Raw genomic sequence first — 72,089 nt, forward strand, 5'->3', positions numbered from 1 at the left:
TTCCACATTTATACTTCTCCTTCAGTTTGTGTGACTACCCTGACCACCCTCACCCTCAATAAGAGTGACTGGCCATAGACTTGCCCCATGGATGTCAGCATTAAGTGGCCTGACTTGTTTCACTTAACTCATTTCTCCAGGACTTGATTCCCTCCCTCTGCTCTGTTCACATGCAATCCTGGTGTACTCTGCCCAGTCTCATAGTTTTGAGCATCACCACTATGTTGACAGTTCCAAAATCTGTCTTCACAGCCTACAGGTCTACCAGTGCTTGACTATCCAACTACCTACTCACCATTGACCATTTCCTTTGGAGATCTTGTCCTAATCCTGCATCTATTTTGGAATTGATTAAAGTCAAGTCTATATTTCAGTTGATAATGTCAGAAACATTGGTTTAATCATGGAGTTTTTATTCTTGCTAAAAACTAAAAATCAAATGACTACCTTTGTAATCTAGTTCAGTTAAAACACAACTTATACTGCCGTCTTTCTTATTTTAAGCCCCTGCCCCTTTTCCCTGTGGATTGCTGCAGCTATTTACCAACTTCCTGAAATCATAACTCTTTGCTTATATCTTTTATAAACACAGAAACCAAGGCAACCAGAACTGCCTGTTTAAAGTTAAAGCATTGATGTTTTATTTACTGCTACTGATGATGATGATGACTTTGTGTGTATGTGTGTGTGTGTGTGTGTGTGTGTGTGTGTGTGTGTGTGCTTGTCCATGTGTGTGCCTCAGTGTATAATCACGGAGGTCTCAGGGATACTTTGTGGTCAGTTCTGTCCTCCCATCTTTACATGGGTTCCAAGGTTAAACTCAGATGACCAGGTTTATACAACAAGCACCTATACCTAAAATAGGTACAGAATGGAGATCTAACATAAGATAGGTAGAACAGGGACCTAAAAGTCTGTAGTTAAGAGCCTGTATTGATCACCTAGAGATATCAATTCAGTTAATAGCACCCACATTAGATGGCTTATGATGTCCTATAATGTCTAGCTCCAGAGGGTCCAACACACTCTTTAACATACACAGGAACCTGCATGCACAAATACACACACACACACACACACACACACACACACACACACACACACACTGAAATACTTTAAAACCTAAATGTTAAAAAAAATAGTTATGATGAAGTTAGAGGTAAATTAACACAGAGAGGCAAGTTGAAAAAATTCTTGGAAGACATAAAAGACATTCAACCCTAGGCTTTCCTAATACATTATATCTGCAGAAGTTGCAAAAGAAAAATAACAAACAATTAGCCAGTTTTAAATAAAAGCAAAAGAGATAAATGATATTTAACAGGAAATAAGTGAAAGGCAAATAACTCATAAAGATAAGAAATGATTTTTCAGTGTCTTTCCTTAAGTATAAGTTAAAATAACATCCTCTGTGGCTTAGTCAGTATACAAATGCCATAGTCACTTAAAGTGAATCTAACAACAACATATTTAAACTTTTCTATATTTAACCTGTTAAAGCCACTATACTTTGGAGAATATATTTGCTTGTTGAATTATAAATACAGTATTGCCCGGCGGTGGTGGTGCACGCCTTTAATCCCAGCACTTGGGAGGTAGAGCCAGGAGGATCTCTGTAAGTTCAAGGCCAGCCTGGGCTACCAAGTGAGTTCCAGGAAAGGCACAAAGCTACACAGAGAAACCCTGTCTCGGAAAAACCTAAATAAATAAATAAATAAATAAATAAATAAATAAATAAATACAGTATTACATGAGTAATCAAATAAGCTTTTTTTGGTCTTACAACTGTTTATAATTTTTGTAAGTACAACCTAGTGAAACATCTAAATATAAGAAAAATAAAACAGTATAATTTGTGGAATATTATGCAGCTATGTAGAAAGATGAAGTATCACCTGTTTATTAATATAGAGTTCACTGATTATATATATACTGTGTGTGTGAATCATACACATCCATACACACATGAAAGTAAGCAAGAAAAAGCAAATAAATAAAACTGGAAATGTTGACATACAATAATAAACCATATAGTTAGCAGTACATAGAACTTCTTCCATCTTCCCAATTTAATCTAATAGAAGAGCTAATAAAAAGTTTACTTGTAAATGCAGGCAAACATGGTATTGCAGAGCCTGTGATAGGAGCATGAAATTTCACTTTACAATGACTTTGCTATTTCCTATGATTTATTTAAAATGCGTGGGCAGCATGTATCAATTTCTACTAAAATTTCTCCACTAATATTGGATCTCAGTGAAAACACAAAGTCTAGACATTACTCCACGAGATGTACATTCCCACCTCTGCTGCCTCTCTCATCTATTCAGCTACCTTTGTACTTGAATGTGCTCAAATCAAAATAGTGATTGCCCTACTAATATCTTCATTCATAAACACATTCCCTTTCCTCAGCTCTGATGCTCTTACTGTTGTTTTCTGTGAATAGTTTCACCCTAGATGCCCCCAGGCTTTGTGTCTCTGTTTATTCGAATGTCTTTCATCAGGGATGCTAGGTTGACCACTCTCTGCAAATTCTCTTCACTTCCCCTCTTTCTGAGATGTTTTATCATTAATACTAATTGAGCAGGTACTACCATTTGATATAACATCTTTTTGCTTATTTTATTCCTGTTCTCTCTCCTTCTGCACCTCAGAAGACAAGCTCTATTGAGCATTTGTTTTGCTTATCAGTGTGATCTCAGTGCCTTCCACAGCATCTAGCATATGGTTGGTGCTGAAAAATATTTATGTTGATGAATTTCAGATCCTTCGCAACTAAAATAAGCCACGTGCTTCTAGTGAAGCATTTGCACTACTCCAGAAGGAGGCAAATCCTACCCAGGTGGTTTGGTCATGATAGACCTTTGAAAAAACTGGGTGGAGATCCTAAATACCATGATATCTAGAAGCTTTGTTTTTTTTTCTCTTCCAAGGTTGAATCACATTGGTGCTTAATGCAAGTCCAGATTTTAAGAGAGATATGGGTCAATAATGTATGAAGAAACAGACATCTGGCTTAGACCTCATGCTTAATTTTGAAACTCCTAGGAGCCTTTTTGCCCAGCTCTCAAATATCACACAACTCCTGAGGAAGAAGTCTGAATGTTTTCAGACAAACGGACATTTCCCCCAACAATTCATAACATTTCAATAGCACTATCAGATGAAGTCACTGAAATTAAACTCAGTCATCATTAACATCTAGCTGGCAGGTAAATGTGAATTTTTTGTGTTTTGGTATAAACTGGTATTATGAAACTTGTATTAAAACATATATGTTTAGTGTATGTAGCTTAATCACACATTTACAGAATCTAATCTTCATTCTGAACCTCTTGAGCTTCATGCTGAAAAAAAGTTCAGGCATTTCCATTCCTCCATCTCCTTGAGGCTAGCGCTATTAGATGATATCTTGGTTTTTGAAATTTTCTTTTTTGTCTTTTTATCCTTAGTCTGAGTAGGAGACAGACAATCTTTTTAAAAAATTCTTTTTTTTTCTTCCACTTATCAATCCAAGAGTAATAGTGAGATTGTCCCTTAAACCATTTATCTTCAAGTCTCCCTGCCTAACAGAGTCTAAGATATGCTGCTGCCCTCTCTTGTGGAAGATCTCTGTCTGCTTGAATATGGACTTAGAGGTGTCTTCAGGAATCCTGTGTTCTCAGAAATGTCTGGACTCCTTTTTATGGTGCTATTAAGCATGGTTTCCTGCTGAAACTGGCTCCCCAGGAGCCTCCCTGGACCCAGAGTTCTCACTCTTTTTTGTTCATTGCTTTCATTTTCCATCTTTCAACCATTGCTCTTCAATCAAGTTGACCTCATTTTGTCAGAATTCAGGTTCTTCCTTGCTCTTCTCTCTCAACCTACACTCACCTTCCACCTCCTTTATTACAACTGCATTTTCAAGCATCATATGATATCAGAGGGCTAAGACACACAGCTAGGTTTGTCATACGGAACCTACCTTACATGATCAAAGGAAAGTCCAATAGACAATGCCTTTCACATGTGGAACACACACATACATACATACATACATACATACATACATACATACATACATACATACATCTCCCTCTCCCTCTCCCTGCCCCTCTCCCTCTCCCTGTCCCTCCCCCTCTCCCTCTCTCTCTCTCTCTCTCTCTCTCTCTCTCTCTCTCTCTCTCTCTCTCTCTCTCTCTCTCTCTCTCTCAAATACTCCCAGTTCCGCCAGCTCCCCTCTGCACACTCTAGTGTCACCACACTGATTCCATATCTTCATGAAAGCATTCTCTCACCACTTTCTTCAAGCTGCTGCTTTATTTTTGGATCTTCTTTACTGATTTGCTGTGTAACAGTCACCAAAGTACCTAAGCACATTCCTTACCATTTGACTATTTATTTTTTCTCTGTGTTTCCTGCTGAGGTACAATTCCTGTGAAAACTGAGAATTTGTTTATCTTTGTCGCCATTTCTTACACCCTTCACGTCTAGCTTAGACAAATGGCAAGCACTTGCTAAAAACTGAAGGGCTGCTGAATTTCATTTTCCTGGATCTTTTCTCAGCACTACAGCCCTGCTATCAGTAAGATTTTCCATGAACACCATCCCTCAACTTTACAGCACTTAAACAATAGATATTCTCTACTGTTAAAAACCTGTCATGTACTAAAAGTAATTCTTCCTTTTAGTCTACAAATAGTTTCTAACTCTTACTGGCTCCTATGAAATGAAAGGGGAAATTTCTATTTACAACATTAGTTGACGACATATCATACCCAGTAATAGCTTCATTGTGGCATTTCCCTTCATACTTTGCTATAGATGATCCCCCTTTTCCATTCCACTTCTCTTTCTCATCCCCCTTTCCCTCCCACCTTGTGATTTCTTCCTCCACTATCCCCCACTCGGCTTTCATGTCTCATGCATTTTCTTATCATCTCCATCACTTTTTATCAAAACCTTTCCATCTCTCATCCCTTTTCTAGTTTTATGACTTAACCCCATACCACATATAAAGGCAAAGATACATAAATCAGAAATAGGATCCACACACTACAGAGAACATGTGATAACTTTGTTTCTGAATGACTTCATGTAATAATTTCTAAAGAATAGTTTCAAAATTCATTCATATTCTGAAAATTTATAATTATATTTTCCCTTTATGGCTGGAGAAGATGGCACTATGTGTATGCACTTCATTTTCATTACCCATTCCCTCCATCAAAGGGCATATAAGCTGATGACATTTCTTTACTGTTGTGAATAGAGCACCATTAAACACATATGTTCAGGTATGTCTATATTAGGCTATAGAGTCATTTGGACACAAGCCCATTCGTGGTACAGCTGGGTCATAAGGTAGTGCAATTTTAATTATTTTGAGAGAAATCCATACTTATTTCTCTGTTGGTTGTACCTAGAGTCCTTCTTTCCCCACATCCTTGCCAGAGTTTCTTGTCCTTTGCTTTCTCCCTTCTGTAACATTGAATCTTGGGTAGTTTTAATCTCCATTTTCATGGTGGTTACACACCACACGCTGTAAACACATTTTTTTTAAAAATATTTATTTACAACATGCGTTTCTTTTTTAAAGAATGGTCTGCTTTATTTCTTGGTTTACTTATTGATTTCTACTTTATTTTTTTAGTGCTCAGTATTTGATGTTCTTTTTATATTCTTAAAATCAACCTCATGAACAACGGGCAGATATTTTAATCATGCTATAAGCTGTCTGTCCACTTCGCTGATGGCATTTTTTGTTGTGAAGAAGCTTTATAAGGTTATAGAATTCCATTTGACAATTATTGGAGGACATCTGTGCTATTTTACTTAGAGAGAACTTGCCCTTGCTTAGGTCTTTAAGTGTGTCCCCTATGTTTCATTCTAGCAATTTTACATTACATATTTTAAGTTATTTAACCCATTTTGAACTGAGTTATGTTGAGTGCAACATCTGGATCTAAATTCTTTCTTCTATAGGTAGTAGGTTTGCCAACTCTATTTCACTTACAACTGTATTTTACAAAGTGTTTTGTTGTAGATAAGCACTAAGATTCATTATTATCCTGAGTATTTTAATATGGCATCCATTTAATTTTGACCAAATTATAAAACTATAATATGGAATATATATATATATATATATATATATATATATATACAAATATCAATTAAAGAATGTATCTAATGGTTCCAATCTCAGGTGTATCTTATGTTAACTCACAGAATCTTTAACATATTTTAAATTTAGAACTTAAACTTATACTCGAGAAATTCAGCAATTCACCAGTCAAATGCAGAGCTCTATGGTCTGTCTCACTTTTAGAATTTATAGTAACTTAAAGGGTAAGTCATGCTTTAAAGATAGATTATAATACCTTTAATGTCCTTTTATGAGTAGATTGGCCTTATCATTATATATCTTTTAAGCTATTCATATCGTGATTCTATTATTTTCTTTATTGAGAGTTCTTATAAAATGAGTACTTGCAATTATAAAATAATTCTGAGTTTTGAAGTATTTATTATTAAATAATTTGAAATGAATTTGAACTTTAATTTCTTTTTTTTCTTTTCTTTTCTTTTCTTTCTTTTTTTTTTTTTTTTTTTTTTTTTTTTGAGACAGGGTTTCTCTGTGTAGCTTCTCACTTTTCCTGGATCTCGCTCTGTAGACCAGGCTGACCTTGAATTCACAAAGATCTATATGGCTCTGCCTCCCGAGTGCTGGGATTAAAGGCATGCACTACCACCACCCGGCTGAACTTTAATTTCTGTATTTAACTAAATGGATATTTTTTCCATTTAGTTTCTTTTACTGATAAGCCTTTTAAAAAAGATTAACCACTTAAAATTATATAAAATATATCCCTGTTTCTTTAATATATAGCTAATAAGTTCTATTTAATGGTCTGTCCAGAGATTACAGATTCTTGATATTAAAACATTCAACTGACATGCATATTAACTCAATACCGGTTGAGACATTAACTTTGGTATTGATTTCCTGTGTGATGGTGTTCATATGGTATATCTGTACTAAGATTCCCTTGATGCTCAACATTATAGTTCACAGAGTTTCCCCATAGATTAGATGAGGTAATGTATGAACATTTGTAGCCCCAGAGCATGACAGGTTCCCAAAGATTTCAGCTAATGTTCACTAGAAGAATATGGTTACTGTTACTATTGAATCTCAGTCATTCTTCCTTTCTGAGCAAGTAACCTTAGTCTCGGGAAAAATGTCTCCTTTATTCATGATTTGGGTCATGTGTCAATGGGACAATTCTCTCTGTATAAGAAGTTAAATAGGTCTAACATCCTATATGATGCTCCTTATATGTAAGGTATTAAAGGAATAAAATGGAACTAAGTATAATTATTTTTTGAAGAAGTCTCAAATCTAGTAGGAGTTAAAATATCATCCAATCACTACATTGGCAAATAGAACACACTACTTCATATTAGCAAAGAATCCAGGCAAAAAATGAGAAAGAGCTATACCCTGAAGACAAATACTCAACAGATTTTTTTTAAATTGCAGAATATGCCTTCTCAAAAGGATAGGCTAAAATAATCACACCCAAATGCCTCAGACCATGAGCTCTTTACAAATAGGCTTTCCAAACAGTCAGAGCTCCCCAAAAGTAATCTAATTAAAATCATGACATTCACTTACATCCCAATGAAAGGAGAAATACTGACACCAAGACAACATACCTACAGAGAAGAGATGAGCATGTTCCTGAAGTGAAACCTCTTTTCTCCAGTTGATACCAAAGAGGGTTGGGAAATAGCGAGGCTAGGAGTTACAGAAGGATTCTCTTCTGAATCCCTCCTAGACTGCTGACAGCCTTGATTTCAGGCTTATTGCTCCAGAATCATAAGACGAAAACTTTCTATTTTAAAATACCCAGTGTTGAGAGTCTCTTAAGGTAGCTGTAGAAAGCAAATCTAGTCCTAAGTGCTGCCTCCTACTGGAGGAATAGAAATACAACTAAGATCCAGTTTTTAACTGAGAACAGAAAAACATTCATGGCCCCATAAAACAATTTTTACAAATAAGCAACCATGTATATTAGTATTTCTATGAGAAAGTCAAGTATCTACTGGTTCTTACTTTAGTAGGATCTTTAACACTAAACAGAAGGTAAAGTTCACTAATTAGTTTTGTCAAATAACCTTTAAGATATTATAAAATATTTATTACCTCTAAGATAATATAAAATACTTATTTTAATTTTAGTGTGGTTTCCTGATACAGGATCTCAGTGTCAACACATCCTAGACTGTCCCTGTATCATGGTACTCCTGCCTGAGTCTTCCAAGGGCTGATATTATAAGAAAGTCTCACCACATCTGGCTAATGATTTCTTCATTGGACAAATACTCCAACTGAATTGTTAAAACCAAGCAAGATAATAAAAATTAAAGTCACAGGAAACATAAACAAGTACAAGGAAAGGCACTTTGAGAATACAACAGGGGGAATATAATATTATGAAATATTTTGGATAGTATTTATCTTAAACATTGACAGCATTTTTAAATGTTATTTTTACTGTGGAGAACTATTCATAAATAAGACTTGTTTGCATGACTTTATCCTTGAGGCTTATCAATTTTTCACTAATGAAACTTGTTATTATTTGGAGATAGGATTTGTTCTGACACGGAGAAAACAAAAGGTGATAAAAATTTGAAAGCTCAATAATCTTAGCAACAAATAAGCAAATTTCACTCTAAACCCAACCCGATTCACAGAGAAAGCTTTTTGTATGAATGAGTCGTGTTTTGCACTAATTCTAGGAAAACAAAGAAACAAAGAACTCAGGAACATTAAAATAAAAAAACCTAGACAGTGTAAAAACAAGGGAATTTTGATGTTGTTTTCCCACAGACTATGAGCTAGATGGCACCTACTTTTTATACAGTTTATTCCAGTTTGAGTGTATAAACAAAGTGCAATTCTTTTCTATTATTCTCAAGGAATTTTAATACAACTTGACATTCATCATTAACTGGGCCAGCTGAAAAGACCACAGACATGTATAGATGCCTCATGACTTTGAAATACATGGAAAAGATCTTGAGTCCTCATCTTTTGTAATATTAGGAAATATTGTTTCTATTTCATCTCTACTGATCATCTTCTCAATTCTTTTTTTTTCCAATAGTCTCCAATGGTCCTGATTTTCTAACTTCTGTAAATAATTTTAAAATCAACCAATTTAGCCGTAATTCATCATTGCCATCCCTTATTTGTATAAAACCTAATTTTTAAGTTCAAGTTTCTTTTCAAAATAGAGATTGCAGTAAACACTGATAACAAATATACATACGTATATAAATGTGTGCATGTGTGAAGCCTTACATGAATGTGTGCAACATGTCTACCTTTAAAGTCACCCAGTTTTTTTTTTTAAAGAGAGTAATTGTTAACTTGGCAGGCTAAGTGGTTTTGTGTGTAAAAAACTTGTACTTCTAAAAATGTTTAAATATTATGTTTATGGGTGTCGTATGTGTTCATGCATGCAGCTGCCATAGGCAGTCAGAAGAGGGTGTCAGATTCCCTGGAGTTACAATTCCAGGAAGTTGTGATACAACCTATACGGATGAAGGAACTTGAACACAGGCCTTCTGCAAGAACACCAAGGGCTTTTAACTGCTGAATCATCACTTTAGCCAAAAGAAACTTGCAATGTATATGTACCTTTTCACTCTATGGTCAAGTTCATAGCTAAATAGAAAGTATGTCTGATGTTTTCCATGTATGAAATTAATTTATCTGTTAATATCTTAATGGTGATGTATAGCTATAAAACAAAATTATTAACTAGATATTGCTCTATATTTTTAACAAAGGAGATTTATATACACTTATAACAATAACAGAAGGTGAATATCTTTGTTATTATCTCTGGTTTACTTTCATTTATACAGCTTATATAGCTTTAGGTATCACCTCTCAAACAAACTTTTCTATACAGGCTTCAAACTGATGCAAAGCTGGGGATGTGGATGTCAAGTCTTACCCAGGATCTCACACCTGGTCATCAGTACAGTATTAGTCTCACATTGTCCACCTCAGCATCATTTCTCTAGCTAGCTTGTCACTGGAATTTCCTTAATATACCTAAACATGGGTCAGTGTACATAAGGACAATACTAACACTGATTTGAAATAATTAGGAAGTAGCAAAACTGATCTTAATGAAAGCATGCCTTGTGAGTTACATAAATGAACAACAAATCAAAGAAAATAAGGTATTCCACTTTTAGACAATTTAAAGGTCTGTTATAATCTATTCTGATTATGGTTTCTATGAAAAACATATTTTTAATAAAAATGGAGATAATGAAAACAAACTTTGGGAGAACAAAGTCACAACTTATATCTTTAATATATAGTTAAAGTTCCATTAAGAATAATAAACAAGTTAAGGATTAAAAAATACTAAAATGAAATCTTACAGTGCTGGGCAGTAGCTCAGTAATTTGATTAGCATGTATAAGTCCATAGTTTTAATCCCTAGAACTACTAAGAAGAATAACATTTAAAAAAAATCTCATAATATTTTAAGTTCACAATGTTGTGTTGGACACAGCACAGCCATACTAGGTCTGACCATAGGTAAGACAAACCTGCTAAAGATTAAAAAGGACAAAAACCAGATTCATCTTTAGAGCTCCCCCACCCAAGTGAATGCATACTTGCTTTTATACCCCCAAGACCCTTCCTGGATTCTAACATCCAGAATCATAAACAGTCAACTTACAAAACAACAATAACCAAAGGTCTGTTAGAAGGGGAAGGGGATGAAGTGATGGCTCAGTGGTTCAGAGTGTGCACTTCTCTTTTAGAGGATGCACTCCCCACTGGGAAGCTCACAACTGTCTATAACTCCAGCTCCACGAGAGCTGATGCCCCGTTCTGAACTCATTTGGCACCTGTGATGCCACAAGTATATACCCCACACACACACATATGTACATATAATTTTAAAAATTACATTTAATTTTAAAAGTCGGTTAGGACAACTTCTACAGAGAACATCTCATTTGTGACCTCCAAAAGTCTCTTCTGTAACATGTGAGCTCTGATGCGACAGTGACTACAGCTACTAAAAATATTAGCAGAGAGATGAAAAGTGGAGAAAAAGAAAGGAAATCATTTGAAATGGCGATAACAGGTGAATTTGTCATTATTGTACATGGAAGTACCACCTTTCAACATATCATTCTTATAAAGCTTCTAAGAGGAAGGGAGTTTTAAAATGTTTCATATTAATTAAATTCTATATTGCATAAAACCATCGTCCAGTGTGTTATGATAATATTACATGAAACAATTTGTCGTTCCGTATCTTCCAATCAATCTCAGTACTGATGTGCTCTTAGAAACAGCTCCCAGCAATGTGAATACCAACAGGTATGTGTTGCTTGGGAACCAAAGAATTTTCATTATCCTCCACTAGGCTGAATAGCCAGTTGATTTATTTTGTAACAAAAGCACAACATTCAATACCATATGAAAGATACCTACATAAAACCTTTTGAAAGTTAATGATTTCTTGGTATAATTCGAAAGATGTGTTCAAGCACTAAGCTCAGCACAAAACGGGCCCCTTTATCAATTCATAATGGTGGTTAGCTGTGAAGACCTAATGGAATGGGATTAGGGAGAAAGAAAGTAAAATTTTCCTTAGGGAAGAAAACATCTTTAGGGGAAAAGGCAATGTGTAAATTCTCAATGACAGAATTAAGGGCTAAGCTGTAAAGAGCCTGGCAAGGAAACATGTGGCTTGTAAGCCACATAAACTCAGGAGCACAACAGTTGTTAGTTGGCATTTTGCTCATAAGATATGACCAAAACAGGAAACTTAAAAATACAGGGTCACAGAACCACTTGCATCTGAGAGTAAAATGCTCTGACCACATGTGACTGTAAATCCCCTCTCCTCTCTCTCTCTCTCTCTCTCTCTCTCTCTTTCTCTCTCTCTCTCTGTGTGTGTGTGTGTGTGTAATGCTCTCTATAATGACTGTTATTTATTTTTGGTTCTTTTTGTCTCTTTTGTTGGGGGGCCTGCCACCCAGATCCCAAATAAATCACACATGAAGGCTTATTTTTAATTGTGAATGTCTGGCCTTAGTTTGATTTACTTTCCAGTCAGCTTTTATTAACTAATTATTCCATCTACCTTTTTTTGCTCATTTTTTAAATTTTATAATTTAATTTTACATATAGGCCACAGATTCCCTTGTTCTCCCCTCTCCCATCCACCCAACCCCCAACCCCTGCCTTTCCCCCAGTCCACCCCCCATTCCCATCTCCTCCAGGGCAAAGACTCCCCTGAGGATTGAGTTCAACCCGATAGATTCAGTCCAGGCAGGTCCAGTCCCCTCCTCCCAGGCTGAGCCAAGTATCCCTGTATAAGCCCCAGGTTTCAAACAGCCAACTCATGCACTGAGGACAGGTTCTGGTCCCACTGCCTGGATGCCTCCCAAACAGATCAAGCTAATCAACTGTCTCACTTATCCAGAGGTCCTGATCCAGTTGAGGGCTCCTCAGCTATTGGTTCATAGCTCATGTGTTTCCATTCGTTTGGCTATTTGTCCCTGTGCTTTATCCAACTTTGGTCTCAACAAATCTCACTTATACAAACCCTCCTCTTTCTTGCCAATTGGACTCCTGGAGCTCCACCTGGGGCCTGGCTGTGGATCTCTGCATCCGGTTCCCTCAGTCATTGGATAGGGTTTCTAGCACAACAATTAGGGTGTTTCCCATTCTATCCCCAGAGTAGGTCAGTTCGGGCTGTCTCTTGACCATATCCAGTAGTCTATTGTGGGGGTATCTTTGTAGATTTCTGTGGGCCTCTCTAGCACTTTGCTTCTTCCACCTACCTTTTGTCTCTGGGTTTTTCCAGTTCTCTTACTTCTGTAAATCTTACTCTTACTCTTACTCCATGGCTTGCTATGTAGCTGGGTAGCCAGGTGTCTGACCCCTGGAGTCTTCCTCTCCCAGATGTCTCTTTCTATATATTCTCTCTCTGCCTATCCTTTCTCCTGCCACCATTGGCAGTTCATCACTTTATTAGACCATCAGGTGTTTTATACAGGCACAGTAACACAGTTTCACAGAGTTAAACAAACGCAGCATAAACAAAGATAACACACCTTAAAGTAATATTCTATAACAACTGATGTTGCTAAGCCATCATCACCATCACCTTAAACTGCAGGTTTCCCATCTCATTTAAAGGAAATTTAAAATCTGTGGAGATGACACAAAGGGTACAGAGGCTCACCACGCAAGCTTAAGGAACTGTGGGAATCCCTGGGCCTCAAGCAAAGCCAGGTGTGGCAGCTTGCATCTGTAATCCCAGTGTTCCTATAAAGAGTTGGGAGTCAAAGACAGAGAATCTCCTAGAGAATTACAGCTGATAATAATGAAAGCCCATCTGAAACAAAGTGGAAGGCAAGGACTGGCATGCAAATTGTCTTCTGACCACTATATACATGGAGTAGTATGGGCTTACACACAAGTACACACACACACACACACACACACACACACACACACACACACACACACCACAGGTACACAAATGCACGACTTTTGTGAGCCCTGGGTACTGTGTCCATTTAAATAGAGAAGCTATCCCAGCCTATGTCTCTACCCCAATTGACCTTTGGAAATTTACTCAATTCTCTATGATTGGTCAGCTATAAAATTAGAGGACAACAATAATACCTACTACATGTTGAGAAGGTCAAAGAGGGGGCAAATGAATGTATACATCTGTTAAACATAAATTACATACTCTCCCTTCACGAATGAAGGATGCACAGGCAGCTGTGAATGAAGACTGATAAGGATGGAGAGGTGTGCAAAGGGATTTTGTCACACGAGGCTTAGGGAAGATGAATGGAGCAATCTCAGGGGGACTAAAATATCTTCACATAGCAAGCCTCTTTTGACTCAGTGCCTGTGTCTCCTGTGTTCATATGTTTTCATTATTTTTCAAATATAGCTGTTATTTAGTTAAATAAAATACATATTCATTTAAACAAGACACTGACATTTTGTCATAGCAGATTTTCTCAAACAGTCCTCAAAAGGCACAGCAATTCTTAATGTGGTGATAGTTGTAATTGACAGTAAAAGAAGGTAATCATTGGTGTCAATGAGATAATTTGGAGGATTACAGAGTCAAAAGTTTGAAAATTTAGAAATGAAAGAGACCATAATTATTTAGTGAAAGCCACAAAATTTGCAGCTGATTTAAATGAATCTCAAAGAAGTTTGCATGATGCCACAAATTAGGGTTATCACTTGCATCCACTGATTCTTACTCTCAGGACCCACTTCATTAAACACCATAGTGGGAAGGGAGACTAAAATAATGATTGACAATAGGTCATTCATTGCCGAGTTTGGAGTTTTGAGTATCATGGAGTATTTCCATTAATTTGAATGTGCTTACTAAGCTTATAGTACGCTTGTTAATTTTTATGCAGTATAGGAAAAACACAATAAAACCTTCAAGGGGCTTCTATTTTAGTCAGCAGGACACACACACAGCAAATGATTAAACCAACGTCTGCATCATTTTAAGCATGAGTCCCATTGAAAACAAGTACAAGTGCTAGGGAAAAAAGCAAAGCAAGCATGTAAAATGCTGTTAAAGGTTCAGGAATTGCTTCCCCGAGAAGGAACTGATCAAAATGAGACTTGACAGGTGAGCTCAGGCTAAGGTGGTAGCAGAGTATATTCTAGATACACAGAAAAGGGAAGGCTAAAAAGCCCTTCCCGAGGCAGAGGGAAGATCAGTGTCGCTGTGGCCTGTAAGGGGCAGGACAAGGCTAGTGTCTTGTTTGGTGAAGAGCAGGTTATTTAAGCCATTTAGAAATGTGGTAACAAATGTCCATTTTGGTGCAACAACTTGCTTGTGAATATATTAATATACTCCAGATGAGAAATGATAGTTTATGCTTAGGGTGGGATGTTACAATGAAAAAGAAGGAAAGGGAACTGATTAAAATGTCTCTTATAAGGAAAATACATAGAATTTATTTTTTTTGTTGGAAGGGATATGAATGTCAAATAGTGGGTAACCCTCATTGTCTGATAAAATTAACTACAGGGCAATCTACCTTTCAAAGATATCTTACCCTCTGGTAGAAAGGGGGATTAAATGTCACTTCTTCCATATGCTTTCTTCTGTTTAATTCATCCTATAAGATCAGCTTAATAGGATTAGACAACTCAAGTAAATCTAAGATGGTATTTGGGAATAAAAAGGGATGCAAGCTTGCAGTATAAGAATAAATAGTAGAAACACAGATTTACATTTACTGGCTCTCTACCATTGGCCTGTCTTTTTCCTCAGATAGCTATGTGAGTATTATATGTACATGTGCTCATTCACATTTTCAAATCAACATGAGACAAATACATTTTTTTTTATTTTATTTTATATACCCGAGAAACCAAAGTACAGAGGGGTCCAGTAAGCAAGCAGGATGGAAGTGACAAGACCAGGTCTTAAGTGCCCATTCCTTGTGGTCACAGTGGCCCTCCTCTCTGGCAGGACACATCTAGTTTAATTTTACACAGAATCATAAAGGAGCCTTGGTAACCCTCCAATTATCCAAACTTGCTAAGCTAAGGAGCTGATGACGAATTTTGGGTCCAAACCCTGGATCATATCAAATAGTGTCAGAAATACCATGCTCCCTTCGAGAAGCAGGAAGCAGCAGTGAGTCCCTGGGTGAGAATAGAGATTGAGGAGTTTTTGTAACTGGCTCCAGTTCTAATAATGAATATAGCTACGGTGAGGACTTGGAAATTATTTTTCAGTCCCTTTACAACTGGTTTGTCATTTAAGAGCCGTCAGATGATACCATTTTTACAACACAGAAATTCAGCTCAGGCACCAGAGTGAACTTGCCTTTTATGAAGGAAAAAGGAGCTGGGTAGATATTTTTAGTCATAATCTCGTGAAATCATTTATCTTGCTAAAGTTGACAAGCAGAGGCCTATGGTGCCTGTTATCTGCTGAACATCCATGAAACATTAGTTTTCTTAGAATGGTGCTATCTTAAGGTACTGAATCGTTCAGGTTTATTACCACATGAATTTCTTGTGATCAGTTTTTAGCATAGCATTTTGCCATAACACATTTCACGGTTCATTGATAAAATACAATCCCTCAACCCAGATAAATAACAGTGGGTGACATATTTGTGGTGTCTGATTCCGAGTCAAGCTCTGGGCACATTATATAGATAATACTTCAGTGAGGAATATAATTCATACATTAGATTGTTTTAAATGCCAAATAAGATATCTTCCCACAATACCTGATGTCATTCTTACAGTCTTGGTTGCATTTAACACGTACACGGTGTTGAGATCAACATGGGCCTGTGCACAATGATGCCTTTTTTGTTAACTGCTTTCAGTATAGCAATGCATCCCACCCACCATCATCAGGTACCAACTGCTCTGCAAATGCACCCCACTTTCATTTACATTTTTAAGCTCAGCTTGGAGATCATGGATAAATTTATCTGACACAAAGCACCATATTTTTAGTTAAAGCTGATACAATACTCTGGCAAGCCCTTGTTTTTCAGAGAAAGTTGACTCTGAAGGACATAACCTTTTCTGTCATGATTGCAGCCCTCATTGTAAAAATGGGAAAATCAAATCACTTGGGAATGCTAGAAAAGACAGAAAACTTTAAACTAAATGCCACTCATAACACTAGAAAGCAGAGTAAATGATGTGTTCACTTTGGTACAAGAAAACATCCATGACATTATCTATCATTTAGTTGAAAATCTGTCAGGTGTGTTTTCCTTACAATGCCTTTTTTTCCCAAAATAAGCCTGGGATTGAGCTGTTTAAATAATAATTGACATAGGTATCAGTTTAAACAAACGTCTCAGTCCAACTATAAAGCATAGGCCAAAAGGAGCATCAGTGTTCTGTTTCTCTTTGCTACCTTCAGAGAGACTAAAAAATGCTGCCCTTGCTTGTTCCAACATGCAAACTTTTCCTGTCTCAGTTTACCCTGAATTAATTGCCTATACTGACTATACTATACTATCCTATACTGACTGCCCACTGGTTTCATTTGGTGACTATTCTGGATACCAGATACTCACACAATAATCAACAGCTGTGTATGTTATCTGAGCTGTTCTCTAATATCCTTCACTTCACGCAGCCTGTGACTTTTTGGGAAGATTTGCCAACTATGGTTTTATGCTTTGGAACATGTCTTGATTTCCAAACTAAAAAACTGTAAGAGCTAGACACATTTGGGTAATATTAATATTCAATGAGAAGCTATGATTGAATAGAGACTGATTTTACATAATATTAAGAATTTAGTAAACCTGTTCGTACTATGATGGACTTTGAACCTATAATTTCAGGTTTAGCAATTTATTGGTTCAAGGGCTCAGTAACGAACACCTTCAGTCTCTGTCCTATTAATTTGCTTTGTTAGTGTAGCATGAAAGCAGCCACAGACAACACATGGCAGAGGAAGTGTGTCTGGATTCAAAGAAAACTTTATTCACCAAAATAAATATCCGAGTTGATTTGGACTGAGGATGCTAACTTTCCAGTACCTCTTTTCTTTAACTAACACTCAGATAACCATGATCCCTTTGCAAGGAAACACTTCATTCAGAAAATGAGAAATAGGAAAAGGCTCCAACTATAATGACTATCAGGTCTACATATATTAACATGAAATATCACTTGCATGTATCTTCATTCAAATCAATCTCTCTGGATTATCATTAGCAAATATTACTCCCCTTCTTTATTCCTATTGCTGTGTTACTTTAAAGTAAATAGCAGTTTTCTTAAACGAATATGAGAAAACAGAGGTTGCAGGTATATAAATTGTTGACACTTCATTTTCATAGTTACAGATTAGAGATGTTGATAATTCAATTATAATCTTTTTTCTTTTCTTTTCTTTTCTTTTTCTTTGCAGGCCATGGTGGCTCCAGATCAGGAAGTTTTATTGCTGACACACAGGAAGAGTCCCCATGTAGTACAAAAATTCATCTTTTTCCATTTTGTTTTGTTTGTTTTTTTGTTTTTGTTTTGTTTTTCTTTACAATAGAACTTCTCAGTTTGTGACACCAGGCCAAATCTCTCCTCTGCTTTGCCAGAATACCATCAGACCGAGGGTTGATCTCCGAAGGAGCCAGGCTTTCTGATGGACTCTGAAGACCTGAAGGTATTGCTTTTAAAAGGAGGGCTGTGGATGCAGACTTGAGACCTAGGCAGGGGCTCTGTCCAGGAGGGCCCTAGCTAGGCCTCAGAGCCTCACTGGAGGGCAGCATGGGCTAGGAGCCCAGATTGGCTGCGTTTCTACTCCCTTATAAGACTCTTCATTATCAAATAAAAATAGAAAAGAGCCCTCCCCCCAACCCCAGCACCATGCCCTGACTCCAGCGTCTGGATGGCTGAACTCGAGGCAGAGCTGGGTGCTAGGGGACGAAGTTCTGGGCTCAGGTGGGTTCCTGCAGACCCAGCAAAACAGAGGCCCAGGGGCCCAGGGCGGGATAGGGGGGACAGGGAGGGAGGGACATGGGCTGCCCTGCTACTGCTGGCAAGGGGTGGCCCCATTTTTTTTCCAGATGGAGAAACTGAGGCACAAGGAGGTTTGGAAACTTGCCCAAGGTCACTCACAATGAGTCAGCTTTTTAGGGGGTGAGGGGAAGCTCACAATCTAGGAAACTTGGTATACCCCATTAGAGAGCAAGAGGCAGGAAGAATCTAAGACTGCCAGAATAGGGACATAGCCCTCTCTGAAGGTACACAGTATGTAGGTCTCCAGAGTTGGGTCTTTGCTTGGTACTGGAGTACTGGGTGCGCCAAGTCGAGTGCAGGGAGGGGCAGTCTGGAGAGAACAGCATTTCTGGCAAGACGGGCATCCACTTCAAAATTCTGGCTCAAAAATGGTAGCAGGGCTGTTCTCAAGCCAAGTAGGCAGGCCCCTGATCCATACAGGTTTCCCTCCAAGTCTTTTACCCCCATGTAGACATTTGCCCGGTGTCTGCTGGGAGAGATACACTTCTGAGGCATGGTGGGAGGGTCTCTGAGGACAAGTGGCCTGTCCCCAGCTGGCCCAGAGCATCCTCCAAATTTGGCCACAGGTCTCTTCACACTCTGTCGGTGTTACCTGGGTACCACGTGAAGGATGGAGGAGGCAGGGTTAATGCCCATGTGCAGCACCTCCGAGAAGCTACTGAGACAGAGACACGGCCAAGTCTAAAAACAGAGAGCCTGGTGGGTTCAGAGCAGAGAAGAACCGGCAAGAGAATCCCTAGGTGCCTGGGGGTGAGAAGGGAGCCTACATACAGATGTGGGCCCCATTATCAAGCCAGGCTGGGGGGCAGAGAGTGGCCATGGGCTGAACCTAGAGATAGGAGAGAAGTTGGTGGAGACATGGATGGATGGTGGGGAGGGGTGCTTCCTAGGGGTCAGTGGCAAGCTGCATGGTTAGTTCATATGGGCTACGGGGAGCAGTGGCCTGGACAGGCTGTGGCTGTTCCAGGGCCTGGGCTAATCATAGCCTTGTGAATAACAAAATAATGATGGTGACATGACAAAGACTATGAATCAAATTTTAAAGTAAACATTCAATTCAGCTCATTTGAATCCACTGTTTTTTAATGATTTTTTTTTAAAAAATTATTTTTATGTTCTTTAAATTTGTGTTTGCTGGGGGGTGTTTTTCTTTGGGGGGAGGGGGGGTGCACAGGAGTGTTGTGTCCAAGGTTGCCAGAAGCTGGCGTCAGCTCTCCTGGAGCAGGAGTTATAGGACGTTGTAGGCTACTCCAAGTAGGTGATAGGAGACCATTGATATCTACTAATCTATGTATACATGTACACATTGATTTGCACAAACATATATGTGTGTGTGCTTATACACTAATCTTTATATTACTGTTATAAAACATGTTTGTTGAGACAGTGTATTATTTTACATTTTATTTATTTATTTAATCCCTGTGTAAAGGACGGATAAACAACTCATGGGGCACGTGGAAATCTGAAGACAACAAGAGAGAGTAGGTTGCCTCCTTCCAGGGAACAGAATTCAGTTGGTCAGATCTGGCAGCCAACACTGTACTCCCTGAGCCACCTTGCCCGGAGACCTACCTAATAACTTAGTTGCCTATTTCTGTGAAATCCAAGGCACTCTACAGACACTCACCTTGGGCAGCAACTGCTATTTGGGAGGCTACAAATAGAAGCTAGTTGTCCAACGTCAGAATCCATGTTATTCCCAACTTTTCCACAATTTAAATAAGCAAGCTTTTCTGTCTTCAGACCATTTCTATGAATGATGTGTTATTTAAAGCCAGCGATGAAATTGTACCTTAGTTACAATCCATAGTATTTTAAATTGACATGAAAGTTCTATCTATCCATCCATCCATCCATCATCCATCCATCATCTATCTATCTATCTATCTATCTATCTATCTATCTATCTATCTATCTATCTATCATCTCTATCTATCATCTAGCTCAAGAAATTTTGATTAACCAAATACCTTTCCAGGGCAGGAAACATTGTTTCCATGTCTACCAGAGATACATGAACATAAGATTCATTACAATTTTTCTTATCTGTCTCCTAGCAAATCTCCTTTTAAGACCTCCTAAAAATTAAAATGGATCAAATAAGTAAATGCTAATTCATTATATCCACACACTTGGACTTATTAGACAGATAAGAATAATAAGAACAGAACTATAGATAATGTCTTTTAGGAATAAAAGGCAATGAATATTCTAAAGTCAATATATACTCCACATTCATCATCTCTTGGCTCCATTCTGTTAAACCAGTAAATAACACATAAGAAAAACAACCTTCACATCTATGTTTCCCAATTAATATGGTTTTAATGTGTTTAGAAAATATCTGGTTGAATTTAGTAAAACAGCCAATTATAAAGCAGGTGCTTCTATTGTATAAATAGCCTAAGATGTGGAATGCATTAATTACTGGCTAAGTCTTTATCTCAGTTCCAAACCAACCAACTAAAAATGCTTTGAGGAGTGTTGCACATTCCCCAACTTACATCTACACTGTGTTTTAAGATCTCATTACATTTTTAAAGGATGGAATCAAGATCTCTAAGGCACACAGGGCTCCTTGGTAATTATATATACAAGATGGTATTAATAATAAACTTTTATTTCCATTCATTTCTCTCATTAATTCATTCTTTTAAATTTTGTACATTGCAATGGGATTTTTTTTCTTCCCACTGTTACAGATGTTTGGATTTTCTAATCCCCTCAGGTATCAGGAGCCTGCACAACCCATCTGCAGTGATAAACATATCTGGTGATTAGAATTTCATACAAAGCAAAATACTAATACATCATTAAGCCTACAAAATATTTAGTTCTCCATATGTTGTTTGTGCTTTAGATTTCTCAAACACTTCACGATAAAATACAATTCAGAATAAATAATAGATAAAAGTCAAGTGAAAAGAAAGAGTATGTGGATTTTAAAAACGTCATTTTGTATTTTATTTGTAGAAAATATACTGCTCAATTCTCAGTATTCTTACTCCCTTAATAGAAATTCTGAATATTCACAGTACGAGGTTTATAAAATATATTGGTTTTAATAATACATTTGGTATTAAAATGAGCATAATAAGACGGATGGGGAATTTCCTGAATGGGCATTAATTGCCAGTCATCTCACCAAAAATAAAAAATTCTGTATGTATCATCTCTGTGATGAAATAAAGTTCTTGTTTTCCCTAGAGAGTTTAAATGCAACTTTATTTAAGATCGTTAAAAAAAATCAAAGTCAGAAAATACACAATATTCAAAAAAAAAAAAAATGAAGTGAAAAAAAATTCAAAAGACAATGTCTATCTTGTGTTTCCCCTCAGTAGATCAATCACATGTACTTGACAGCGTGTGAAAAAACGTAAAAAGTTCATTTATGTGAAACAAGATGGGGAAAAAATCAGCTCTCAGATCTGCACTAAGTGATAATCAACAACATTTCTGTGTTGACTATCAACCTTCTGGCTTTTTGTCCACTATCATTCTTAGCCACTGTTTTGTCTATATTCTACTTGTTCCCACTTCATCCAGGATGACTTCAGTCTGTTTTTAGAGTTTTTTAAGGTTCTTTGTGGAGAATGCAACCTGGTATAACATTTCACCTGTTCAAGGATATAAAAATTGCAGACTTAGAACCTGATTATGTCAGTTTCAAATATAAACATAACTATGACCAGGGAGATTCAATACTTTAATATTTTTCTTATTTAATGAAGTCCTAGGGCCTCCAGAGTACAGACATCTTCAAATTTTATTCTTCTTAAAACCAAATTAAAAAAAAAAATAAGAAAGGCTTTTCGGGTTGGACGGTCTGTCCCCTGGAGACCACAGAGGGTGATGGCCTGGCATAAATGCATCTGTGTTTGTTCCCCTCAAGTGTGAGAGTTCCCCAGTGTTAGGCAGCTTTTGACCTTTTATTTACAGTGTTATTTATTATTCATATTTTATTAAATATTTAAAATGTCACCTATTGTATTTGATGACTATTATGAGAAGAAAAAGGTTCCTGTTATTCAGGTCCAGCTAGTTAATATACCAGACTTGGCATTAATTATCTGCCACTCACTCTTAAAAGTTCCTGAAGCTGTATGCTGGTAATAAAGACACATGAGTTGCCAAGCCATTGGTAAAAGCCACAGGCAGCAAAGAAGATGGCAACCCTTGAGAGCTACTACTCTTCATTCATAAAGACCCATTACTTCTTTCACATTGACAGGGAGTATCACTCATAAATGATAGTAACACAAATAAGAAGGAAATTTAAATATAATATATACTTATTACATATGTTTGTGTTTCTGTATCTCTACTATGTCTGAATTCAGAGGGATTTTTTTTCTAATTTTCTTTAAAGCATCTTTATTGCTATTACTTGTATGGAATTTATTGAACCTAACCACCCCCTCTTTTCCTCTAGTCCTCTCTTTCATGTAATACACACTGTATATGTATATAGAAAAAAAAAAAGCTAATGAATTTCAAAGAGACCAAGTAGTGATTTATTGAGAGTTTGAAGAGAGGAAAAGGAAGGTGGGAATTATGCAATTATGTTATAATCTTAAAAAAATAAAATAATTAACATATAGAAGGCACAATGAACAAAAATTTTATTATTTAACTGTTGATATGGTTTTGATTGTAAATGTTTCTTTTCTTTTTTTTTTTTTTTTGTTTTTTCAAGACAGGGTTTCTCTGTGTAGTTTTGCGCCTTTCCTGGAACTCACTTGGTAGCCCAGGCTGGCCTCGAACTCACAGAGATCTGCCTTGCTCTGCCTCCCGAGTGCTGGGATTAAAGGCGTGCACACACACACACACACACACACCCCAGCGGATTGTAAATGTTTCCTAAAGACCACATGTGAAGGTTTAACTCCCCAGCTTCAGGTGGTCTCTAGAGATGGTGGAAACTTGAGAAGGTAGAAGAGTTTAGGCAGGTCTAATTATGTCATTAGAAGTCTTTTCTGTAGCAGATATAGGTGGCCAGTTCCTCCGCCATCCCCTCTGCATGTCTCTCTCTCTCCTGACTGCTTTGAAATGAACAGACTTCCTTTTCATGCTTGTACCATGATGTTCTTGCCATAGGAAATGTGACAGAGAACAGTCACTGTAAATTGAGTCTCATCGGGCCATAAACCAAATAACCTTTTTCTCCTTAAACTTTATATGTCTGTGGTATTTTACGACAGAGATGAAAAGGTGATAATACGAGTGCTTTCCTTCTAAGTTTCAGACATAGTTCTGTCTGGAGAGTGCATATTCTCTCATTAAGTGAAAGGAAAAAATCTTCAGGTCCCACATTTAGGTTTATCTAAGAAGTGTGCATGAGAATTCTCAAGACTCCCAAGAAAAGACAAGGAACACTTGGATAAGAAGGAAATTACAACAAAGTGCAAATAACAAGTCAAGATGGAAACAGGACTTTGAAGGTGTTTATAATCAATGTATTGAAGTTATAGGTGAATCATGATGCCTGGAAGATGCTCTTGATAGATATGTATTGCCTCTGGATATGCAGAAGCAATCTACAAGCAAGTGATATAATTAGATAATGGAACTTGCTATGGCTAATCCTTTGTATACCCTGAATGTTATGATATGCATAACACATGTTGATGCATGTCTTTGCATCCCAAAATGTAGCCTTTAAATATTCCTATAAAGTTTTATTCTGAGTGATAATTTGGCCTCCTTTGCATTGTAGGTAACAAAGGAAAAGGCCTATATGGAGAAATACATTGCTCACTAGAGCACCCATGGTAGTAAGTGGGAAGAGAATTTCATGAACATCAAGAGCAGGACTTCCCAGGTATAGGGCTGAAAAAAGCAACATATAAAGTAGTCATGTAGCACTTATCCCATTATAGAAAATATGGAAAATGAATAATTTATATCTCTACATTATCCTCTATGCAATACACACATGTGTGTAACACATGCATACATACACACTCACAAATAAACACACATGCACACATGTGAGCTCACCCAAAATTCATTCAGGGTCAAGGTCATCACGATTTGGATTGTACTGAGTTCCGGCTGGAAGTACTATTTATTCCTCAATGTCTTTTCTACATGATCCCTGTGTATACATCTCATTTTCATCTATATTTCTTCTTTGCTCAACATCTCTTAACAACTTCAAAGGACCTAGGTATGAGTTTGATTTCTTAGCATCTATTTCCTACTGAGTCAGTAATGATGATGGATTCTTTTTTTTTTTTTTTTTGCAAGAGTTAAATCTTAGATCTGTCAATTATTTGTATGACCTTGGAAAATGAACATATCAGAGGCTCATATTCTCCACACATAATTGGAAATAAAAACTAGGACACACATAGATGTTTTTGATGAGTAAATGAGGTTATTTGTGTAAAGCACTTGGCAGTGTGCCTGGCATACAGTTTATCGATATTAGCTGCAATTATTATTAATTATAATTAGTCAGATGACTCTAAATACGTGCTTTCAACCATGGTATTTATATTTAACCCCAGTCTTTATCACCAGCCCTTTTCTGATTATAATATACTTTTGCTGCATATTCAACATTTGTTAAAGTAAACATACCCTGTTTTTAACTTTCCAAACTGAGATACTCAGTTTTGCCTCCCATTTTCCGTACATGTCTGTTTAGTTATTAGATTCTGTAGCTACCCCTCATGTACCTTGGCCATTCCTTCCTTCTCACACAAAAAGTGTCCCCAGGAAACATTCTAACTTGCTGTCAACTCCTTCAATTGTCTCGTTGTTTTATTTCCTTGGAAAACTCCCTATTATAGTCATTACGAACAGCAGTGTGGTGATTCATTGTCACTGTCAACTTGGCTGGATGTTGAATCACCTAAGAGGTTGGCAAGATATATCTGTGGACATGCCTGTGACAGCCTTCAATTGTAGTTTAACTGAATAGAGAGACCTAGCATGAAGGTTTCTGCTCCACTGCATCATCTCCAGGGCTAGGTAACTGTGGCAAAACAAGAATATAAAGAGAAAGAAAGTCTAGCATTCTCCTTTCCATGTGCTTTCCATTAACCCATGAAGTAAACAGCCCCCTTCTTCCATACAAACCTACCACCATGCTATTCTGACCAAGTTGATGGGGGATAACTGACTGTGGCACGAACCTTCTGAAACCATGAATAAAATTATTAATCTCCTTTGTTTCAGTATTTGGTCACAGTTATGAGAAAAAAGAGTAACACAAATGGAGACCAACCAATATTCCAAAAAATATCTAGCTTCTTTATCTATACATTTTTCCAAGTGGTCCTATTTAAGTTTTATCCAAGTTTATGCTTAGTCTTCATTTTCAGTTTCTACTATTCTCATATAACACATTAAATTCTAATGAAATATATTTCCCATACCATCTTTGAGCATACCACATATTTCCTTACCTATCAGTCAATGTTTGCACTCTCTTTCTGAAATGTATTCATCAGCACATTTCTGTGTAAAGTAATACATGCCCTTTAAAGGTTATCTCTAATGAAATAACACATATATCAATCTTTCTTTGATTCTGATATTGCCTTAGTTAAGATTTTCTAGCATTTCTCTTACATATTTCTTCTGCTGCTTCAGTATAACATGGGGGATGGTATATTCTCAGACTTTTTCTCTCTTCCTTTGTCTTCACCAAGTTTAAAGATGTTTGGTTCTTTAAACCAAGTTCTATATGGACTTTTGTTTACATGTGCTTGATCGATATTCGGACATGTGATTCCTGCAATGGCTGTGGTTGCCTTAAATAAGCATTACAAAAATTATCTCTCACATATCCACTCAAAGCTATTATCAAGTGACAAATCAGCATGTTAATTTCACTATATGCTTCAGTTTCAGGTAATGATATAGTCAAGAATTTATTAATCTTATTACTTAGGCAAAGTATGATTTGGGCCAGGTGCTGTGGTATATGCTTTAAATACTATAGTTGACTCTATGAAAGGAGTCTTCTAGAACAAGTTCTCTAATCCATTAACTGTAGAGGGGAAGTTACATACCACCTTGTGCAGAATAACAGGAACATTCAAATAAAACACATACACTTTATGGATTCAAGATTCAGAAGAAATAATTGTATGTGGTAGCAATGAAGGACCACCAGGGAAAAGCTATTACCTTTTAGCCAAAAGAATGTGATCCACCTCTGGCTGGAGATGAGGCAGTATCTCCTTTCTTAAGTGTTAATCCAGTTTAACAAGTCAGTCACCTGACCGGAGGGCATCCTTCAGGAAATAGGCAATTCATCATAAGCTATGCTAAAGTGATGGTACAAATAACTACCCCCTAAATGAGATAACGTATTTTCCTTCCCAGAGTTCCTTCTCTCTGCACTTGCTATAGAGCCTTTATGAGATTCCGATGGTTCCCCCTTTCTTCTCTTCTGACTCTTTCTGTTGCATGCCAGCCAAACCCTAAGTACACTTTTTCTGATGCTTGGGCTTCCATATTCTTTCTCTGAAGCCCTCCCTGTGGTTGCCTGCCTATCCTATTGCTGTCCTTAAGTAAATAACGTAACTAAAATAGTAAGTCTTTTTTGTCTCCATGTTTCTGCTATAAGCAGCTGCCAAGATGTACAGCTTGCCTGGCCTTGGGTTTTTTCTTAAAAGTGCTAGTAAAATATTTCTTGAGTTTCCTTTCAAGACTATTATTAAATTACTTTACTAACAAGATTAAGAACACTGAGAGGTACCTCAATTCCATGGTGAAAATGAAAATTCCACTAGAAATCCTCCAAATTTCCACAGAAAATAAAAAGGAATCCTTAGATGGAAAGCCACAGAACACAACTCAACAAATCTCTGACATTCTACTGAAGAGTATGTTAGCAAAACTGTCTTAGTAAAGACTCAGAATAGACCACCTAAAAACAAACTATCTTGCCACAAACTTCATCAATTCTCTGACAGATTTGTTATTTATTCTCAACCAAGTCAACTGCATTGCAAAACCCACCAAAAATGAAACCAACATTTTCTATAAAAAGTTCTCTGAATCTAAAACTCCTTACATGACACAATTAATAACCCAAAAGCATAATCCAAAATTAAATAATGTAAGAAATAATGTGAAAATATTAAATTAACATGAAAAATAGTGAGAATAATGTTACAACCCCAGATTCATTAATTATACCCAACAGGATAAAGAGTAAGAGTAATGCAATCAATGAAATGCTGGACTGTTGTGAGGGAGAAACTAAGAGTATAATCAAAGAACCAGCAGAAGAGTCCAAAAGTAATGCACAAAACCGAGAACACTTGGTGTGTTTCACATCATGCTGGGGGGATAACAACAATCCAATGCCTGTAGATTTATAGAAATGATCCAATTTGCACACTGTTAATAAAGAACTTAAACTCTTCTGTTGTTGTTTAACAATTACGATGAAGTCATGAAACACCACTTGAGAAAATGTCTGCCGTATAGCAAAGGATAACCAGGCTACAAAACACAACCTCAGAGAAGCTAGGTAAGAATGAGTCCACTAAGAGGGACATGCATGGATTGCTGTAGGAAGGAGAAATAGTTAAGATCTCCTGGGTAAACTGGGAGGGGATGGGGGGGTGAGAACATGAGGAAACTGGTGATGGTAGAGTTGGGGGAGGGACAGAGACACAGAGCAAGGAAAGAGCTATCTTGAGAGAGGGAGCCATTATGGGGTTAGAGAGAAACCTGGTGCTAGGGAAATTCCCAGAAACTCACAAGGATGACTCCAGCTAAGACTCCAAGCAATAGTGGAGAGGGTCCCTGAACTGTCCTTCCCCTGTAATCAAATTGATGACTACCCTAATTGTCATCATAGAACCTTCATCAATTAAATGATGAAAGCAGATACAGAGATCCACAGTAAGCACTGGGCAGAGATCCTAGAATCCAGTCAAAGCAAGGGAGGAGAGGTTATAGGAGCAAGGGGGGTCAAGATCATAATAGGGAAACCCATAGAGACAGCTGACCTGAGCTAGTGTGAGCTCATGGACTCTGGACTGTCAGCTGGGGAACCTGCATGGGACTGAACTAGGCCCTCTGAATGTGGGTGACAGTTGTGTGGCTTGAGCAGTTGGTGGGGCCCCAGGCAGTGGGACCAGGATTTATCCCTAGTGCATGAACTGGCTTTTTGGAGCCCATTCCCTATGGAGGGATACCTTGCTCAGACTCGATGCAGGGGGAAAAGCTTGGTCCTGCTTCAATTTGATGTGCCAGATTTTGTTGACTCCTCATGGGAAACCTTACCCTCTCTGAGGAGAGGATGGGGGGTTCAGGGGAAGATGAGGGGGAGTGGAGAGATGGAGGAAGGGAGAGCTATTATTGGCATGTAAAATAAAAAAAACTTTTAAGTGAAAAAATATGAAGAAAAAAATGTCTGCAAGAGTTGGAAGCATGTAATATAAATGCCTACAAATGCCACTGAAGACATTAAAGAATGAAATTGATCTCTAACCAACATAACTTTAAAGATGACAGAATGGGCATTGCCTACTTCTAGACATCAAGCTTTGTTTTAATAAAAAGAAGCAGCAATTAAAACACATGATTTTCACTGGGCAGCAGTGATGCACTCCTTTCATCCCAGCACTTGGGAAGCAGAGCCAGGTGGATCTCTGTGAGTTTGAGGCCAGCCTGGTCTACAGAGTGAGATCCAGGACAGGCACCAAAGCTACAAAGAGAAACCCTGTCTCGAAAAACAAAACAAAACAAAAACAAAAACAACAAACAAACAAATAAAAAACTACATGATTTTCACAAAGGAATATTATAAATGTTAATTCCATTTTTAAAAAAATCTATGCAAGTCTGGTTACTAAATTTATTAAAAAGTACTGTTGCACTCAGTGGCAAGCAATGTGCTTTTTAGTAAATGGTACTGAATCCACTAAAAAAAGTCTTGTTTGTTGTAAATAAGCTTACTATAAATATGATTCAAGCATGAGAAATAGCTTTTAAACTGCCCTTTGAATTAAATCAATCATGTGTTCAAAAATAATGTAGATATTACTTTGATAACTATGGCATGCACAAGTATTACTTTATCTGAATAAAAAAATTACAGCAAAGGAAATACGGATAGAATTATCACTATTACTTTCCATTTTTATTTCAAAAATCATGGTATTAACATAGGTGATATATATATTATATTACATACTATATTTGAAATATATCACTGTCTTTAACAAATAAGGAAGCAACACTCAGAAATTAAAAAGAAGCAAAGTTCTAAGTGGAAAATGATACAATATTGAACAGATAAAACGCTGCCACCATCAGCACCACCACCAAAGATTCTCAACAACAACAAAATAGACCACATACAATGTAATCGCACTAATACAAGTCTGATGATATCAAATGATAAAAATATCATGTCATTAGAACTCTCATGTCCTTTCAGTACAAGTTTTAATCAACAAAATTCAGTTGCTTGATTTGTTCCATACCTACCTGTTCTTCTTAGTTCTACACAAAAATATGCATATTGGCAAACTAGAAGTCAAGTACAAGTATGCCCATACTCATGTAATTTGCGTAATGTTGGTAAAACCCTTTAAATACAAAATTTCTAAACTGGCACATTTTTCCAATTGAATTCTAAAATCAAATGGAAAAATATATTCTTATGTGGTGTAATTTGACTGAATCTTAAAATGAAATATTAGCTAAAAGAAACCAAAGGGTACTCACTATATAATTGTTTAATGTTCAAAATCATGTCAATCCAATAAGTGTTGCAAGATGTCAGAACTGTAGCTATTGCCAGAATAGATGATCACAATGATTGCTGAAGACTAGCAGGTTTTTGGGCCTATTTTCCATGTCTTCACTATGGTTGATTTCACAACAAGGTTCACATTTCTATTTTTTAATTTTTATTTTTTATTTGTTTTGTTTTTATTTTATTTTTTTTTCATGTTATGTGCCTGGCACTCACAAGGCTTTAATAGAGTATGTGAGACTCCCTAGAGCTGGAGTTGGAGATGGTTGTGAGCTACCATTTGGGTACTGGGAATGAATCCAAGTCCTTTGGAAGAGCAACAGGTGTTCTTAACCACTAAGTAATCTCTCCACCTCCAGGATTCCACATTAGAAAAAAAAAAATGCTAGAATTTAATGGCTTGCACTACTTTAAAAAATGTATACCTCAATAAAGCATTCTCTTACAGTAATAGAAATATGTAAATACGACACAACATTTAGAATAAGATTTACTATTTCCTAGTCAACATAAATTTGAATGTTACTTTTAAGAAAGAAGGTCTTGCATGGCCAGACATCTGTAGGGAGACTCTTCTTTAGGATTCTACACATTAACAGAAAATCAGAGCTTTGGTGTAAGAACACGTCTGCAAACCTTCATACTTTTTCTGCTGTCCATTTACAGACCACCTAAGTTCCTCTTGAAGACATGCAATTCAAGACTAAACCACAGTCCTGGCATTTGAAATTCTGAAATGTTCTAGGGATTTTTCTGAACCCATGATAAAAATATTTGACTCTAGAATGGATATCATATCATTCTATTCCCTCTCTCAAGGAAAGAAATGTTTTTTTTTTGGGGGGGAAACATGAAATATGCATCCATTGTTTGATACTAATGTGATACAGTTGGTAATTGCATTGTTCTATGACTTTTATTTTTCCCAGTTTTTTTTTTTGTTTTTTTTTTTTGTTTTTGTTTTTGTTTTTTTTTTTTTTGAGACAGGGTTTCTCTGTGTAGCTTTGCACCTTTCCTGGAACTCACTTGGTAGCCCAGGCTAGCCTTGAACTCACAGAGATCCGCCTGGCTCTGCCTCTCAAGTGCTGGGATTAAAGGCATGCGCCACCAACGCCTGACCATTTTTCCCACTTTTTGTTTAAAGATATTCACAGTCACTTCTGAGTCAAACAACAAATCAAGGTCAAAAGTAAGACAATATATTTTATCCAAGTATTTCTTTCTGTCCTGGGGATCTCTCTCTCTCTCTTTTAACAAAAATTAAATTTATGTATTTATTTATTTTATTTCACATCTCACCACAGTTTCCCTTTCCTCTTCTCTTCCCATTCCTTCCTGCTGCCACGACCCTCTGTTCCCACTCTCTAATTCAGTCCTACTCTGTTTCTGTTTAGAAAAGGGCAGGTCTAACATGACCATCAAAAAAACATGGCATATCAAGTTGTAGTAAGAATAAGCACTTCCCCATATATTAAGGCTTGGCAAGGTGACCCAATATTAGGAGTAGGATCTCAAGAGCCAGTAAAATGGTTAGACATAGCCCCTGCTTCCACCTTAGAAGTCCAACAAGAAGACCAAGCTACACAACTATAACATGTGCAGAGTGCCTAGTCAGTCCAATGCAGGCTCCCTGGTTGTTGGTAAGGCTCTATGTGCCCCTATGAGCCCAAGTCAGTTGATTTGGTAAGTTTTCTTGTGGTACCCTTCTGAATCCTACAATCCTTTCTTCCCCTCTTCTTCAGGATTTCCTGAACTCTGCCTAATGTTTGACTGTGGGTCTGCATCTGTTTCCATCAGTTGCTGGAAGAAGCCTCTCTGATGACAAGTGGGCCAGGCCATTCCTGATTTCAAGTTCTACAACAAAGCTGGAGCAGTAAAAGCAGTATAGTATTGGCATAAAGACAGACAGGTGCGTGAATGGAATCGAATCAAAGGCCCAGACATAAATCCACATACCTATGGGCACCTCATTTTGAACAAAGAAGCCAAAATTATACAATAGAAGAAAGAATGCATCTTCAACAAATGGTGCTGGTTCAACTGGATGTCAGGATGTAGAAGAATGCAAATAGATACGTATTTATCACCCTGCATAAAATTCAAGTCCAAGTGGATCAAATACCTCAACATAAATCCAGTTATACTGAACCTGATAGAAGAGAAAGTGAGAAATAATCTCGAATGCATTGGCAGAGGAGACAGCTTCCTGAACAGAACACCAATAGCACAGGGACTAAGATGTTCTATGACTTTTAAATTAGGGAAAGGAGACCCTATAAAGATTTTTTTCTGGACTTACTACTTTTGATGCATGCAGTGTTAAGAGAGTATCTGCATTCAAAAAAAAAAAAAATACTGAGCTCCTAATTGTATTTTGCATAATTTCTTTTTTTTTTTGTACTATGAAACTTCATTTTTATTCATTACATTTGTTAACATTTACATATAAAGGAATGAATTCTAACAGCAGTTTCATGCAAAATTTTAATTTTTTTCTTAAGGAATTTTTTTATTCAATTTATATACCACTCACAGATCCCTCCTCTTCCCTTCTTTCACTCCTCCCAACTTCATTCCCAAATACCCTCCATTCTCTCCTCCAACAAGGTAAGGTCTCCCATGGTGGGGAAACCTATAGAGACAACCAAACCAAACCTGTGGGAACTCATGAACTTTAGACCAACAGCTGTGGAGTCTCAATGGGACTGGACTAGGCCTTCTGCATAAGCGAGACAGTTGTAGAGCTTGATCTGCTTAAGGGGCCCCCTGGCAGTAGGATCAGGATCCATCCCTGGTGCAAAATTTTACTTTTTTTTTTTTTTTTTTTTTTTTTTAAGCCAAACGAATGGAAACACATGAACTATGAACCAAAGGCTGAGGGGCCCCCAACTGGATCAGGCCCTCTGAATAGGTGAGACAGTTGATTAGCTTGATCTGTTTGGGAGGCATCCAGGCAGTGGGACCGGAACCTGTCCTCAGTGCATGAACTGGCTGTTTGAAACCTGGGGCTTATGCAGGGACGCTTGGCTCAGTCTGGGAGGAGGGGACTGGACCTGCCTGGACTGAGTCTACCAGGTTGATCTCAGTCCTCGGGGGAGGCTTTGCCCTGGAGGAGGTAGGAAGGGGGGGTGTGCTTGGAGGAAGGGGAAGGGGGCAGGAAGGGGAAGAACAAGGGAATCTGTGGCTGTTATGTAGAACTGAATGGTATTGTAAAATAAAGTAAAAGGAAAAAAGTAAAACACACAAACAAAAATCTTTTGCACAATTTCTTATGCATGCCATGTATTATGATCTTAACCTCTCTATCCATCTCCCACATCTATAGAACCCCCCTTTCTTCCAGCTTGTCTCCCTCCTATGTTCATATCTTTCTCTGTGTGTGTACATTTTATTCAGAAAAAAACACAGTTGTTGCATACTCATGACTACTGAAGCCATGTCGTATCCAGAAAACAGCTTTACCCAAAGATCATCTCCCATTATTTGGCTCAGAAATCTTTCTGGTCCTTTTACACTATTTTTCTTTTCCCTGGAGGGACAGACTTGCATATTATGAAGCAATATCCTTGCCTAAATAAGTGTTCTCAGCACAGTGGCTGAACTATAATGCACTTCAGAAGCATTGGAATGTACTCTGAACTCAGGATCTATTCAATGTTAGATGGGTTTATCAAGACACAGCTCCATCATAAGTAGATCAACATTTCTTTATGTACTATGTATATATGCATGTTTATAAATATTTATTTATATAAATGCATGAATTCTCAGTAGGCTACTTTCAAATGGATTACAGAATTTTATCAAAAGATTTTAAAACACAAATTAAAAAACACAACTGAATCCAATAAAATATGACCCATTACTAACCAAGTGAGGTGGCCTTGTTCATACTATGTACTTACTATTTCAATTCTATCCACGAAGAATCTTTAAATCTGACATTGAGATAGAAATCATTATGGCTTTAAATTTATTTTTGTTTCTTTCACTGATTTCCAAAACCAAGCTAATTAGGCTAACACGGAGACTACCTCAAGTTAGGAGTGACTGGGTAGGCTCCTGGAGTATATTATTACTACATTTGTGATACATTTTATAATAAGAAAAATAAATAGCAAAATCATATGATTATTTCTGTAATTTAGCTTACATTTTCTAAAACCGGTAATAACTAGTGTAATTTAGATCTCATAAAAGAAACAGAGATGCTCCAGTGAATCTAAAATCAAAGCCCATGAAAACCTTTCATACACAATGTAAACAGACATGTTTAATATAAGCATCTGCCAATCTAATCTGATAATTTTGCTCATGTTGTATTTTTTGCCCATTTGGCATGTTTTATGCAGCAATTTATATACAACACTGTATCAGCATATATGGGGGTATACAAGCAGCTGTGTCCTATTATAAAATTTACAGAAAAAAAAAGTTTGACAAAGAAAATTGCTTCCTAATGAAATATGTAGGAAAAATTCTGAAATGCGAAACCTGTTGAGCTCTTTCCCATTGGAGCTCCCAAGGGCACATCTCCGAGGTAGGCTGTTGGCTGCAATGTTGATTCCTCTTACATAGATCTGTAGGTTTATTTCAAGGCAGACCTTTCCAGTTAGCCTCACAAATGAAGCAAGAGAAATTTGAAGTCAACTGTTTGAAATGTTAGGAAAGAGCAGCATGTACTTGGTTCCCCACTCCAAAATAAGTTTTTTTTCTTGTTGTTGTTGTTTTTCTTTTTTTTCAATCTGAAAGTTGTGATTAGTGGTAAGCAGAGTAAACAGTGGTGGTGAGGAACAATGTACAATCAAAAGCATGCATGAGATGAGCAGCTGCCAGCAGTTAGCATAGTTTATGCACACTGTCTTCCAAACTATTGCTTATACTATTGAAAAGAATCAGGGAGATTGGATAGTGGGCAAAGAATATGGGTCATGACCTTTCTATAAAAAGTGCTTCTACCCTCCACCCCTGAATTCTATTTCCATATGCCAGTTGGGGCAGAGTTTTTGTATGCAAGTATCCTGTGACCCTGAGATAGACCACTGAGCCAGGTATATTCAGCATTAAGTACCCTCCCCCGCCACCACACACACACACACACACACACACACACACACAGACACACACACACAGACACACACACACAGACACCTCTTAGGCTTTAGAAGTCCATTGTCTCGGAAAGCTTCATACATATAAGCAAGTTGAGAAAGCTGGGCTTCCCTCAGAGATTTCCGTAAGAGGATTTTTTTCCTCTTCTTGCATTTAACTCTTGTCTAAATCTCTTTATTCTCATTCAAATGTCAATTTTCTCCTTTTAGTTGAAGGCCCCTGTCAGTATGCAGGAAGAGTCACCATTTCATTTTTCAGTAAGTGTTGTCTATATCTAAACAGTCTGAGTTTAGTGACTGCATGGTGAAACCTCACCAACATGGTTCTGATACCCAACTTGCAGCTTTCGTATCACAGATTTATAAGAATGTAACTGTCTAACATCTTTCTTTTAGGGTCCCTGTACCAGTGCTTTCTCCAAGAAGACTGATACTATCCCAGCAAAAAATACAGCTCTCATAAGGGAATAAGAGAGTTTGTTCTGGGATCATTTTGAGTGACAATAGCCTAGTAATACAGATTAAGGTTATCATAAAGTCCATATGCCATCATGGAACAGTTTTGTCATGTTTTTCCAGCTTTCTAGAACAAAGAAAGTCATACATCAAGGCAGGTTTAGAAAACAGTGGAGGGTATATCAGAGAGGCAGGTACAGTGAGATGGAGCAAACTTTTCTATAGGCCCAAGATGATGATGCCATTCTTAGCTTTTGATTAGTGGAATCTAGCTGTTTGCTGAGTTAATAGATTCTAAAGGTTTTATCTGTTAGTCACAAGATGCTAGTTATGGCACAAAGGAAGGTAAGGAATGACTGTGGCAGAGGGCTAAAGTTAACCTAAGTTCAGGTAACAAGCCTTTTGACTTGCAGCATCCCTATCTCCCCACAGTACTGTCAGCCAGTTAGTCTCTGTAGACAGCTTCTATTCAGGATGTGTTGTTGGCACTACAGTGGATTTCTTTAGCTTGTTCACTGTGAGACTGTAGTATGTATGTATCCATCTCCCAACTATCGATGTAAATCTAGCTCTTTTGCCTCCTTTTCTCACTCTTTTGCTCTTGGTCCTCCTGTTTCTCCTGTTTCCACCTCTTTATAACCTTATGTCACCATTACTGGTTGAGTACTGTCTATTGTGTTTTTGGTTTTTGTTTGTTTGTTTCCAAAATAGAGTAAGATCATTTATTCTAAACCAAATATGAGTGACCATGGCTTGAAACAAAGCTTCAGGTTCTCATGAATATAGAGCCCCGCTGTGGAAGCATTTTTAATATCTCCTTCTAATTTTCTCATGTCCTCACAGCAATCCCTACGTTCTTGTCACACAAAATTGATAGGACAGAGTTGTTACAAATGTGAGTGGAACAATCACAGAATATTTCTAATTATCAAATAGGGATGGAGCAGAACATCGCCAGTGTAACAGGGTAAGCATGCATCTTCCTAACACCGCCAATGATAGATACATTATAAACAAAAACAAAGTGTAAATTGACATTTTTATATACTTGTTAATTTTCAATCCAAACAAACAAATTCATAGACTGATGTGTGTCCATTAGCAGGAGCTGTGGAGACCACTCAGTGGCTTAACAGGACATTTGAAAATTTAATGTCATAGCCAGGAAGGCCAGACCACTGGTGTGGCCTTAAGAAAAATACAATGACTGACATTCATACTAAATTGCATTTGTAGCTATCTAACTTTCTCAAAGCTTATGAGACCGACCACAAGTTATGATTTTGGTATAATTAATGAAAATCTCATTTCAACAACCCTCGCCCCCAGAGAAAAATAACACTTCCTGTTATTGTCAAGCACATCTGGCTCTGTGCCAGGGATTTTCATAAACATTTTGTCATCATATAAAAAAACGAAAAGATATGTGAAGACAAACAGGGGAGTAGGGTACAAGATAGTCTTTTGAGAAGTAAACTCAGAAAAAATTTAAGGCAAACCAAGTCAATATCAATAATTTAAAATTATGTAACACTCTCCCCCCCACCCCACCCCCCACACTGATTAGTAGTTCTGATTGGATCTAAGACCGAATGCACAAGAACAAACCCAACCCTACCTAGAACCATTATCTGACAAAGAGCCTGTTGTTAGACAGATCAAAGACCCTAGAAGAGAACTTATGGTGTATTATTCTCCTAAATGGACATAGTGTTATGCAACTCTAAATGATTTATCATTATAACCACCGATCAGTGCATCTCTAATCACTCTTTAGAGAAGTGTCTGTTTTCAGTAGGTGATAACCAACAGAGAGGCCTAGACCTGGCCAAAGTACAAAGAATAAGAGAGTGCAGATTATTCAGCTATTCAGCCCTAAAGAGAGTGTGTATGTTGAACCTCCACCCCAAAGGCTCAGGAATCACTGTGGAAGAGGGAGTAAAATGATTTAAAAGGCAGAGGCAGTGGATGACTACAAAGGAGAGTGTCTTCCTGATAGTTCAAGGAAACTGCACCTATGAACTCACAGTAGCTGTGAAAGCATACATAAGTCCTGTGAAAGACAAAGCCAGATAAAATCCAAGCATGGGGATGCCAGTTTTTCTTGGAGGCCCTACCTCAGGCCCATTGGTAATTGTGAGCTGCTGTGAGAGGGGTCATCAGTTTTCTCTGAGTGTATAGCCCATGATTCTGTTGATCATGCTCCAATAGAAAGCCGTATATCCAAGAATACCTGTGCAGTACAAATTAGCCTTAATGGAATTTTTTTTAAAGGACACAAAGTTGGATGGTAGAAATAGAGGGTTGGATGTGAGAAGTTTTTAGGGAGCAGGTTGAATATGATAAATATAACTCTATAAACTTCTCAAAGAACTAATAAGCATATTTCAAGAAAAGCAATGGAGCCAGGTATAATGGTGCACACCTCTAATGTCAGCACTCAGGAGGCAGAGGCAAGTGGATCTCTGCGTCTAAGGCTAGTGTGGTCTACAAAGTGAGTTCCAGGACAGTTAGGGCTCAATAGAGAAATCGTGTTTCAAAAAAACACAAACCAAACCAAAGCAAAACAAAACAAAAGACTATGAATGGAAAAGTCAAAGAATATGCATAATTTCTAAATAATCATTCAGGACAGTATTGTTAGCATAATTGAGTGAACACAAACTGGCTCTCTTTTCTTCTCTTCTGAGGAGGGTTATGATCTGGCCCAGGGGAAACAATGACAGCCATGAAATCTTGGTATTTCCTACTTCAGTATTTCCTGGGGGAGAAGGCGGCCTCAGACAAGCCCCGGGGAATGGCCACATCCAGCCGACACAGATTCCTGTTATGGAAATCATTTTGCAACTTCTCGAAGACAAAGACAGTAACACTGAGACATACATGACATCTCTTTTTCTTACGTTGTAATTTATTTGGCTGATGCAACAAGAGTGAATTGCTTTGTATTGTAGTTTTCTTTTGCAGCAGCTGGTATTTCAGAAAGCTTTTTATTCACTGTGTTAATATACACTGCTGTGTTCACGTGTCCACAGGCTTGTAACTCTCATAGTGCATTGACTTTTTTTTAGAGTACCATGAGTCAACTCAAAGGCAACCAGTAATTCAAAGAAACCCAGTTTCTAAGTCTGAACAGAAAAGCCAACAAAGTCTGTTACTAGGAACCTATCTTTTGGTCAAGAATATTGGTTTGCCTTTGTTGGGGCTTAAATGAGAATGGCTCCTATAGTTTAATTTATTTTAATACTTGGTCTCTATTTATCAGAACTGCTTGAGAAGGAGTAGAAGTATGTCACTGGGGTTGGGATTAGAGGTTTCAAAAGCCCATACCACATTTTAGTTAGTTTTCTGCCTCCTGGTTAAGAATCAAATGTAAGCTCTCAGATTCTGACAACATGCCTGTCTGCCTGCTGGCATGTTCCCTGTCATGATGATAGTGGACACACCCTTTGGAACTGTGAGTCCCAAACTAAGTGCTTATTTTTTTATATTGCCTTGGTTATGGGTCTTAGCTCAGCAATGGAATAGTAACTAAGAAAGTTATCATCTATGTGAGACTTTTCTACATATCTGGGTATCACCAACCATGCCCTGTAACTGTATAATCTTCTAGTTTCTGTATAAGGTAATGTTGAGTGAGGGGTTCACTTGCTTCGTTTTTATACATGAAAAGAACAGGCCCAGAGACTATGTCACTATCTTGTAAGTACACGAGGAAATACTAAACATTAAACTGTTTGGCTTAAAAATCCACATTTTCCCCCTCCACTATCCAGATTGAAATTCCTAACATCTGTATTATCATTGAGAAGGGACAGCAAGCCTTGAAAGGAACAGTTTCATTATGAAAACACTAGAAACTATATCAGAGAATTTAATAGGTATGTTTTCACAAGCCTTTGCTTCTTATTTTCTCAGTTTTTAGAATTAAAAAAAAAAAAGGAAATCCCAAAGCTGTGCCCATGACAAGCACCCCTCAGAATGACTGTGTTGGTCACTAATTATACAGCATGCATCCTGTAAGGCTGATTCCTGGATAGAGGTAGTACAAGCCAATGGTCTCTTTTATCTATCCAGTGCTTCTAATTCCAGTGAATGCATGAAACACACATTGGACGAAGTCTCATAAAGAAAAAAAATGCATTTGGAAACAGAAGTTATTCATTATATTAAATTGTGTTTGGCTTTCGTGGAGAAAGAGACTATATTACTCCATATGAATCCAAACAGTTCTTTTTCTCATAGGAAGATTTTTCAGATTTTTTAAGCCAAACTGTAATGTCAGAGAAACACTCCAAATTTCATAACCATTATTATGACTCAGGAGCATTAGGAACTACTTAAAGTAGAGCTTGCCCAAGGCACAGTTATGAAGTAAATGGAATTTTTCATCTCTGTCCTTAATGTTCTTCCTCTATATTCACCCACCCATTCAGACACTTGGTGATGTTGCTCCTTCCTATGTTGCATTTTATTAGATATCATCAGCCATTCACACATTAGTGTGAATGTGTGGTAATTAGCATAACTTATGCTCAAGCTTATTTTAAGACTTATGTCTAGGTGTGAAATAAACATCTTAATAAAACTAAGATGCCTCAAAGGGGAGAGCAGGGCTCTGGATGACATCCTGAAATAGATGGTTCCAGTGTTTCCTGAAATGGCACCATGCAACCACCAAGAGAGATCATGACAGCGAACACCAGATGCAGCTTCCTCTAAAGAAGCAGTGCCTTTAATAATGTGGATCGGCAGTGAGGAGAAGTAGCATGCCTGTTATCCAGGAACTCACACAAACACCCCATGGTCAGAATATCACACCAACTGCCCTCCCTGTTTTCCATGTTTATCCTTGCTACTCTGCAACCATGTGGCTCTTCCTTCCCTGAGACTAGATTCCACCTCAAAGTCATCATCTTGTGACTTGTGGTTGTTTCTTGCTCCTTGTAAACTGTCCCCCCCCCCCCCGCCAAAGGTTTCCATTTCTGTATGGCATTCTTTTTTCAATTAATGATTAGGCTTGGTAATAATGTAAGTATTAAGGGCGCAGGCACACAGGCAAAAACACACAAGTAGTATTTAAATATTTAAGTCCCTTTTATTTTTTCAATTAAATAGAATATAGCTTAACTTAATTAAATGCTTCAAACCACAGACACGAGGCAGATACTACACAGGTACAGGGTATGTGATATTTCTAGCTTCATACCAGCAACAAATACATCAACAATAATACATGTAGTGGGTCAACACATGGACACTAACAGCTGGGGGAGTAGTAGTGAGTCAATGCTGTCTATCTAATGTCTAAGCATTAAAGTGCCTGCTCTCACCTCCAACCAAAAAGGCTGCTGCTTCCCAATTGTATCTATCTGAAGTCATTGTTTTTCATTTGTTTATTTTGATTTTCATTTGTGTTTTGCTGGGGGCAGGGACATAAAGTTGGGTGGTTAAGAAAGTGGGAGGAGTTGAAAGAGGTAATCAAAATATATTGTATAAAAATTTTAATAAAAAAAATCAAACAACACAAATGAAATAGAATTATCCCAGTCACATGCTAAACCACATTGGTTGTGAAACTACTGAAACGAGCCCTAGCATTCTGTCTCTTGCAGCAAATCTGTTATCTCCTCTTCCATAACCTCAAAATATTTGGGGGTTTTGATCTATGCCTGAAAGGAAGTTCCGGATTAAAATCCTTAAGCAGTTACAGAAAATAAAGTGAATCTTTCTTCTCATAGAAACAGGACAAAAGCAGCTGTGTGCATGCAGATGCGCTTCTCTTTCTTGCCCTAACTGTTCAGATCCATGACCATTTCCCTTTGATCTTCCTTGCAGTCTTACTATCACTTTGAACCAGCATGCCACACACTCTGGGTACCAGCTTATTAAATACAGGTTATTGTTGAAAGAAAGTTCCAACTGAGACCAGGCTGATTCATGTATGGTCCCTGTTGTTTACTAAGAATACTTTTTACTGGAAAATATTGAAAGGCAGTTTTCTTTCTTTCTTTTTTTTAAAGAAGTTTTAACTCCTTTTGATTTTGGAAAAAAATATCTTTGAAGTGAAATATATACACTCTATTACCCAACTGGTTTAATAGTAACCGTCCTTGTATTTGAAGGCATCTGTACATCAGTGAGTTGGTTAAATACATATCCAATATGGCATTAACTAATATTGTCATTGTTTTCCTTGAAAACAGAGATTGCATAACATATGTGCTATTAAAAGGAATGACATCAGCAAATCCAGTTATTGCTTGTCACCGCCCATCCAAACTTAATTACCGTATTTCTCTCTTCCCTTTCCTCTGTCCAAACTCTCCCAATGTACACCCTCCCACTTTCCAATTCATGGTCATTTTCCTTTTGCTAATTGCTACTGTCTCCATATATAGATGTGGATATAAACATGTGTGCCCTAAATATAGACTGGACAGTCTGTATAATGCTACCTGGATGTATGTTTTTCAGGGATGACTCTGTAAACTGGACAACCTATTGGTGTGATTGCAATAATAATAAAAAAAAATCTAACAAATAAAAGGAAAAAAATCTTCTATGATATTTTGTAAAAGCAAAATACATAGATGCTACACACAATTAAATACGGAAGGACACACAGGTGTATTTACACACACTAATATAATTATGGTGCGTTGGATTGTCAAGTCAAATATATACTTTTATTTATGACTTTTTATTCACTTTATTCTCTCTGGCCCTGCATTTCCTTTTATTTATTTATTTGTTTGTTTGTTTGTTTGTTTAGTTTGTTTGTTTATACCTTTCTCATTTATGTCATGTATCTTGATTGCATTCATCCCTCCTATCCTTTTGTATCTGCTGTCTTGGCCACCTGCCCTTGCAAACCAACCCTCCAAATAAATTAAAGAGAAAAGAAAAGAAAGAGGAAAAAAGACAGAAGTCTCTTTGTGGAAGCTGTAGAGTGGCTCAGAGTGTTTCACAGCATACCCTTTGGTCTATTCATCTTTATTTACAAGTGGTCATTACAAAGAGTCATTGGTCTGCTTCAAGGCCTCTGGTTTCTGCTACACCCTCCATACTGGGCTCGCTATGGGACTCTTCTTGGATTTCCTGTTATTGTCCTGTGTCTTAGAGATCCTGCAGCTTAGGATCTGCAGGACCAGCCCCTTCACATGCTCCAGCAGATCACAGATAGTGTGGATGTTGGGGTGGGCCAAATCATCGCCCTTGGTTCTGGACCTAGGTAGTTGTAGAATTGGTCAGACTGCCAGCAATCCTCTATCCTCACCACCAGGGTAAGATTTCCAGCATTTCACTGGCTAGTTCACCCTGTGCAGCAAGGAGCAAGCAACAGGGCCACTTCTGCTTTCGTGACCTCAGGGTTGGCTCTCCCACACCGGGACCCATCAGGGCCAGCTCTACTGTGATACCCGGGCAAAGCATAGGGCTCATTCTCTTCAGCACTGCAGCTGGTGAGGGCTAGGGAGGCAGGGTCTGCTCTCTTGCTTGCCACAGGTGAAGATGGCCTTTTTTTTCTTTTTTTAAAATATTGTTTTCCATACATTATATTCTGACCATGGTTTACCCTCTCCCATGTCCTCCCAGAAACTCCCTACCCATCCAACCCTACCTCATTCTCTCTCTCTTAGAAAATAAATAGGCGAAACAAAAACAAACAAGTAAATAATAAAATAAACAAGAATAAAAACAAAGAAAAAGAACAAGAAACACAATTTTAAAAAAATCATAAAACACCATAAAAGCACAAAATTGGAAATCATAATATATAGGCAAAAGACAATTCATATAGAAAAAGAATGTTGAAACAAAGCAGTATGAGACAAAAATTCCACAGAATACCAATGAGTTTATTTTTGTTGGTCATCTGCTGCTAGACACGGAACCTGCCTTTAAGTGTCCTTTATATACCCAGTGAAATTCGAGTGGGGAAAATTAATTTTTCTTTTGCATGCAGTTATCAATTGGAGATACCTTCTTAGCTAGGGGATGGGAGCTTGCAATTCATAATCTGTGATATTATGTTGATAATATTCATTTTGAAAAACAGTTGCTAGATTCTAAAGAGTAACTACTAGGGAAGCTGACACCGAGAAGGTTGAGCAGGCCTATCATTTGAGAGGTCATTAGCTAGCATTAGTAAAATAAATCCTTTTAGTCCCTCACTCTACTTTTGTCTATAAGAAGTGCCACTACAGAAGACTATTATGTTCAATCCCAAATATCTGCATGTGTACATTGTTTTGGGGATCAATATCTTATCGTCTGTTTGTACCTGAAAACTGAGATTTTTATATCCAGCAGAAATCTCACAGGGCCCCTAGCTGAATCTATATTACCCACTGTGCCTCAGGTTGGCATCCCTTTTAGATACCCTCAAATTTTTATCATCATAGTAATCATTATTTAAAATCAAGGAGCCTTAAATACAGTTTAAATATTTTATAGTAGTCAAATAGCTCTCTTCTGAAGAAGTTATAAGTATATGTTTTACTAGTTTAATAAATAATTCTACTCTCAAAAGATCCTCAGGGGAAAAAATGACCTATGTATAACTAGGAAACTACAGTACCATGAACTAACAATTAAATATTTATTATTCTTAGGGCACCCTCCAAAATTATGTCTCTTAGCCATCCTCATTATCATATTGGGTTGACAAAATGTCATTGTCATACACTGACACTGTATTATTCACTGATAAAAGCCCTCGGGTTATATCATTATATCACATAATCTATATATCAAATCAAGTATCTATTAAACCCTTACCACCCTATTATGGTAAATATTAAGGCTATGTCAGTCTTACACTGTTAAGATAACTGAAAAAAAACTTGCAGTTTACAACTGATAGTGTTATCCTGGATGGCCTAGGTGTGATCAAGAACATGGAGGATCCATGCCTGTGCTTAAGCTCCCCATGGGAAGGATCCTCCACATTCCCTCTTGCATGTAACCTCTTGCAGACTGAAGAGCTCAGGAACAAATTTCACACGTGTAAGGCACAGGCTCAGATTCTGTTTTTTGCATAACCCAGTACTCCGCATCAGCACAGGAGGGAGCAGGCAGAAGATCATCCAGGGTCCTGGAAAAGTTCTCTACCATTCATCAGTGATGGAATAGCTCTCTCTACTCAGTCATCCCTCATTTACTTCTCAGCATCATAATTTTCTAGTCTCTAAATTTAGAGGATTTTCTCTGAGAAATGCCATACATCTGGAATTAAAGCGAGAAAGCACAGCCACTCGGGTAAATATTTCATCAACATCTTTACATATTACAAGGCTACTTTAAAAAAAAATGCCTTCAGAATATTTTGCAAAAATACTAAAGGAATGCTGTCTGGATCCTTTAATGGACAGTAAGTGCTGGCCTATTGTTTTGCTTAGGAATGTTTAAACACAATTTAGTACATCTAATTGGCTTAATTAATTGTCAAGAGAAAGAGGCAGTAATTTGTAGGTAAACTATGGAAAGAATTATACAATATGCAGGAATTAGACAGTATAACAATTTAGGGAAACAGTTTGGCAAGGATCGTGTTGCAAAGATGGATTCTTCTGACTAACTAGTATTTGAATGGTCTATTTGCATCCCACCCCCTAAGTATTATGAGATAATTACAAAATAATACCTTCATAAACACTAATGAATATTTACATATCCTCTTTTTGGACAATATTACATAAACATCACCATCTCTTTAGGGTCTTTATGTCTAAAATCAAGCACATTGCTACTAAAAATGATATTGTTTCCTAAGTACTAATTTTTTCAATACAGTCACAGTAGAGTATGAAATACATCACTAATTAACATTTTATTGTTTTTCCTTTTTGAGACATTATCACATACAAAGAGTACAGGTACTAATTTTAATTTGGCAAAAAGTCCTCTTGGGTAAATACCAGTTAAATTGTTATATATATTCATTATTATTGTGTGAGTATGTACAGATGACATAAATGAATATAGGTGGAATATACATTCTAGGACACACATATGGATGTCTGAGGACAACTCTGTGGAGCCAGATCTTTGTTTTTACCATTGAGTCTTAGAATCTAAACTCAAGTCACCAGGCTTTGAAGACAAGCATCATTACCTGTTGAGTCTTTTCCATGGCCCATACAGTTAAATTTTAAATACCTTAAGGAGGCATTCAGAGACAGCTAAAACAATCTATCCTCATGAACCTTCCAAACAACATGTAAAACTAATGTTTCAAAGATACGCCCTGCAATACTAAGCCTACTGAGCAGGTTGTGCATGAGTATTTATGTATATATTTAAAAATAATAAAGAAAAAAAAGGCCATGAATTTGAGAGGGCATGGGTGGTACATGAGAAGAATTGCAAGGAAGAAAGTGTGGGGAGATGATGTAAATATGTTAATTAAAATTGAAAAGTAATTTAAAGCTATGCTTCCAGACTTGGGATATTTCATCTACTATTCAGCACCACTGCTAAACTCTCTGCTGTTAGGCTCAGGCAGACTTTTCTGTTGTTGAGACTTCATACTTGATAAGGAAAGAAAAAAAAATGAATTACTCATTCACCACTGGCCTGCTCATGCTAGTCATTTAAGGTTCTTCTCCTTTGAATAGGAAAACCAAGAGGTAACTATGAATGAGACTAACTTTTAACACTGACAATGTAAGAGTGGAGGAAATATCTGACTCCCAAACCTTATGTAGCCACATCATAATCAGAGCACAGTAAAGAAAAGCTTCCAATTCACGAAAGTACTTTCCTATGGCATGCTGCAATTTCTAAACAATTGATCTTCTCTCTACTTTCTGGATTCTACCTTGTGCTTCTTGAATGGATATTATGCAATTAAAGGTGTCTGTTTTATGTCAGTCTGGAGCTAATTTAAAACAAAACTATGACAATCAGACACAGGCAATTATTAAATGTCTTTTACTTAAAGACATGAAAGTCTTTGGCACAACTGCTAATGTGTCAATAATTTCATACTATTATTCATTTATGCAGAAGGGGCGATTGAGGTACTGACAATGTGTTGCTGGAGGGCTTCTCTCCAGCTTCCACCAAGCCCCGTAGTTCCACCATCCACGTATAAAATAATCACTCAGATGCTTATAATACTTATAAACTGTATGGCCGTGGCAGGCTTCTTGCTAACTGTTCTTTTATCTTAAATTAACCCATTTTTATAAATCTATACCTTGCCACGTGGCTGGTGGCTTACCGGTGTCTTTTCATGCTGCTTGTCCTGGTGGTGGCTGCAGTGTCTCCCCCCTTCTTCCTGTTTCCCCAATTCTCCTCTCTCTTTGTCCTGCCTATACTTCCTGCCTGGTCACTGGCCATCAGTGTTTTATTTATATACAGTGATATCCACAGCACAATGTATTTATACAAATGCCAGGATTAAAATGAGCATGAAATGCATTTATTTTTTAGTCATTGATTTTTTTTTTATGAATTGTGAATTCTGATGATTCATTAGCAAAAAAATTTCCTAAGACTTCTAAACAGCATATTCAAATTTTTAATTCAAAAATTAATAATACATATGTGCATCAATGTAAATCATTTGAAATGAGAAAACATGAACAAGCATGATCAAATATCTTATAGAACCAGGGATCCAAGTAAATATATCATTAACAATATCGATAAATTACTTAGATTAATGATGGCCAAAGAGTTTTTAAGTGATGACTTCAAATTTAGAATTGTCATAGTTCACTCATCTTTCTAAACTATCTTAAGACTGAGAATATATATATATATATATATATATACATATATATATATATATATATATATATTCTTTGGGAATTTCACATCATGCACCCTGACTCCACTCACCTCCCAGTCCCTCCATATCTGTGCTTCACCCCTGCAGTGTCCCCCCCAAAAGAAAACCCTCCAAAAAAATTAATTAAAAGCAAAACAAACATACTGGGCACTGGTAACTAGGAAAAGCTGTAGTATTCTGAGACCAATATGACCAGGTCCAGAAGGAGGGAAACTATGTACAAGTGACATGCTTCTAACTTGGGAGGAATGAGTGAATATGTGGAAAAGGAGTATACAATGCTAAAGTATGAATGTTGTTGTCAATGTTCTTTAGGATTTAAGATAGAAACTTATCAGTATACACTGAAAAGATGGGGAAATTTGTATTAATTAGTATGAATCTAGCTCAAGGGGTTGGAAGAAGATGTGAGGGAAGCTGAGAAGAGGCCCTAGAAAGCACAGCAGAGCTTGATCAATGGCCCATTGTATGGGTGAAGAAAGTAAGGCTTGTACAAATAATGTTCCCCAAGGACAGGGAACTACATTGTCAAACATTAAATCCCACATTTCTGACTGTACAACCACCCTGCCAAAACCCCCTCTTATATATTTTAAGTACACAGCATCGCAGTATGTTTGTTTCTATGTATTTATATATTGCATGCGAAACTATTCCACATATTTTATTAATACATCCTGTATAAGAAAAAAAAAAAAAACTAGACAAAAGTTCTCAGCATTTTCCATTTCAAATATGAAACACATATTCCAATGGATTGGTCTTTGAATAAATTTCTTGATTAGAAACAGCCCAGTACAACCATAGAAGGAACACTAGTTTATGTGTTGATCACGCCCCTAAAAAAATGGAAAACCCGTAGAATGAGGACTTTCTTCCTCAGTGCCTCTGCCAGGAGCACCATCCAGCAAGGCATAAATACTCAAGATGTCCATGATGAGGAAATGAAAAATACCATATCCCAAAACATGACTGTCTCCACTTGTATAAAGATTATAATTTAGAAGCAGTCATGAACTCATTAAAAGTTTTTCTTCTGGGGACTAGAGAGATAGCTCAGCAGTTAAGACCAGTGGCGGCTCTTCTGGGGGACCTGGGTTCAATTCCCAGCTCCTACATAGCAGCCCACAACTGTCTGCAACTCCAGTTCCAAGGGATCCTGACACCTTCACACAGATAGATATACATGCAGGAAAAACATCAATGCACATAAAGTAAAAAAATATATATTTAGAAGATATTTTACAAATTATTATTAAATATTATTTATTAAAATATTTTTTTAACATTTTCCTTCTCTTTCTTGAGCTCTTTTACTTTAAATCTGATGATATAACAGTTACCACCCAGTAATCGCAATCTGCTAAGTGAAGAGCAATAGCATTTTTAAAAAGCAGGACCATGTGGGAGAAAAAACATCAGGTGATGGCCGTGTTTCATAATGTGAGGCTCTAGGTCAATTTCTGCCCCTTTAAGATGACACCTGGAAGTCACTATGAGGAAGGCAAGAGGCAAGTATAATCTAAAACTAACACAATTTTCCCATTCCTTACCAAATGCTGCAAAACAAGGTAGGCCGTTTCAAAGTCTTGGAAATCTCTAGATCAGTGGTTCTCAACCTTCCTAATGCTGTGACTTTTTAATACAGTTCCTCATGTTGTAGTGACCCCCCCCCCAACTATAAATTATTTTCTGTGCTACCTCATAACTGTAATTTCAATACTGTTATGAATCGTAATGTAAATATCTGGTGTGCAGGATTTCGGATATGTGTCCCCTGTGAAAAAGTCTTTCAACCCTCAAAGGAGTAGGGATCCACATGTTGAGGACTGCTGCTCTATGGAATCTGTAGCAACAAAACCGAATTATGCTGCAAGGCCGCTGCCCACCTAGAGGCCAGCTCAGTAAACAACAGACACAACCAGGGATCCTGGGTGATGCCTAAACAGAATGGCAAAGCCACAAACAAAGGCCAGCCTGGAAGGCTCAGAAAAAAGGAGGGGGGGTGTAGGGGAGAGATGTAGCCATTAGGACTCAGAACTGCCTGGGAGGCAAACATCAGAAACCACTGAGGGTGCCAGTTAAATAGTGAATAGAACTAAATTCAGGCCAAAAAGCTGGAGTTTTTCATTTCAAAGAGAGGGACAAAAGGGGTATAGCAGGCTAATATTTCCAGAAAGCTCCACGGAACTTCATAGCCTTTGGGAATTCCCCAGGGTGTAAAAGGCCAAAGAAATTCAGCTTCAAGTTCTCAGCAGGAAGTGAACGTCTCAAGATTAGTTAGGTGGTCCCCGTTGGCTCACATTGGTGCTTTGGGACTGGGCAGAGACAAAGCATGAGAAACAAAGCTAAATAATCATTAACATGACTGAGAAGTGCGTGGGTCCAAACAACAGGAGTCACACCATGAGAAGAGAATAAGCCCTGTTTGGGAGAATCCTGCAGTTTTTTTCATTAGGAGGCGATCAGCAACTGGAGGGAGGAAATAGGGATGACAAGAAGTGGTGATCATACCTGCTTTGTGTTCAGGCTTGGTTCTCGAAATTTCTATGAAGATGTGCTTAGGTGATTTGTAAGGAAAAAAGACCTAAGCCGGAGCTTTGTAATTATTTAGAGGGTTCGAATATACGTGAAAAGCCTGTTTGGATAAAGCTTTTCACATTTATTAACCATTTCTTTTTACATATGTTGTTTAGAAGAGAAGTGTTACATGAACTTTTTTTGAAAATGATATTAAACTATAGATCACATTTCTTTAGCAAGAAATGTGAAAGTTTCTTGCAGTAGGAACATATTAACTTTAATTTTCAAGCCTTCAGATGAGTTTCTTCATCAGGGCCATCTTTAGTAGTTACTAAATAAAAAGAGTAGACTTTTATAAGATCCATGTACATTTTATAATGTCTGAAATCAGAGTATTCCTCAAAAGCAGTTTGTTTGATTCTGTGGCTTGTTAATAAAATAGAGAAAGAGCAATCTTGTTCTTATTTGTCACATTTTCCATATATTGATCCTGTGGAATTAGTGCATACATATTTGTATATATGTATATATATATATAGAGAGAGAGTGTGTGTATATAGCATATATATGTGTGTATATAGTGTAGTGGTTGTGACATATATACATACATGTACATATAGATACACACACATATATATTGCATATACATATATACAGTCAAAGTGAAGAACAAGGTAACTATATGAACCCCTGGAGAACACAAGCACATTAGCAGAAGTCAGTGTTTAAACAAACAGAACTTGACCATAGAGAATTGCATACAATCTTGTATGTACTCATATGTCATTTAACTTAGTTCGGTACATATCAGAATGGACATGCCTACTGCTCTGAGAACAAGGCTCTTCAAATGGGAATGTGCAGATTGCTCTTCTATTAGATTTTCAACTTCTCTCTCCCACTACCGAAAATGTTCCATGATCAGATATTTTAACCAATCAATATTCACAATTTGTAGTTGCTTATGCTAACCAAGCAATTCTTTTAGTTAAACAAAAATTAGTCTCAAAAGAGGGGAATTTAGGGCACATTTGGAACTGAGGTCTGATGATAGGGAGAAGAGTGGAAACACATTGCTGAGGTTATGACAGAGGGAAGCAGAGAGTTGGGGGACAGCGTCTTGACAAGTCAGATGGTCTCAGGTGTCACTAACTGCATGAATGTTTATTTTCTTCATTTGTAGTGTAGCAACCAAGATCCTAATTATCCTAAGGTTAGCAGTGAGAACTGAGGGATGGCTCACAAACAATGGTAATAATATTAGGAATTAAAATTTTAAAGCTCTGTAACCTTTTAAACAAGAGATTGTCAGTAAGAATAGATAGCCAGACCAGGTATAACAAAGCTCACTTTGTAATGACAGGGAAAACTAATTCCTTGTTTTAATTTATTTTGCCTTTAATATGAAGGAAGTAATGTAAGTATTATTAGGAACTTTGTATCGTTATGTATCTATTCATCTAAATTTAAGTAATATCCTTTAATGAAATATTTTGCATATATTTGGAAACAGCTTATTAAATGCAGTTATAATTTTTTATTTGATAGTTATAATGTGAAATGTGCATGTGTTCTAAGGACCTTTGTAATTCTATGGGTTTTTGGTTATTTTTATGATTTCTTTTTTCAATTTGTAGTTGATATAAACAGAACATTTATAATCTATTTCTTTGGTGAACAGTTTACTCAAATGTACTTTAGAGATTCTTAGCTGCATTCCTAGAATTCTAAATTGGCATGCTTTATTAAAAAAAGATTCAGTGTTAACCTTTTTGTAGGATACACAGAGATAGGCAATATGTGATAAAATATTTAGTCATTTCCTATCTATTTATATTTCAAAATGATAAATTAAATTTAAAGGAAAAATACAAAGTTGCAAGAGCTGTTAAGATGTAAACTGACAAATATAAGTAAACATTTAAATGTAACAACAGAAAGTAGAACATAAAGAAAACGTGAAACATTAAGTTTTTTGAGGTTATGATTATATAACAAACTTTTCCCTTTCCCTTTTTTCCCTCCGAACACTCCCATATATCCCTCTCCACTCTCCTTCAAATTTATGGCTTATTTTTTAACTATTGCTATAGTATGCACATGTATATTCCTAAATATAACCTTTCAGTTTATATAAAGTTACTTACATTTATGTTTTTTAGGGCTGACTGTTGGCACTGGACAACCAATGGTGTGTTCTTCCCTGAGGAGGAACACCTCTCTCACTCCCAGTTTTCTACAGCCACGTATGCGTCTTTGTGTAACGCTGAGGCGTGCATCATGGGCTTTTCCTTCCCCGTTTTGGCATGTCCATTGGTGCCATTCTTGTTTAGCTCACATTTGGGAAGCCAAGTATTACATTTTATGTAAATTCATTCCTTTCCCAAGTTTTGTAAAGGATAATATTTGGAATTCCTTTTTTAAAAAAAAATCATACCTCATGATTAAAAACAAAAAAATTTATTGATTAAACAAAATCCATACAGGCAGTCTTCTCTGTAATGAAAGCCAAAATGGCTAGTGTAACTTTTTTTTTCAGATGGTCTCTGCGTATGACGGTATGTGCAAGATATGGGGACCAAACAGTAGTTTCATTATCAAAATGGTGACTGGTTGTGCCTTTCTGTTTCCATGCCAAATTATAACTGAGAAATAGTTAAGTAAGAAGGAAAGTGGAATTACCAAAGGTCATTTCCTTTTAAATTAAAAACACTTGACCTCGGTTACTCAAAGCCCCCAACGTATTTCCACTCCAATAAAAAGCTCAGGAGCACACTTGTACATATGTGAACACTTAGAATACTACCTTGCCCCAACCATCTCATAGTTATAATTAAAAGCTACATTTTGTTAAGCAAATTAGGAGTTACAATAAAGTGGAGGGAGCATGTGTAATGAATAATTAATACTGTATAGACTTCAGCATCATAATTAAGATTAAATGCCGCATATATTCAAACTAGATTAGCATAGCCATTGAAAGTAGCAATGTGCTCAGTGGGAGAGTATGATTTTGCTAAACAATGTTTTATGAAGAGTATTCTAAAAACATTAAGCATAAGGTTGTCATATATAAAATGATTAAAGTTTTATACAAAAGAAGCTGTAATTCCAGCAAATGAAGTAATTTCATTCTCCTGCTGATTTCACCTTGAGAAACACACTGAAAATGGACAGGATCGCTCTGTGATATCTTATTAAATTGAGTATGAATCCCCCTTGTTTGAAGTTAATGAACCCTCACTACATAAATCTGGGGTAACGTACAGTTCCAACATTCCCCTTACTAATTCCCTTTGTATCTGCTGGAAACATTCATTTTCTTAAATTCCTACTTTTGTATTCATTTCCTATTTTGGCTAGCAAGGTATTTCTGTGCCTTGCTCAAAATAAACATTTATTTAACTTATGGGTATTGTCTTGATATCTGAAAACTCATCACTGATGATTTTCACATATTTCTAATGCACGTGCCATACGTTCATGATGACAGCTACACATTTTGTGGATTCTGACCATATCTGTTTCCTATTCTTTTATGTTTTTTTCCAAAAATATTTAAAAAATTAGACTTTTAAAATAAAGCCAAAACAAGTGTGGTTTTTAAACCAGAAATAGCAATGATTATGATTATTTCCAAACTAACAATTCTACTATTTCCAATTGACCTGAAATTGTTTATCTTAGATAAATTCTACATGTATTATTTATTATCCACAAATGTACAGAACAGGGAACAGGGAGACATGTAATAGCTGACTACTGGCATAGTGTTTAAGAGAAATAGGTCAAGTCCTCATCTACCAAATTTAAACAATATGATGAAAGCCAAAATAAATATATCATGTACACATTCTATTTCATGCACGTAAGGTTATTTTAGAACTTGAAATACTATAGCCCAGGTCGGCAAAATTATTTTCTCAAAGAGTCAAGTATTGGATTATTAACAAATCAAATCACAATAAGAATAAATAGCACCTGTTTATATATGTAAAGTTTTAGGCACTCCTTTGTCCTAAACCTCCTACACACATGTGGGTATGCTATAACCTGTAGCAAAAAGAACAAGAAAGGCTAAATGTTGGGGGTGTAGAAGGTCTGAATACAGGTAAAGGACATGACTTATGAAAGATGATCCAAAGCTAATTGTCTTTTTTTAGTTCTAACACTGTCATGGATTTTTTTTGAGGGGCTACTAGGTGAGTGCATAAAAATGTATTCAATAGTGAAAGTGTAAAATCAATATGAAGCTCCATAGCCTCAGAATGGCATACATAGACTTTGAGTCTGGTTTATTTCAGTATGTGATTTTTTTTTTTATTTGCAAGGTTTTCTATAATAAAGTTTATTTATTTTTCATTATTGAAAATAGACTCTTCTCTCATACAATACATCCAAAGCAATATGACAGCTCTCAGAAAATTGGTAATTGATATGCTTCAATACCCAGCTATATCATCCTAGGGCATATACCAAAAGGATGCTCCATCCTACCACAAGGACATTTGCTCAACTATGTTTACATTGACTTTATTCATAATAGCCAGAAATTGGAAACAACCTGGATCTCCTTCAACTGAAAAATGGATAAGGAAAATAAAGTTTATCTTTTAAAAGAATACATTTTCTAAAATTAAGACAACACAATTATACGACTTGATCATAATTGCCTGAAAGAAATAAACAATTTGGGGACTACATTTGTTTCAGTCACTGTCAGATGAGATATAACTTCAAGCAAGGCTTCTCAATTGGACAGTACAATCTTTTCCTATAAAGAATCTGCAGTTTTATCAACCATATATAGTTTGTATTAGAATCAGAAATGACTTTGATCCAGGGTAGGATTATGCCTATAAACTGAAAGCGTTTCTAAAATATAGTATTAATTACTTATTTTCTTCTTTTATTATACTAATAAAATATCATTCAATAAAAAATAAAGCATACCAAAACCAGACAAAAATATTGATTGTCAGAAGTCGGCATTCTCTGTAGTTAGACTACAGATGATCACAATGATCATAGAGAAGTCCTAATATATCAACTATCTAACTAGGCTAGAAGTTAGAAATAACACATATCGTGACTTTTTTAGGTGTAGTTCCAGTGATTAATTCATCCAGGACAATCCTGAAGACAAAAGAAGAAATAAATAATGACAACAGATATATTAAGCTTGACTCTAGTGAAAAAGAAACACTACAGGTATTCTTTTTATTCAAAGCCCTCTGATTCTTTTTATTCAAAGCCCTCTGAAATAGTATTAGTTACCTGTTTGGGTCTTGAAATCAGGGTTGTTTTGTGGATTTCAGATTTAAGATACACTTGGATACTGCTACTGTTATTGATAAATTATGTTTACTGCAATATATTTGCCAGGCTTTTGCATTAGCCACACTAAAATCATATCAATTACAGCATTACAAATATTTTTGGGACAGTGTAAATATAGATATTAAAATAACAAAAATCAATAGTCATTATTCTAAGTGTTTTGAAAAATATGGCTAAATTGGACAAAATATTTATTTTAAACCTATTTGCAATAAATATTGCTACCCAGAAAATTGTGTGTCTAAACTAGTAAAATTTACAGATTTATGATGAAAATAAGGAGCTGGATTTTTGTGGCCATCTGTGTATGGAAATATTTATTATAAATTATAAAATGCTGTCCTTTAAATTTTGACACTGCTGTGAAAATAGTTCTATAAATGAGTCTATAAAACTGAGTTGCTCTAAATTCTCAAATCAGTACAAAGGATTATCGTGGCAAAGAAACACACACACACTGTCCCATTTTGTGCCTGCCAGAAAGAAACCATTCACAATTGTCAGGGGCATAGTTGACATCATTCCATTTAACCCTCTCACTCTGTGTAGGTACCTTGCAGGATTTCTGTCTCTTATTGCCAACACATGGTATTATTTAATTTACTTCTTAAAAATACGAGTGGCTTCTTTTCTGAAGATGAACTTTTAGAGACAGGAATATGGAAGTCACTTGTCAGAGAGGTCCTAAGAGTACACAGAGCTCTGTGGAGTATATCATGCTGGCTTTAAAGGCATAGCAGTCTGGAAACGCGCACAGAGTACAGAATATTGGGCTGTCTTCAGCAGCGGAGAGCAACTAGCTAACAAGTAGGGCTGCCACTGATGCAGTTGAAAGGAAATGAGTTCTGCCAACAACCAATGAGACTGCAAAGGAATTCTGAGTCCCAGATGAAAATCCAACTTTGATCAGCACATTGGCTGCAGTGGGATGAAATTGTGAGCCGGGGCCAGTTAGCCCACAAAGTGACTTCTGACCTACAAGACTGCACAACAGCAAGGTGTTCCTTAGCTCTTTACAAGTCTTCTAGCCTGTGGGAATATTTTATTCAGCAAGAGAAAACTAATACACTTGTTTTCCCAGTCTCTCTGATATCTACATATTCCTGCTGACCTGTTCTAATATCAAAGCAACTGACAAGTTAAAAAAAAGGAAACATCATCTCACCATGATTCTCCAAATTGGTTCTAGCATAACTAACATAAAATGAATGTGTAAGTCATAAAGCATCAAGTGGAAAATGTGTGTGCATATGTGCTGAGTACCAATCTCCTCTGAGATTAAATCCTTCCATTTTGCGGGGGGGGGGTTGGGGGGAATTTTGTTAAACACAGGGTGCTACATGGGAGGTGAAACATTTCTTCCTTTGGAGAAGCTCCCCATGTTCAGGAAGTAAACAACCCAATGGCTTTAGGGAGTCCCTGTAACTAACCAGATTTACAAGGTCCATCCTTTCCCAAGGATGTATAAGCAGTAGGAGCAGCTCAGAGACACTCAGACATGGGGAGCAGCCTGGGGAAAGCACAGAGCAGCTAAGGTGAATGCAAGAAACAGAGACCACCTGAGTTCCCTGAAAGGGGCCACATCAATTGTGCAACTCAGAAGAATATTCTCTGACCTATTGAGCTGCCTATAAGATGTGCAGTGTGCTACATGTTTCCAGCTTTTGTAAGCTGCCATACATGGGGTGGGATTTTGGTGATGTCGCTGTCTTTAAGTCATCTCTGCTCCTGTAAATTACCTGCACCAATGTCCTTGTAAATAACCACCAATATAAGTCACTGGTCTAGCAAGTTGGACTTCAGAGGTATCCTTAACATTATTCTGCCATAGGCTTGCTGTTTGGAGTAAGTAGATGTTTGTTGTCATCTCCCTAGGAACAGTGTCATACAACTACAGATTAACCATGTCATCACATTTTCCAAAAGCATTCAAAGAGGGTACATGTGTACAAATACAGAATTCCTTTGTGCATAAAAGACAACTATGTAGTTTTGGGGGAAAAAATAAGCCTTGGTGAGCATAATATAAGACTGAGAGGTTTACATTTGCATCCAAAGTATAGGAACAAGTCATATGTGTCTCATCTGTGACTTTAAGAGCTAGTGACCGGGTAACTTAATTTCATTAGCATTTATATAAACTATTTGCCTCAAATTCTCATTTTTAACCCAGGCAGAATAGTTAAAGAGCATTACCCAAATTCACTCAAATAGTGACAAGGTTCCCAAGCCTAATTCAAGGACAACAAAAATTTTCTATCTTATGCCATGTGTCATCAAACAAATTTATTATTTGCTATCTACTTATATGCCACACAGTAGAGGAATTAGAAGCAGACATTGACAGGGACCTGAGATGGCATAACACTGAATTGTGAAGCAGTCAGAAGCATTTAGAGGTGGTAATGGTAAAGACCCTGAGTATAGTTTGTTCAAAGTCATCCACAGTCCAAACTTTTCACAGATTCTGATGACAAACTAATACATATGCTTGCACTCCTGAATAAGTAATGGTTTTTTGAGAAAAGCAAATGAGCAAGCAATAAGAAAAAAAAATTCTAGTAAAATAGTAAGAAACCCAGACTAATTTATGTTCTAGAACACCTATTAATAAATTCTGTAGTCATCAAAGCAAGCCTTTTTAACTTTTAAATGAAATAATGCCTAATTCTTAATTTTCACAAGTGCTATATAATTCATATGAAACAATGGTCCTAATAACAGGCATTAGTATTGAGAGTGGTGAGAGAAAGCAAGAATAATAGTGAGAACATAGTGGTAAAGTAAATAGTGATAAAGTAGTGGTAGAAAAGGAGGAAAAATGAGTGTGAGTCAAAGAATGGGGAAGAGTGTTTTGAGAGACTGTCTTCCAGACAACATTGCTGTCAAATCATGAACTCAGGACCTACCGTTACCTGTATAGGATCTACAGAAGCTCAAGCCCACCAAAATCCTAATATAGATGGGGTAGATGATCTCTGGGACCCATTCCTTAGTAAGGAGTTATTGGCAGTTGATAGGTGCTGTGGAAGAGACTATCACTTTTTACTGAGGATATGTTCACTGGCTTCCTAATCTCTAGTAGATAGTTCCACATCCATGCACATATGGGCAGTGCTAAATAGACTTAGTGAGGCATGAAAACATGGAAGGTGTTAGGGATAGGGCAATATCAGGAGAGTTGGTGGAGGAACTGAGAGTAGGTGTGATCATATTTCATGGTATACATGCATGAAATCAGTTTAGAAAGAATGATGATAATATTACTTCCTCTGTAATTGTTTCTCTCTGTAACCTTGGCTGTCCTAGAACTCACCTTATGGACCAGTCTGGTCTTGAACTCACAGAGATCCACCTGCCTCTGCCTGCCACGTGCTGGGATTAAAGGTATGTGCCAACACTGCCCAACTTGCAGTTTCATATTTTTCACTAAAATGTTGTTCTGTTGGAAGCAGGGCAGGCTCATTTAATCAAATATGCAGTATTTTGGAAGGACTTATGAAGCCGTTTATTCAGTGGTTATCTTACTGTCACCATATTTGATTTGAAAAGTTACATCTGAAGATAAATTGAAGGGCTGATACATTTCATTCTTATAGATATCTGGGTCTTCCATAGTGGAGAACTTTCCTCAATCATATTAAATGGATTTCAGTCAGGATAACAAAGTAGTCAAAAATTGGATGTCTTTGTAGAATTTTTTAATGATACAATGGAATGAGTTCTCAAATGCTCCAACTCTAAGTATATTTTCTGCTGCTACAAACTATGAATTACCATCTCATTCAGAGAATTGTTAATAAAGTTCTTTTTTTTAATGGACAATTTAATGTTTCTAATGCTCTTTACTGCAATTTAGGGAACTTCCTTTTCCACTTGTTGGACCGAGTCCCAATTATTACCATAATGACTTCTCACCCACATTTTAATGACTAAATAATTGATATGTTGGTGCGTTCTCAATGCATATGATTTTACAATATTAAATATGAAAGAAAAGAACATTTTAATCACCCAGGAGCAGATTAAAATATATTCTGGAATGTAGTAAGTGTTACAGTGCAGGGAAGTTAAATAGAAGCTAATAACAATCCTGTAATTTATGCTGGATTCATACTTAGGGTTAAGTACTCCGGCACAGGCACTTGTTCACCTTGGAGATTATGTTTCATTTCCTACATAATCCTCAAATTAACAAGATATACATGTTGCCATCGGCCCTGTTTCTTAAGTACAGTAGCTTTTATTGTCCTAAAGTGTCCCCTTGGGTCATCCTGCTATGGAAGCAGTTCATTTTTCCCATGTTTGTAACCTAACATTGTTTAACAGAATTCAGTAAAAAGCCCTGCATACTAAGCACAACTAATTACAGGTTCTAGGAGCAAAAAGGTCAAGATTTTCATACATATACAGAAACACACCAAAAATATTACTTAATAACACTAGATTATTTGGGAGGATTTGATAAGTTTATTTATGGAATTCGGGTAGTCTAAACAGGAAAATACATATAGATTATCTTGCACCAACTCAATTTTCTGAAAGTACTAAAAAAGCAGTTTTCTTACATATTTCCACTAAGATTCCCAGCATGTAGCAATGGTAAAGTTTTCTTATAGAACTGCACAGGGCGATTTAATGTTCAGATCAGTTGGAACAACCAGTGGTATCCAGGCTGTCAAGAATGCATGGTAAATGGCTGTTAATGAAGCATTTAGGAAGCCTATTTGCATAAGTTCTCTTTCTTAAAACCAATCTTTTAAAATGTAGTTGCTAAAAGGTAAAATCATGAGCAATTCCAGTTAGCACCTAGTGTTTTCTAGATAAAGGATAACAGCTGTCTCTAGGAAGGACTCTAAGTGCCCCAAGTTAGGATCCTGGAGTGGAACAGTTAGGCTTCATGATGAACATTTCTACAGTTAAAAGGTCTGTCCATGACCAAGTACTTCACATAAGGTAGCTTCAACCATGGGAATCAATGTTCTCATTGTTTTGTAATTCGGAGTTCTAAGAACAAACTGACCATAGAATTGTCTCCCTTCAGGAATATCTCTTTGGCCTGTTCCTGGCCACGATCTCATGTCTTTCCTCATGTATGTTTTCCTGTCTGCGTCTTCATCCTAATCTTCCATGTAAAGGGCAGCAGTTTTATGGGCTTCGGTGCCCTTATGACCTTGACTATTTAAATTTAAATATTAAATTCGGGGAACTACCCAAATTCCATAAATAAACTCATCAAAGCTGCAAACAAACAACCTGTTTTCAAATGCAGTCGCTCCTAATGTCCTAGAGATAAGATGTAGGTAGAGACATGAGTTTGCGAGACACAGGTCGGTAACAGTCTAAAAGAATTGTGGATGCTATGGATTACGACTAAAAGATTTTTAGGCTTGGTGAACTCATACTTAAGCCGATTTTGTGTCATTTGCCATACTATCCGATGTAAAATGTTTTTCTATTTCAGAAAATTTGAGTGATAATTTGGGCTTTCTTCACGGTGTCCTCAGTAATGATTCTTCTCTGTGCAGTTAGAAGGTTTCTAACAGCCTTCCAAAGAGGAAAACTCCTTCCCTTATACATCTACTTACAGGTGTAACACTTCCTATTATCTAGTTATAAATTCCAGACTTAACTTGAGAAGTACTTGTTGATATTGATAAGAGAGAAAGGTAAAAGCTGCTATGATAAGCATGTTGTCCAGAAGTAAGCCTTGCTCTCAGCTAGGACACTGAATTCTGCCTAGAAAACAGAATCAATAATCAATCTTTACCTGATATGTAAGGAGAGGTTTTTTTTTGTTGTTGTTTGTTTGTTTTTCTTTGAGGGCATTTAATTAATAGGCTAACTGTAGAAAGAAACTTACTTTCTACATGGCAAAGACCTGAAAGATCTGAAATATTAGTTGGCAAAAGACTCACAGGTCAGAAATTCCTGAGAATTCCTGAAGAATATTCATTATGCCACACAAATATTGAATAAATTGATAAATATGCAGGCTATTGCTACTTCTCTTTCTCAATGGCCATTGATTATAGTGACACACCTTGTTTTATATTACCATGGTTAATGATCAACTTGCTATTTGTGTTACAAAAGACAAATGAAGTTAAATCATATTTAGATGATTTAATAGATAATTATATAGATTTAAATTATTAATGCAAACATAATACCAGGAAAGTGTAAATAATTAATGATGTACTTATAAATAATTTCTATTAGTGAAATAGATTAAGAAAATGATTTGTCCTTACCAGTGGGCTCTTAAATATTTAACAATAACTATCACTGACATCTTTTAGATTCACCTTAAAACCCTAACAGTTAAGCCTCTTTTTATAATACAGAATGCATTTTAAATAGAAAATAAAGCCAACATAATGTAGTCATGAGTAGGCAGTATTTACTCCATTTCATTTACAAATATTTTACAATGGCTGTGATCTAAACAACACTCCATTTTTCCATATTCATAAGATAGGGATCTGCTTTTCTTTGAAATACTAAATATGGAAGACGTTAAAATGTATGTGCATTTAAATAAATTCATTTCTTCATAGTGGACTATAAGATTCACAGTGTAATTTTCTATTATCCTGGCAAGAATTAAATATGTTTAAGAAACTATGTATTTGCTTTTCAAGCACTGCTTGGATAAAATTGCTAAACAGGTCAAATTGTGGGGAAAAGGTGTTTGCATGGGTTGCCTCTAAAATTCGCCAATTTTTATAATAAAGAAAGATTTGCTGGGTGATGACATAGGAGCAAATCAAAGGCTGTCATATGGAAACTTTCTCCATGGGTTTGGGCTGAGCAACTGACAAAGGATAGCATTGCTCTTCCTTCCTGGACTGTCTCCTTCTCCATGATGTAGTTAGTATATGTGTCTCCCATTGGATACAGCATTTTCTGAGATTTTTTAAGACACCCTAAGTTCTTTAACTGCTCCAGTTCTTCTTTGTCTACTTAGTATTATCTTCATAGGGAACAGGCAACATATAAATGAATCCTGACACGAACCGCATGGCCACCATTGTAGTTTGACCAAGTTGACAAAACATTTCAACTGTGAGGATCACAATTCTTCAGTACCTTTTTACTTTCATTTTTAATGATTCTCACTATTATGTCTTTCCCTTTGGGAAATTTTGTGTGGGCTTTGATAAAGGATGAAAATTTGTGCCATGGTAGCCTCTCTAAACAAAATAATTCTTAGGGAAAAAATCCCCACCACCATGGAAACATATAGCATGCTGTGGTACTCTGCCTACTCCCATACAAGTTACACCAAGGGGCTAGAAAATTTAGATAAGTAACATATGCTTGATAAATAAGGTATATTGGATAATCAAGATTTATAAATTCCTAAGGTCTACGTAGGTTCACAGTAACATTTGTCTAGCCTTGTCTTTGATCGTTTTTAAGCTTTAGCTATTTTGATCAACTAAGTCATACAAGAAACTGCAATATTCTATAATGGAGCATCTGATCCCCCAAGGAAGTCCTTTTCCCAAGGTTAGGCATTTAGACAAAAGTTCCTATTCCCCCAGGGGCTTGAAGAAAGTTCCTGCTAGCTAAAAAAGGAAGAAATTCTTATCTCTGGGAAGAGGAACTTCTTAACATTCATTAACATATGACTGGTGCCTATTGTCAAGATCAATGCTAGCTTCCTCAACCACACATCTTAAGCCACACCCCAGCTCACTTGCCTCCTTTCTCCCATTTAATCCTATATGCAACTATAGAGTATCAAATGTGTAGTCTTTTTTCAATAAAAGCACTGGCAGCTGTGCCGATTGATTCACCATCAGATCCTGTCCGTCTCCTCCTTCACCACCACCTACCAACTCCACACATTCTCCTTGGGCCATGAACCCCGCTGAAGTAGGTCTCCCATAGAATCCAAATAAATAGGGTAAGTTTGTTATACAGTCCTTATCAATAAACATATTTGTGGCAATATATAAGCATGTAAAACAAGTATGTATGAAATACTAGAATATCCTATGAAGTCCCTCTCATTTTTCTATACCAGTTCTCTTTACTGCCTACCTCCATTTCTTTTGTATTTACATGTGTATGCATGTATGTAGGTATGTAGGTAGGTAGGTATATTTAAGTATGTTTGTGTGTGCACACCCACCTATTGAAGCATGGGTTACAGGTACTGCTACATGTGTTTGTTCCTGTGTATTTGAGATTCAAGGACTTGATTGGGTGTCATCTTCAGGAATATCATTTACCTCTTTGAACGTGGTATTTTATTGGCCTAGAGCTCATCAGTTTAGCTAGATTAGCTAGCCAGAGGATCAGTGATACTGTCTTCACCTCCTTATTGTTTTTAATGTGTGGTGACTGTCCTCACCACTGAACCTGGCTTTCTATGTTGATTCTAGGGATTGAATCAGGTTCTTACACTTAGAAGGCAAGTGCTTTACCAATTGAGCTGTCTCCCCAGACCCTGCCTACCCTACTGCATAATGATGCAATGCCTTTTTATATATCATATTTGATAAGGCTAATTGAATTTATGGACTGAACAATGATTCTCTTTAAAATATCTCTGCAAGCTCTGCTTTAGACTATGATTTACTTATCTTTTTTATAATTTATGATTTCATCATTTTTGTTCTTATTTACTGCAACTTGATAAAATGATTTACTCTCCGGCAACAATATTTATTCCAAGAATATTTTTAATAGGGGCTTATGCACTGACTCCTATGAAAAATTAAAACCAGAGTGAGTACAGTCTTTATGGGAACTCTCTATTCTTCTACTTTATTAAACAACAGTCTGGAAATTTTGCAGGTATTGTTATTCCTTACTTTATTTTATAGTACTTTTCACGATATCACATTAATTGTATAATTAAGTAAGTGTCCTAGTTTGCTTACTATTATTACAAAACATTGACCAACAATGACCTGGGAGGAAAGGGTGCAGTCTGTTTCCATGCTCTGATGACAGCTCATCATGGAAGAAAGTCAAGACAAGAACTCAAGCAGGAGCAGAGGTAGAAAGCATGGAGGAAAGCTCTTACTGACTTCTCTTCCAGGCCTTGCTCAGCTCACTTTTTTATGCAATCAGAACCACCTGCCTTGAGTGGCGCCACGAACAGTGGGCTAGGCCTTCTCACATCAATTATTAATTGAGAAAATGCCAAACAGTCTGACTACAAGCCAATGTGGTGGAGGCATTTTCTCAACTGACTCTTCCCAGGTGACTCCAGCCTGTGTCCAGGTGACAGAAAACTAACCTGCACACTAAGGATCTATTAAGTTGGAGAAAGGAAGTGGGAATTCAGTGACAACTGAACCTTTGTTATATGCATGCCAGCATGACTTCTTGTAGTACAATAAGCATCCATAAGTGATAGATCATAAAGAGGAAATTATGATTCTAACATGAGAAGAAAATGGAATGTGAGAAAGCACAATCCAAGATGTAGATATCATTCTAATGAAACTGTAGTATACAAAAACACAGAGGCATAGTGGAAATGCACTGAAAGAATAAAACATTATGAAATTTCAGTTCATTGATTGTAGCACAAGATAAAAAAGTTAAGTGCCAGGGGCTGGAGAGATGGCTCAGAGGTTAAGACCACCGACTGCTCCTCCAGAGGTCCTGAGTTCAAGTCCCAGCAACCACATGGTGGCTCACAACCATCTGTAATGAGATCTGGCACCCTCTTCTGTATACATAATAAATAAATAAATCTTAAAAAAAAAGTTAAGTGCTAATTGTAATGCATAGGATCTCAACAAACATTTTGAAACGTTTATCTCCATGACAGAAAACTTATCTTCTTAAGAAATAACCTTAAAATGTACCTAATATGTACAGGGTAACACTACTAACAATTATTTGATCATAATGAAATATAAATAGCTGATATTTAAAAAGGAAGGAACATGCTTTTTGGTTAGGATTTAATATAATAATGAACTTTTAATTTGCTCATTAGTGGAAAAAACTGGAATAATAGACTTTTGGCAATAATCCAAATATATTATATAGAAAGATATAAAAAACTATCATAATAATGTATACATCACAGCAAATGTAAAGCAGTGGCAAAGGAAAATTCATAGCTATACAATGGGCTAGTTACAGTAATGAAAAAGGAAAGTAGCATCCAGCTTAAACCAACAATTTAAGAACCACAAAGTAAATGAAAAGAAAGGACAAGAGAAATAAGGGTAAGAGCAAGACTGAAGAAGAGGATAGACACGGTATCCTTAAAAACATACAGGATTAGGATTTAGTATTTAACAAAATTTACAAATCATCAAGAAAACCAAAAGAAAAAATATGCATATAAAAAGTATACAAAAACAAAGTAACCACGATGAGCAATCACATTTCAAAACTGTAAGTTACTACTTTGAAGATACCTCAGAAAAATAAAAAAGAAACAAAATGCAAATCTTGACACAAATTTTAAATCCAGACATAATAGCACATTATGAAAACATTTCCATTAGAAATAGTAATCTTAAAACACTTTGTGTGGTAGTCATGGCAGACCAGCACCGTATAGTTAGGAAGGTCCCAAATATGAACTCAAGACTATGTTCCAAGTTCTCAGCCAGATGCCAGGTAGAGTTGCATGGCGAGACACATGGTGAGAGCGTTTCCTCTGCCAAAAAAAAAAAAAAAAAAAAAAAAAAAAAAAAAAGGAAAAGAAAAAAGAATTCTACCTCTCAGCCAGAAAAGAAAAAAAAAATAAAGGGAAAAAAATCTTAAATAGATCAAAAATTTGCTTTTAGGGAACAGAGAAAGTATTGAGTGGGAGCATAAGGAACAGAGGACAGCAATTGCATCAAACTTAAATGTTTTATTATGACAATTCTACCAGCATTCATACACATAGATCACCAATTCTTTTTCATCTTAAATCATACAAAATGAAAAAATCTTTTCTAATATTTTTGTGAAGTTAACATTAGAGGCTGGATTTTATTAAGATATTTTATATAAAATAAATATTACTCACAAAGAGCTATGCAGTCAGCAGAAAGGTGTGTGCTTTCCACTGGTTGACTTGCAAGTACTTAACAATTCCCAATAAAAGTCTTAAAATCAATTTTTATAGACCTGTAATCGAGTTCATATAGAAACAGACTATGTAGAAAAAGAAATGTCTAAGAAACCTTGTATTAGGGGACTAAGTCTACCAGTTATATATGAACACAAAAAGGTTTCCATAAGTAATACAGTAAATATCCCAGTGGTCTATGAACAGAAAACAGACTAGTGGCAACAGTAAAACATTGGGCAATTGATATGATATCTGTAAATATATATGAAGATGACATCTCAACTTGTAGAAGCAAAGATAAACTTTTTAGAATAAAGATTACTGAGACAATTGGGTGCATTTACAAACAAAAAACAGAAAACACTTTATTCACATTCACACACACAAGAAAGAAAAAACATTGGAAAAGACTCTGATAGGCTCATAACAAACACAGTGAATCCTAGATGAACCAAAGACATAAACATAGAAAGTTAAAAAAAAGATTAAGTCATAGCTATACTAGGAGAAACCATGGGTGAATTTTTCCTTAGCACCATAGTGGGAAAGGGGTCCTAATCATGACCTAGAAGCCTAGTCAATGGAATAATGGACTGATGGACTGTTCAGTGTGTCGATAAACAAGTATGAGGAGCTGGATATAGTGGCTCATGTCTTTAGTCTCAACACCTGAGAGGCAGAGTTATGTGTTTGAGGCCAAGTTTGGCTACATAGAGTGGGCAGCCAAGCCTACATAGTGAGGCCTTTTCACATTAAAACAACAACAAGTGTTCTGCATGTTAAAAAATTAGATTTCAAAAGACTATTTAAGAAGAGAAAATATATGTTGCATCCATCCCAGACGAACAGTTAATATCTATAACATAAAAGAATCAATTCCAACAAACAACTACTAGAAAACAATAGGAAAATTGGCAAAATACATAAAGAAAACTTGATTCAGAAGGTATAAATTCAAAAAAATGACTAAAAGACTGTTTTTCAGGCATGGGGAGACAATGGCTATAATTTCCTCATTTGGGAGGCAGATATCCAGAACAATTTAGAACATTTAACCTTTAAAATAATACATATAGTGTTTTTTTTCTTTCATGTAACCATCATCACAAAAGTTAGCAGTAGTAGAAGATCCCTGATTTTATACCATACATTCTAGTGACCAAGTGACCATAGTTTAAATACATATTCCATCTACATAATAGTCAAAGCATATTTCAATTACTGAAAATATTAAATGGAGCACAAAACTACCATAGTTTATGGTTTTTATGAAAATGGCTCCCTAGCACCTAATGTAGGATGACAAGTGATGAGAAATACATTACAAGGATCCATGGTGGCTCCAAATTATTTTCTTTGGTTGGAGATAGACTGATCTATTTGCATACAATTTGATTCCATTTATTTCCCAGATTTATGGGTAATTTCCAGGACTAGAAGCTATGGACTAGTCACAGTACTGGAACTAAAGTACTGACTCATGAACGGTAGGATACAAGTTGTATAGAACCATGATAAGATTGAGGAACTTTTGTTTTCTGCTTAACCATGTCTGTTCCTCTCCATATGATCTCCCATGGGCATGCCACATCACTGTCACTCCGTACAATATGGCCTCCAAGGAGAGTAAGTTGGTTGTTGAAAAGGAGATGGGAGACTTCCAGGCTTCTATAGAAATACTGGTAGTTAGTGTAGTACTCTTCCCTAAAGATAGTTACTGTTTTCTTTGTGTCCTCTCAAGAAGATACTGGCATTTCTATGTGATCCTTGTGAACTCCAAACACCACACATATATAAAGAGCATACATGCATCTGAGCACTATAAGTGTATACTATCTTCAATAAAAGGAAACAGTCCTTACTATAAATGAACATAAGGTCAACACACAAAGACAAAAAAAATGAAGTTCATCAATAAACTAGAGTACAATTTGAAGGGGATAAAACCACGCCTAAGCTTTTGCTCTTGACAGTGGTCTGGAGATCAAGTTATTTCCAAGAAAGCATAACTTAAGGAAGAGTAGAGCATCTATCCTTAAGATGCTTGGCAGCTCTTTTCCAGGTCAAGGCAACTGCATCTGCAAATGGCCTGAAGAATGTCCTAAAATGATAAAAAGCTAGACTGGGCAGAGAGTGGTGCCTATGGGAAGAGTGGCTTCATATATAGTTGTAATGAGGTGATTCCCACCCCTAAGCTGTGGTGCAGAGCAGTCCTTGTCGTTGGTTGTTTTTTACTCTTTGTTCTTTGTTCTCTGGGGCCCTACTACCCAACTCCCAAATAATTACAGTGATACTTATTCCTTCTTATGAATGCCCAGCCTTAGCTTGGCTTATTTCTAACCAGACTTTCCTGAGTTGAAGTATCCTGTCTGTCTTTTGCCTCTGGGCTTTCATCTTTCTATATAGACCTTTCCTTACTACCTACACTGTGGCTTGCTGTATTGCTGGGTGACTGGACTCAGAAGTCTTCTCTTTTACCTTTCACTCTCCAATCCTCTCTTTTTTCTCTTTCTATTTATTCTCTCTGCATGCCAGCTCTTCCTATTCTTTCTCCTGCCTAGCTATTGGTTGTTCAGGTCTTTATTAGACCAATCATGTGTTTTAGATGGGCAAAGTAACACAGATTCCAGAGTTAAACAAATATAACATAAAATAATGCAACACATCTTTGTATCATTAAACAAATGTTCCACAGCATAAAAGAATGTAACACATATTTAACTAATGTTCTACAATAAATCCTTTTTCTTTTCCCATGTATAATATAAAGACTTGTAGGTGCTAAGTAGCTGACTGCCATGATCTACATCATGATTAAAATTCAGACTGCTGTGAGTAGTATACAATAATTGAGTCATGCTATTAAATTAAAGCAACAGTTACCTTAGGTAAGAGGCAGATTGTGTTAGACTACATTGGAATATCAGCAAAAATGCATAGGAGTATAATAATTAGTGAGGGCTCTTTTCATTGTCTGGATGCTAGGGGTTTAAGAAAAAGAAAAGTTCAGGGCAATCCAGAATTCTGGTTTCAGAAAGGCAATCAAATAATGACATTTCCTAAACTGGCAAAGCTCTAAATATCTTTGTATTAAAATCACTTTATTATTAAGCCTTTATTAATGATACCTTTTCTGTTTCTATCAAGACTCCTGTAATCAGCACTTGAAGAAGTGTTCAACACCATCAGTTTATAAGGAATTTGAAGAAGAATATACAAAATATCATCCATAACAAACATAGTTAGAAGTAGAAGAAGAGGAACGGGAATAGGAGGTGGGAAAAAGGAAACATGGAAGAGAAGGAGGAGGGTAAAAGGAATGGGAAAGGGGAGGAAGAGAATGTGATAAAGAAAGAATTAAGAGACAGAAAAATAATGTGTTGGCAAAGATATAGAAAAAATCTGAATGCTTGTATACTGTTGATGTGAAGGCAAGGCTCCTACAGCATAATAATTATTTAAAGGTTTACCTAAAATGTTAAGCATTGATGACTGATTACACTCCTCAAATACATGTATATGTATGTTTTTATTAGAAGTGTTTACAACAGGAGGAAAAGATCAAATAGGTCAGTTTTCCTTTAAGGAATGAGTGGGTAAACAAATTGTAGCTTACATATATAATGGAATTTTATTCACCCATAGAATGAAGTACTGATCCATGCTGAAGGGCAGATAAATATGATAAATTCTGTATTAGTGAAATCAGTCAGACACACATTGTAATATATTATATATTTCCATTTATATTTAAAGTTCAAAGTGCATAAATCATGGAGATCATGAATTAGAGTTGTAGTTTCATGGGTCAGTGCCAACTGATGACCAGGTACTGTGAAAGAAACATGGAGGGGTCTGTCTGGGGGAGGAAATGGAAAGTGGACTGATGTAATTATATTATATTTCAAAATAATAATAAAGAGCAAGATATTCTTTTCAGTTTTTCTGGACAATATCTTAGAAAGCACTTGATACAACATTGTGAACATACTGAAGACCGCGGAAAGATTTACAAAACCGATTGTTTCGTTTTCTGGCTATTACTCAAATCAAACCAACAGAAAGAAACTTCATGAAAACATGATTCTTACACTTTGAGATAAAAATAAATTACAGAGCCAATAGGCAATAAGGGCATCATCTGCCTAAATATTTATGCAATAAGAAATTACCCACCAAGATTCTGCCATTACAAGCCACACTCTGTGTATGTTTAATGATGTAAACTCTGTCTTTGAAGATGAACTAAATAGTAGCTGAAGAAAAAGTTGATATAATACATATCTAAAGATTTTGTTTTTTTCAGTCTGTGAGTCGGAACACCAACACTTACTCCACCTTTGTTAGTCAGAAAAGAAAATCTCTAAACACACTCAGATACAGACGCTGTCAGCTCAGGTCCTGCTATGTGTTCAATCAAGTCAGTTACTCACTACCTTTGTTATCTTATTAATTCCCTATGAATATCATTAAATGATAAATATCCAGCTTTATATACAGAAATGCATGCTGGATTAATAGAACTATGTTATTTTGTCCATACCCTATTCATGCATTCTCTCTCTCCCCTTCCCTTTCTCCCTCCTTCCCCATCCCTTCCCCTCCCTCTTTCCCTCTCATATGTGTGACCTACAGTTTTGAACATGTATCCTGAAACATATGTGCACCCAAGCATGAATATTCTCCATCACTCATCAGTTTCTGCCTTATTCTCTTAATACGAGATCTCTCACTGAAGTCTTATCTTTTTGATTTTCAACTGGAGTGGCAGCCAGCAAGCCACAGCAATTCAGTATTTAATCTCTCAAACTCCAAAGCAAGGTTTGCAAGCATGCTTAGCTGTATCCAGATTTTAAATGGATGTTGGTATCCAAACTCAGATCCTCATGCTTTGCATATAGCCACCCTTACACAATGAGTCATTTTCCTCTTCTCTATTATCTCTCATATTCAAGTTGCTGTTATCACTCTAACATACAGACACTACAGTGAGTCTGATCCTTCATTTATATTGGGTAAATTGAAGAAATTAACAAAAGCAGGCAAACAAACCACTATCCTTTTTAGTTTAGGACTAATGAGATAAATCCCTGGGTAAAGGCAATTGTCCCCAAACTGACAATCTGAGTTTTATCCCTGGAATTCACACAGTAGAAGGAGAGAAATGACTTTAGTGAGTGTTCTTCTGAAACCTCTACCTGCACAATGGCATGCTACTGTTCACACACAGACACATAATCACTAAATAAATAGTATGCCATAATAACAAATCAAGAATTTCCAGAAAAAGCCAACTTAACCATACTTCAGCTACACCTCCCAGGCATCCTGTACTTTGCAGCATCTGTGCAAGCTACATGTGTTAGTCAGAATAGTGAGTCAGAGTGAAAACTGAATTCTAAAATGCCAAGCTCATAAACTATAACACTGGCATTCTAATTATCACCTCACACTAATCATAA

The sequence above is a fragment of the Peromyscus leucopus genome, chromosome 8b, assembly GCF_004664715.2.
Source record: "Peromyscus leucopus breed LL Stock chromosome 8b, UCI_PerLeu_2.1, whole genome shotgun sequence".
NCBI classification, from domain to species: Eukaryota; Metazoa; Chordata; class Mammalia; order Rodentia; family Cricetidae; genus Peromyscus; species Peromyscus leucopus.